Source organism: Equus przewalskii, chromosome 27 (genome assembly GCF_037783145.1).
Source record: "Equus przewalskii isolate Varuska chromosome 27, EquPr2, whole genome shotgun sequence".
In the NCBI taxonomy this organism is placed as follows: Eukaryota; Metazoa; Chordata; class Mammalia; order Perissodactyla; family Equidae; genus Equus; species Equus przewalskii.
Genome location: NC_091857.1, coordinates 27,690,350 through 27,762,245, shown reverse-complemented (window position 1 = coordinate 27,762,245; position 71,896 = coordinate 27,690,350). Strand labels below are relative to the sequence as shown.

General features: G+C 37.7%; 8 protein-coding genes across 8 annotated transcripts; all 8 read left to right on the top strand.

The window, feature by feature from the left end:
• The first annotated feature begins 19,746 nt into the window (after window positions 1-19,746).
• On the top strand, window positions 19,747-20,390 carry LOC139079928 (keratin-associated protein 21-1-like). The gene has a single exon (XM_070597714.1). The coding sequence runs from the start codon at window positions 19,798-19,800 to the stop codon at window positions 20,086-20,088; it is 291 nt and encodes a 96-aa protein (XP_070453815.1). The 5' UTR covers window positions 19,747-19,797; the 3' UTR covers window positions 20,089-20,390.
• Window positions 20,391-23,845: 3,455 nt separating this feature from the next.
• Window positions 23,846-24,463, top strand: LOC139079873 (keratin-associated protein 21-1-like). Its single transcript, XM_070597461.1, has one exon. The coding sequence runs from the start codon at window positions 23,897-23,899 to the stop codon at window positions 24,149-24,151; it is 255 nt and encodes an 84-aa protein (XP_070453562.1). The 5' UTR covers window positions 23,846-23,896; the 3' UTR covers window positions 24,152-24,463.
• A 3,468-nt stretch (window positions 24,464-27,931) lies between these two features.
• Window positions 27,932-28,605, top strand: LOC103550561 (keratin-associated protein 21-1-like). The gene has a single exon (XM_008519518.2). It carries the CDS (start codon window positions 27,986-27,988, stop codon window positions 28,292-28,294), a length of 309 nt encoding a protein of 102 aa, XP_008517740.1. The 5' UTR covers window positions 27,932-27,985; the 3' UTR covers window positions 28,295-28,605.
• A 3,191-nt stretch (window positions 28,606-31,796) lies between these two features.
• On the top strand, window positions 31,797-32,467 carry LOC103550562 (keratin-associated protein 21-1-like). Its single transcript, XM_008519520.2, has one exon. The coding sequence runs from the start codon at window positions 31,849-31,851 to the stop codon at window positions 32,155-32,157; it is 309 nt and encodes a 102-aa protein (XP_008517742.1). The 5' UTR covers window positions 31,797-31,848; the 3' UTR covers window positions 32,158-32,467.
• Window positions 32,468-38,652: 6,185 nt separating this feature from the next.
• Window positions 38,653-39,265, top strand: LOC139079975 (keratin-associated protein 21-1-like). Its single transcript, XM_070598075.1, has one exon. The coding sequence runs from the start codon at window positions 38,707-38,709 to the stop codon at window positions 38,959-38,961; it is 255 nt and encodes an 84-aa protein (XP_070454176.1). The 5' UTR covers window positions 38,653-38,706; the 3' UTR covers window positions 38,962-39,265.
• A 3,183-nt stretch (window positions 39,266-42,448) lies between these two features.
• LOC103550563 (keratin-associated protein 21-1-like) lies at window positions 42,449-43,126 on the top strand. The gene has a single exon (XM_008519521.2). The coding sequence runs from the start codon at window positions 42,503-42,505 to the stop codon at window positions 42,815-42,817; it is 315 nt and encodes a 104-aa protein (XP_008517743.2). The 5' UTR covers window positions 42,449-42,502; the 3' UTR covers window positions 42,818-43,126.
• Window positions 43,127-49,209: 6,083 nt separating this feature from the next.
• Window positions 49,210-53,403, top strand: LOC139079810 (keratin-associated protein 21-1-like). The gene is made up of 2 exons (XM_070597234.1): window positions 49,210-49,430; window positions 53,221-53,403. The coding sequence occupies exons 1-2, from the start codon at window positions 49,245-49,247 to the stop codon at window positions 53,401-53,403; spliced, it is 369 nt and encodes a 122-aa protein (XP_070453335.1). The 5' UTR covers window positions 49,210-49,244.
• Window positions 53,404-64,564: 11,161 nt separating this feature from the next.
• On the top strand, window positions 64,565-65,185 carry LOC139079868 (keratin-associated protein 21-2-like). The gene has a single exon (XM_070597458.1). The coding sequence runs from the start codon at window positions 64,616-64,618 to the stop codon at window positions 64,856-64,858; it is 243 nt and encodes an 80-aa protein (XP_070453559.1). The 5' UTR covers window positions 64,565-64,615; the 3' UTR covers window positions 64,859-65,185.
• The last annotated feature ends 6,711 nt before the right edge of the window (window positions 65,186-71,896 follow it).

Genomic DNA, 71,896 nt, shown 5'->3' with positions numbered 1-71,896 from the left:
ATGACTCCCAGGTTTGTGGCTTGGGTGACTAGGTTGTGCCAACCACAGACACTAGAAACATAGGAGGAAGAGAAGATTTAAGGATGAATAAGATGTATTTCCTCATTCATCCCTATATGAAATATTTATTGGATCTGACAAAGTGCTGGACCCTACTTAAGGTTCTAGGAAATCCAATGGTGAAAAAGACATGGAATTTGTGGTATCTGAGTGACGTTTGTGAGAAATTTTCCTTTTTAGCAAGCTGGATTCATATACTTGGAATTATAGGTAGTTAAAACAATGGGAAGAGGAGAGGTAGCTTGGTAAGCATGTAGAGAATGAGAAATAAGTGGTGAAGACAGAATTGAGGCAACTCTAATAATTAGAAAGATGAACAGAGTGTACATTAAGAGGAGCTGATGAAAAATAAGAATTTTTCAGACAAATGGGATTGGAACCAGAAAAGCCTGTTATCAGGAAACTAAAGATTGCAAGTTTTCAAGAAAAAGCAGTTACCATGCTAGAAAGTGAGCAAATAAAAAAGATACTGAAATTGGAAGCTGGATCATGACTAGCATTCTTAACGAGAGCAGTTCCAGTGGATGATGGGCTTGGAGTGTAGTCATGAAGAAGTGGAGACGGATAGTATGAAAAAGAAGTGCAATTGGGTCACAGATAGGCAACATGCAGGGTCAAAGGGGAGTTCTTAAAATATAAATTTAAATCTAGAAGACAGGGACATATATTTTTAAAATTCAGTATCCTAATGTGTTTTCTGTTGTACATACTTAATAAATGCTCACCAGTTGTCTGATGACCATAGGAAAGCAACTGAGAAAATTAATGCAAATAAAGACTATTGCAATAAAGTCTACTTTCTGGTAGTGGCAGTGGAAAATACATTTATAATAAATCCTGGAGTCTGGAAGGATTGATATTTCAGAAGATTATTATAAGAAAGAGTAATCATAGCCCCTACAATAATTAAACAAGGCCAAGGAAGATTTGAATAAAAGGCACGTCTTTAACAAGGAGGTTGTGGATTTATGATATTTTATTACATAAGATTCAACATTAAAACTTCTAGAAAAAATATTGTTATTTCTGCCTAACTCCCAATGTTAGAAGTCAAAAATAACGGGGCCCCCTCTCCAAAACCAGAGAACAGCACTGTATTACCAAAAGAACATAACACCTTAAGTTTGAAGGGAGTTTTGCAGCAAATGAAAGAGCTAATTAAGGTGACCTACTTAGGAAGTGTTCATGGGTCAACTACAGTGATGAAGGTCAAGAAGGAAATAGAAAAAGATTTGGGATATAAAAGGAAACGGTCATAAGTGTTTGTTTCTTAGAAGCTGTAGTGAACATAAGCTTTTTTAAAAAAAAGCCTCAGTAACAAATTATTTTATTTATCCTTCTCTTATTTTGGAACATTAAGGAAAAAGTATAGAAACTAGATTCAAAAGACCTGATAAGTTCTGATGCTGAAGATCTGAGTGATGTGGTAAAAATAACTTAATTGCTAACACCAGTCTGTTCATTTGTAAAATGGTAAGAACAAATTATAAAACACTTTTCACAGGACTCTTTTGAGACTGACATGGGCTAAGATGTGTGGGAGTGCTTTATAATCAAACACTATTGTTAATAATTGTCATGATTCTAACTATTGTTGAAACTTGTGTTTTTCACAAGTAAAATGATAAAAATGAAATATTAGAATTGGAAGGATTTTAAATATTATCAGATCTAAGGGTTCTTTGTCTTTGCTTAATCCATTCATTTTCTCACTCATTCATTCTTTAATTTATTAAACAATCATTTGCTCAGATTGAATCCCTTGCATCCTTTGAATCAGACATTGGGCTAGGTCTTAGGGATAAATAACAAAATAAAAGGCATTTCTGGTAAGCAAATGAAATTCAAAGATAATCAAAGAGAAAGTTATAATATGCAGTGGTCATGATAGGATAGTACAGGGCTATGACTTTAGAGAAGGGGTATGTGAATCAGATTGTGGGAACTGGGGAGGGCCTCCTGGAGAAGGTGATATCTGTGTTGATTCTCAAATGATGAGTTGGGTTTTTCCAGACATTACTCTGGTGGGAGGGTGTCATAGACATTTGAAGCATCATATAGGAAATGTTGAATTTAATCTTCCATATTCCTGAAAGTACTATAGAGAGAGGTTGACAAAGAGAGGGAGGGTTGTATTTTAAACTCAAGGTTCTTGAATATGTTTTAATAGCATGGACTTGGGTGATGTCAATTTCCTTCAAGGTTGGTGATTACTTTTGGTTGGTTGACATATTTTTTCAGTAACAACAAATTAAACAGAAACTTTACAACAAGTTTGGAGTCACCAAAATAATGAGCTAATTTTATGTAAATTACTATGATGACGAGAAGCAGAGTTCTACTGAAGTAAGCCCCACCCATTCCTCACAGTATATAAGAGTCCCAGGTATGTGGGTGACATTCAGACTTTAGAAACTTCCTACTACAACCCACTAATCCTGAAACCATGAGCTGCTACTATTATGGAAACTCCTACGGAGACTGTGGCTATGTCCCCAGTTATGGCTGTGGATATGGCCCTGGCTATGGCTATGGCTATGGCTATGGATGCAAGAGCTACAGAGGACTGAACTGTGGCTATGGTTCCAGATATGGCTGTGGCTATGGTTGTGGATTTGGATCCAGATATGGCTGTGGATATGGTTCCGGCTATGGCTATGGTCCAATTTGCTACAGAAGATGTTATTTCTCTTGCTTCTAGAACAAGCACAACCTTTCTCCCTGAAGCAATTCTTCCAAGATCAAATCTACTTCAAGGTCTTCATCTGAAAGGCTACGTTCAGCTTAGAACAAGGTCACCTCCTACTTGAAACCACTTAGGCTTAATAGAGCCTGAGTGAGCAGTAGTTCCATAATGAGCTGAAAATTAAAGGTCTGCCTTGGATTATTTTTCAAAAGAAACTATAACCTCTTCATATTTTCTGATTCTGTATTATGAATTCTATCTGGTTGGAGAAAATCACGTCTCCACCCCAATAAATATGCTTCTTTGGATCTAATCAGTTTGTGTATCCTTCTTTTTTTGTGAGGAAGATTGGCCCTGAGCTAACAGCCATTGCCAATCTTCCTCTTTTTTTACTTGAGGAAGATTAACCCTGAGCTAACATCTGTGCCAATCTTCCTCTATTTTGTACATAGGATGCCTTCACAGCATGACTGATGAGTAGAGTAGGTCTGGGTCAGGGATCCAAACCCGTGAACCCAGGTCACCAAAGTGGAGCGTGCAGAAGTTTAACCCCTTGGTGATGGGGTCAGCCTCTGTGTATCCTTTTTGTCTGAGTCATTACTATCGTGAGGCTTCATGAGCTCCCTGCAATATTGGGCAACAGAAATAATAGGTGAATCTTATGTTTTTCCATTGGTTCAATCCAAACGCTTTCCCATATACATTTATTTTTAGTAATTTGTGGTTGGTTCTTTTTCATATTCCATATCAACATACTTGCACACTGACAGGGAAATTTATTTTGGTAATGAAGTGTGGAGTGAATATTAAGAAGAAAATCTTAACTAGACTTATTGTGGTGGTCATTTTGCAATATATGTAAATATCAAATCATTATGTTCTACACCTGACATTAACATAATGTTTTATGTCAATTCTACCTCAGTTAAAAAATAGCATTAAAGAAAAAAGGGGGGCTGGCCCAGTGGTGCAGCGTTTAAGTGCACATGTTTTGCTTCTCGGCAGCCCAGGGTTTGCTGGTTCAGATCCCGGGTGCGGACATGACGCCACTTGGCACGCCATGCTGTGGTAGGCGTCCCATATATAAAGTAGAGGAAGATGGGCACAGATGTTAGCTCAGGGCCAGGCTTCCTCAGCAAAAAGAGGAGGACTGGCAGTAGTTAGGTCGGGACTAATCTGCCTCAAAAAAAAAAAAAAAGAAAAAAGAGACCAGAAGTTCAGGGAATAATCTGAGAGAGAACAGGTAGCCCAAACTTAGAACAGCAAATTTCTCCTACCTTTAGGGATGTTATGGGATACAGGAGTATTGAAAGAGGACACAGGAGTGATATTCAGAATCTAAAGCAATTTTGAACTGTAGCAACACGGAGCACTTACATCTTCATAGATGATCAAGACTTAATATGTACTTAGAGTAATTAATAACTATATTATCTGAGTGCAAAATGGACTCAAATATAGAGAAATAGACAAATGAAAGAAGACAGAGAGTTCAGAAGCAGCCCTCATATAACATGGCTTCCTGTTTTATGACAAAGATGACTCTACATGCAGTAGTATAAAGATATTTTTTTCCAATAAATTGTACTGGTCATTGAATATCCATATTTTTAAAAAAGAAATTAACTCCTACCTTACACTACACACAAAATCTTAAAATGAAGCATAGATCTAAGTGTGAAAGGTAAAACAATACAGGTTTTTGACACAAACATAGGAGAATATCTTCAGGATTTGGGAGTAGGCAAAGATTTCCTAAAGACACAAGAAGTGTAAAACATCAAGGAAAAATGAATATATGGGAGTGTATTAGAATTAAGAACTTTTGTTTAATAAAAAACACCCATTAAAAGAGTGAAAGGCAAGCCATAGGTTGGAAGAATGCATTTACACTAGATATTTATGGGTGATGAAGGACCTGTATCCAAAACACACAAAGAATTATAAGTTTATCAGGAAGGAAAGACAACCCAGTAGAAAAATGGGCATGACGTGGACACTTCACCAAAGAGGATATTCACATAGCCAACAAACATTTTTAAAAGTTTTTATTTTCACTAGTCATTAGGGATATGCAAATTGAATCTACATGTGATATTATTACATACCCACCAGAATGGGAAAAGTGTAAAAGACAACATCAAGGGTTACTAAAGACATGGATAAATGGCACTTGCACTTACTGCTACAGTGATCTATATTGGTACAATTTTAGAAAATTGCTTGGCAGTATCTTTTAAAATGAACTTATGCTTACCCTATGATCAAGTAATACTACTCTTAAGACTGTTTCCGAAAGAAATGCATACATATGTTTATCAAAGGACATACACAAGAATATTCCTGGTAGCATTATTTTTAATAGCCAAAACCTAAAACAACTCTAATGATCATCAATAGTAAAATGCATAAAGGAAATGTGGTATTTTCATAAAGTTAAATACAACGAAGAAATGAGAAAGAACACATTACTTTGATATATGCAAAATGGGAAAGAATTGTACATATACAATGATGGAGAAAAGAAGTCAGACACAAAATAATGGATGGGCAGGATTCTGTCTGTGTAAAGTTCAAAAACAGGCAAAACTAATTCAAGGTATTAAAAGTCATGGTATTGGGTTTACTTTTGGTTCTGCTTTTTGGAAAGAGAATTGGGACAGTAACTAGGAGGAGGAATGAGGATGTTTCAGAGAAACTCATGTTTTATTTCTTGATCCAGGTGGTGGTTATCCCTTTGTGCTCACTGTGGAAATTTATTGAGCAACTCAGTTCAGATTTGTACTTTTCTGCATGTATGTTATACTGGGACGAAGCTTTATAAATATTCTGCCATCTGCCTCATAGAGGATTTCTCTCTAGCCAACTCTCTCCTCATTGACCACCATTCATCATGTCACCTTTGACCTCCATTTCCTAATCCTCTCTCTTTCTCTCTCTCTTTTAATATGCCGAGTAATTTAGTTCTCTTTGTAGCCATCATTCAGGTTATGCTTCTGGGATTTTACTTTTCTCTCCTAGAAACAAAGATAATCTACAAAGTTGCATTCCTAAATTAAGGAACTCTTTATTTCCTGGAGATGATTTCTCTCCACTCATGCTTCTCCAAGAGGTCTGGAATTAATTACACCACATTTTCAATTGTAGTTACCTTTGAGAAGTAGCGTTCAGCAAGGGTATAGGCAAGATTTTTATTTTTACTTAGAAAGATTAATGATACAATTATTTAAATTAAATCGGTATTGATGTGCATGAAAACAAGATGCTGTGGAGAGCAATGAGGAGGGTATAAGAAAAAATGACATAGTTATAGTTGTGTGATATTTGTTATACTCTGATTCGTGGGAACCTCTGTCTTCTAGATGAATATCGAAGAAAACATTGATTACCATTAAAATCTCCTGTTACAAGAAATAATGATTTCAGTTCATTAAAATTAGATATTTCTAAGTCTAAACTTAATAGCATATAGTGATTAAAATTTCAGGATCTAGCATGAAAATTCCTGATTTCGAAGTTCTAATCTTCTCTCTGTCATTTACTTGATTTGTGATATTGGAAAATTTGACTTCTTTCTAAACTGTATTTTTAAAAATAAATTATAGGTAGTAATAGTGTCTGTCTCCTAAGAGTGTTGTGAGGATTAAATATAGCTTTTAGAGTAGGGCTTATTGCATTTTAAGAATTAATCATTTAAATGCCATCAAAATCATTTGACAGTAATAGAATTTCAGGCAAGAATTGCAACTATTCATAATTAAACATATAGAAATATCTCCAAATAGGATGCTATGTAATGATAAAAGTTGTTTATACTTTAATTACTGAACTCCAAAGTATCCTATGATACCAGATTGCTTTCGTTACATTTTTTCTTTTTTGAGGAAGATTAGCCCCAAGCTAACATCCGCCACCAATCCTCCTCTTTTTGCTGAGGGAGATTGGCCCTGAGCTAACATTTGTGCCCATCTTCCTCTATTTTGTATGTGGGATGCCTGCCACAGCATGGCTTGATAAGCAATCTGTAAGTCGGTGCCCAGGATCTGAACCGGCAAACCCTGGGCTGCCGAAGCAGAGTGCGCAACTTAACCACCACGCCACCAGGCCAGCCCCTACATTTTAATAATAAATTATTATATAAAGCACTTCAGGCAAAGTGTAATAAGACCTCTAAAAGTAAGAGCTTATATTCCTATGGTTTGGCCCTTTTTATTTTCTGATTCTTCATAAAATAATGCAGTAATTATTTCAAAACATCAGCTAGGTTTAACTATTAGTTTAATTACTGTCATCTTAATGAGAATATTGAATACTTTAGCAGAGTGGTGAGAGTGATTACAGTTTGCTTAACTTGGTAGTGAATGAATAGTAAAGAAGTGAACAAAATGAGTATTGGCTATTTTATTTTATTTCATTTTTGGTGAGGAAGATTGTCCCTGAGCCAATTCTGTTGCTACTCCTCCTCTTTTTGCCTGAGGAAGATTGTCTCTGAGCTAGCACCTGTGCCAATCTTTCTCTCCCTTGCATGTGGGATGTCACTACAGCATGGCTTGATGAGCAGTGTGTAGGTCTGCACCCATGATCCGAACCTGAAAACCCCCAAAAGTGGAGTGTGCTAACTTAACCACTACACCACCGGGCCAGTCCCTAGGCTACTGTTTTAAGAAGCTTCATGGTCAGGAGAAAGAGGGAGATTAATGGTCATTGATGATGTAGGGTAAAGGAGGAACTTCCAAAACTTTATATCTGAAAACATAAGACTAAGAATATATATTCAATTTTGTAACTCCCCAGGGCTTTGCATGCATATTAATTATTTATTGCTGTGTAACAAATGACTACAAACTTAATAGCTTAAAACAACAGGCATTTATTATCTGCCAGTAGGTCAGAAGGCTGGGAAAACTTAACTGGATCTCTGGCTAGGTTGAATTCTCAACTAGAGGCTGAACTAAAAGGATTTACTTCAAGTTTCTCGCGGTTTTGGGCAGACTTAATTTCCTTGGTGCTATAGAATTCATTTGTTTCATTTGGTTCTTCAAAGCCCGCAATGGAGGGGGAGGGTGGGTGGAGAGAGAGAGAGAGAGAGAGAGAGAGAGAGAAAGAATATACTACTTTGAATTCCTTGCTGGATGAAGTCAGGAAGACCTGGGATAATATCTCTTAAAATCAGGTGATTATGGACCATAATTAAGTCAGCAAAATCCCTTCATTTTTGCTATATGGGGTAACATGATCTTGGGAACGATACCCCATCACCCTAAAGATATTCTACTGATTAGAAGGATGTTACAGGTGCCCTATACTCAGGGTGAGGGGATTACAAAAAGCATGGATACCAGCGTTTGGGAATCATAAAGCCTCTTAGAATTCTGCTGACCATGGCACATCTTACATGTTGTCTGTGTTTAATAAGAGCTGTTGCTTATTAAGACAACCAACAAAATTAATGAAACGTATTGACATCGTAAAACTACTTGAGAGAGAAGAAATGTGAGAAACAAATACAGAAAAATGCCTGGCTTCAGGAAGAACGGAGGTAGGATGGCTACTTTTTAATGAATAAAAATTATCAAAGTTTGCCAATAGTGACTGAATAAGAAAGAGTTTCTACAAATAGCTGAGAACTAGAGGTTTAGCTTTTAACATGAGAATTTTTGATCTTTGTTACTATACTTTGCTTTACTATAAGAAAAAAAAAGGAAACCTCTTGAATGATCCTACTCTTTCTGTCTCTGTTCCACCTTAATTTAACTGTCATAAGAGAACAGCAGTGATAATGATATTCTGTCCTCAGAGAAGATATACAATAGGTTTGTGAGCTAGTCACAGTGATCTGCTTGCAAAACAAACCATGCCTAAATCTGTAAAGATAAAAATAATAGAAAAACAAGGTATGGGAAATACCAGGAAAGAATTTAGTATTAAGTTATCAGATGTGTTGATGATTAGCACTTGAAAATGGAAGCATGAGGATTGCCCGCATTAGAAAGAAAAGAAGCCTGCTTTCATAATATATATATATATATATTTTTTTTTTGAGGAAGATTAGCCCTGAGCTAACATCTGCCACCAATCCTCCTCTTCTTGCTGAGGAAGACTGGCCCTGAGCTAACATCCGTGTCCATCTTCCTCTACTTTATATGTGGGACGCCTACCACAGCATGGCTCGCCAAGTGGTGCCATGTCTGCACCTGGGATCCGAACCCATGAACCTGGGCTGCTGAAGCAGAACATGTGAACTTAACCACTGTGTCACTGGGCCGGCCCCTGCTTTCGTAATATTTAAAATGACAGGAATGCGGGCAGGAAACATTGTCCATATCTTGCATATTTGAAGAGTATTAGGTAACTGTATTTTATTTGCTTTGTCCAACTGAAGGCCATAATTATAATGAATAAATAGAAGATTCTAGGGGTTAGAGAAATTCCTCTACAAATTAGTTCTGTCTGAAAAGTGGGTTGGCAATCTGCCTGCCTCCCTGTCTCTGGGTAGTAAAGCAGTTCAGGCCACTAATTTGTGGACATGTTGTGGATGGAATTCTGGCCCCTGGGAGAGAGTCAGAACTAATTGCCCTTTCAAGTCTTTTTTTACTGTAATACTCCGGGATTCTGTAAACAAACAGTGCCATTGAAATACAGAGGCTTGAGAAGAAGGATGATGCTAAGCATAGAAAGCGAAAAAATAGCATAGTTTTGTACAAGTTTCTGTAATGGAAGGAGAGATGAAATAGTATTAGTTTTAGAAACCTCATCACATTTCGAGCAACATCTTCTAGCGCTGAATAGATTTGAGATCCAAAGTCGGGGACAAATAAAATGTGAGTGAATGTTTGTGAGTGTGTGTGTGTATGTGTATGATGATTTGCTATGATGGATGTTCTGAGGAAAGACAAAAATTCACTTTTTATGGGCCAATCTCTATTTTAGGTCCTGAGCTATGAACATTCATTCATCAAAAGTTTATGAAATATGATGTGTTGGACTTTACTAGGGTTTGTGGATTTAATGGTACAAGACAAAAGTTCTAGACTCCAAGGAGTTCCTACTCTGTGTAAAGGAGAGATAACAAGATCACAATTCCATTTTATATCAAAATAAAACCTCTTATAAAGCACTTACTAGAGGCCAGATGTTATTTTAAGTGATTCACAGATATTAACTCAAATTTTCTCAACAGCTTTAACAGGTAGATTCTTTCATTACACTCGTTATATAGATGAGGAAACTGAGGCACAGAAAAGTTAAGTGAATTGCCCTAGATGCTAGAGCTAGTAAGTGGCAGAAACAGAATTTGAAGCCAGAATCTATGTTTTTAAAGTGCCATGCCAAGAGGCCTCTCTTGTAGACGTGTGCTGGAGCCAGCCTGCGCCAGCTTGTGGGGGCTCACTCTGTCAGTCTCTTCCCACTTCCACATCAGTGACATCATTTTGGTAGTTTGAAATTGGCCGAGATGGAAACATTTATTTAATTTTTTTTCTAGTGATTCAATTTAGCAGCACCCCACTGGCAACTTATGATACAGATGACATCTTTGTGCTAATGGTTACACACAGGGTATTTTGGGAAAAAATCAAAAGAGTAGCATCAAAAGCAGACATGATGGGCAGTGAGAAGCTCAGCACACTCAAGCTAATTCTTGAAGGATGAATGGGAGGTAGATGGTCAGACGATTGGGGAAATGACCTTATAGGCCAAAGAAGGGAGAAGGAATCAATAAGGTGTCATCTTATTGAGAGAAGTCTGGCTGTTACTGCAAGAGCCAGATGAGGAGAGGCAGTCCCAGGCTGCTCTTGCAAATATTCTCAGAGTCTGGGTATCTTGGGAGGCCTCGCTAGGAGATGTCATATCAGCTTATTCACAGTAGTCAGCGAGGCCCACTATGTCACCCAGGAACTGGGAACAGAGAAAGACCACATTAGGCAAGGATGTTGCATCAAGATGCATGAAGGTCACTCTGAGAGAAACCCATTGTAGACAATGAGATTTCCACCAGGATCCTAAGAACATTGGGGACAAAAGACTGGGAAATGCCCTTCTGTGACATGGCTCAGGAGAATGAGCTCTGCATCTGAAAGCTGGTGTGTAGCCGCTTATGAGCTGGGAGAAGGGGGAAAACCCCATTCTTCTTCAGTGTCATTTTTATCCTCTCTGTAAAACTGGGATTAAAATAACTGTGCTATCTCTTTCATAATATTTTTGCTGGGATCAAATAATTTTGTTTGTTATTTTTAAAGTCACTGTTTAATTTATTAAGCATTCATAGATATTTGTATTGGAAGATGTTTTTTCTTCATGGGACAGAATGACTCAACAGTTCCTTGACTTAGCATTGATGCCTTTTGGTGAGTTGCCATGAGGAAAAGAGTGTCTTTAGTGTCAGTACAATGATTCCTTTCATGTATACAGTACGTAATGTTCCTAGGTCAGAATTATTTAGCAGGCAACACCTATTCCCATCAAAGTTAATGAACTCCAAACTATGTCATGATGCCAAGCCTAGTAGCAGACTGTTTACCACTTATTTTTGGTAATAAATTATGGTACAAAATGCTCCAGGCAACATGTAGTAAAACTTCTAAGGGTAGTTTATTATCTGAGTGTTTGGTCTTATTTTTTTTTATTCTTTATCAAAATATTAATTAAGACATATTTCCAATAGAATAACCAGACTTTAATATAGATCAACTTAAGAATATGTTTAAGAATATTTTGTGGCAAGATAAGTAGAGCTGTTGCCAGCAAATACAGATATTTGATTAGTTGTTTTTTGGGGGTCACTTATGTATTTTGAGGGGAAAATTGTGAGGTAAGGAATTAAAATTCAATACGGCGATGGAGGTTTATGCTGTTAAATTTCCAGGGAGGTTAAGCAATGGCAAGTTCCGTTCAGCAAACAGGCAGTGGGGCCATCTTGGTGACGACTTAAATCTAGCTTTAGAGGGATGGTGGAGGATGGAATGCAAATTGCAATGAATTGAGAAATTAATGCATAACAGGAAAGCCTCACTCTCGGCATAGCCTACTCTTTGAGGAAGGTTGTTTGTGAAAGGAAGCAGTGAGGTAGAGTAAGTGCTGGACCACATGCAGGGTCAAGGACTAATTCCTAAAATATTGATGGAATCTTGAAGGTCTGAGAATACATGTTCTTCCTACTTGCAACCTCCCAATCCTTGGCATTGTGTGCAGGGCCAGCTACATAAACTGCAGGGTCTAGTGCAAACCAAAAATGTGATACCCATTGTTAAAAAAGCAGGAAAAACATTTTTTTCCTATATTCCACGATCTCTTTTGACATGTCACGGTGCTTCTTGCTGGCTATTTAATGCTGTGTGCGCTTGGGTGCAGGCATACCTGTTGAGTCAGTCCAGACCCTCACAGGTGCTGGATCCCGACCCTCCTCATGCCTGTGCTCAGGTTCTCGTGACCAGCGGGGGGATAAGATGGCAGCAGTCACCACGCGGGGATGGGCCGGGGGAAACTGAGGACTCACTCTGGGTAGGTGGAGTAGGTGGTAGGAAGTGGGACTGCATGGGAGATGACACCCCAAGTCCATAGCATAAATTCAAAAAGTATTAATAACTTACAGATGGTGACTGCAGAGCGTTAAACACCAAGTACAGGACCCTCTCTGAACACTGAGCCTTGCGCAACTGCACTGATTGCACATCCAGGCAGCTGGCTCTGATTGTGCCTCATATACTGTGTGTACTCAGTACAGCGTAAATTTGTTGAATAAATTGAATTGATTTATTTATTGACTATCTAGCATAGAATCCAATTAAACTTGTGCAAGTAAATATCATCATTCTAAACTTGTCTGGGGAGAAGTCAGGGAAGAATTTGCTATGTAAATGGAATCACGGAATTTTAAAGGATTGCATGTGTATCGGGGATTTTTTGGGGGGACAGGCAATGGGTAAGGTAATAACGATGGAAGTTTAAGCCTCCAGATGACTTTTACTTTATTGCTTAATTTTATATGATCTTGATTGAAGTTAATATACTTTTACACAGGCTTAGATTCAGAATTAAAGCACATATAAACAGCCATATTAATTCTCTCTTAAACCTATCTTTACTTACCTCTTCTTTCAGAAAGAAGAATGGTAGGTAATCCTGACCTCAAGGGACAGGCCTGGAGCAGTATGACTGGAGGAGCAGGTCATAATGGTACTTTGCCCCTGAAGGGCTGCTTGGAACTCACAGAAGCATAGATAAAAGTATCAGCTTGCATTTGGTTCATACAAACTTATGAAAGTCAAAGTGAAATGTAAGAAACGATCTACTAATATAAAAATTAAGGCATAGAGGTTGACAATTTGTGAATTGTGAACATTGGCATTTTGACGTTTTTAATGAAAGCCAATTTATTAGATTTTGCCTTTCTTTTGAGGTCAAACATAAAGAACATGGAATTTGGAGTCAAATCTCTGTTACTATAGAGCTGTGCGATTTTGACCAAATTACTTAATTATTTTTAAATCTCAGAACTGTAGCATTGTCTTCTATAAAGTGAGAATAATGATAATAATAATACTAGTCTTGCCTAACAATGATAAACATATACACACATACAATATATATGCACACATATGCACATACAATTTCAAAGCCACTGAATTTAATTAGAGGACAAAACATATATTTTGGTCTATGTAAGCTTATGAGTCATATGAGAGATATGTTTTCAGGAGAATAGGGGTGATAAAAATGAAGCCAATTTTATTCCAGGCTCATGATTAACTAGAGATAAACCCTGGATGAGAGCAAATTAAAAAGAGACTTCCTAACAAAATTGTAGTGCCTAGTAAAATGAGCTCATTTGAAGCAAATTGTTAAGTGACTGAGTAGGCAGACTCAGTGTTTCCCACCCACTCCTGACTGCATGTGATGTCTGAGACTGGGGAACATTCAGCCCTGCAGAACCTCTCCAGGGCCCCTCGTCCTCACATATATCTTAGGACTCATTGATGCTTTCACATCCTAAACACCATGAGTTGCTACTGCTATGGAAGTTCCTGTGGGGGGTGTGGATACAGCTCTGGCTATGGCTATGTTCGTGGATGAAGGCGTTCCCAAGAACTGGGGTATGGCTGTGGATACGACTGTGACTGAGGCCATATGGGTCAATCTCTGGTTCTGGCTGTGGTTACCATGGATACCATTCGTTTTGCTACAGGAAATGCTATTTCTCCTGCTGTTAGCTAAAGGATAAAATTCCAATTGTTTTCTGAAATGCAACCCTTACATCTCATGGTTTCTTTCTATGCTGTGGCCATGGCCATGAGCATCAGTGCTGCACATTGAGGTAAATCAGGTTTCTGCTGAAATGCTTCTTTGAATCTGTCAAGTCTGTGTCATCAATATTACTTTGTCATCAATGACTACAGATTTTGTAACTTCCTTTTTTTTGTTTTTAATTTTTTTATGCTTCCCTGTGACTTCATTGGTTTTCCAAACATTTTTCTTCAGTAATTTCCTTAGTCATTACTCGCACCTAAAATAACAAAAACACACACTCGTATATGCATACGGACAGAAATAAGAATAGCGTTTACTGGGAATGAAACTAGTAATGTCTTGTAGAATGGATTGGAAGAGGAAGAGATATGATTCTAGGAGAATTCAGGGAAGATGTGATATGGACCTAAATTGAGCATTGGCACCAATGAAAGGAAAGAAGTGATAGATTTCTGAACCCATCTGGAGGGAAAATCTCCAAACTCTGGCCATGAGGAGATGTCTAAGGAAGAGAAACTTAGTAGATATGTATCTTACCATATCTAGACTTGTGAGGAAGGAAGTAACATGGGTTATCAAAACATATTTAAAGTCTTATGTGGCAACAGGGTTTTATTTGCTTCTTGTATCCCAGAGATCACAGTTGGAACCAAAGAATAATAGTTACAGGTAGAATGACTTCTAAATGTAAGACATCTTTCCAATAACTATAGCTGTGAGAGTCAAATTATGTATTCTATGGGAATTCATGTGATGAAAGGTGCCCAACCACTGGCAATGCAGGAGCATCAGCACAGTGAGAACTGCAGGATAGGTGGTGACCCAGTGTACATCTGGCCGTGAGATTTTGTGAACTGTTCATTAGAAATAGCTCAGAAGTGTTGAGCCTGATTGGCAGAGAAAACGATCTTGGTACTCACAGAGACAAGAAAGTAAAGGAGGATATTCTCTCTCTTTGATTTGTGTCTTCAGTATTTATAGCAGGAGTAGAGACTGTGGATGAAGGGTAGTCAACAGAGTGTTGTAGAAAAATAGGAAGAATACCATGGCTGGTATGAATTTAAATCATTCTTTCTTCAAATAAAATCAGGTCTTCTGGATATTCAGCAGTGTAGAAATGAGTTGTTATCCAATTTAGAGGCTAAGAGAGGAAAAGCTTGTGTTATGGTAGATGTTGTGGACAATTTATCTATCTATCTATCTATCCATCCATCTATCATCTATCTATCTATCTGTCCATCTATCTATCTATCCATCTATCTATCTAAATGGGCCTGGTTCTCAACAAATTCATAATCTCATGTAGGAGTAATATAATGAGATTAAAATTAGAAAGAGATTATTTTTACAGTGATATGTTATTGGAATTATAAAATACAGAGGGGTTATTTAGTGGTCTAAGAGTGATGAAAGAGTTTCAAGAAGAGGGGGCACTTGGGTTGTGGCCTGAGGCATGAATAGGAATTGGATAGTAAGATAGGAGAGTGAGACAATATGTCTCTGTGTGCATTTATGACCTCTGCTGGGAGAGCTGTAATCACTAACCAGATCTGGAGGGTAATTTCCTGTCTTTCCCTACTCTCATAAGAGAATCTAGAGAGTAGCACATACCTCCTCCATGAGCAGGAGATGGCCGGGCCAGGAGGAACATATGCCAACGAGCCCAGCAGCAGAAGACTAAGGAGACTTGGCTCTGACACTCATCCACTGTGTGACTTCAGGCTAGAGACTTGATTGCTCTGAGCCTCAGCTTCTTTCTCCAAACGCTTGTTTGTCAAGTATCTGCTCTATTCATTTCACAAGGTTGTGAGAATAAATTGAGAGAATATGTGTAAAGACACTTTACAAAATACAGTGAATATGGACTGGTTAGAAGAAATTTTTTCATCGTCTAATGAAAGTTTAGACTATAAAATTACTTGGGATTGGAAGCTAGAAAAAAATGTTATACCATAAGGGGGAAATTTATGTATGTCCCAAATTGTGAGAATGTCTAGAACATATTTCACGTGGAGATTAAGGATTTACTAGTTAATAAATCTTTGATCTTGGCTAAATCTCTTATTATAAAAGGACACTTAATCAAGCTATGGAAAAAGACACAGCCCTAAAAATACATTTCTACTATGGACTGATCTTTTGACTTTTCTGGAATTTCAAAAGAATCACATCGACTTTTTCTATGATATGTACTTAAATATGTTCCTAAGTGATATGCTTTATAAATACAACATAACGTCATCCTCTAATTGCTGAACTTGAAAATATGCACACCATATCCAATGACATAATGCTGACATTGTATTTTTGGTAACAAATTACTATACAAAATGGCTCAGTCAGGTCATTAAAAGGCCACAAAGAGAGTAATTTATTTTCTGAGGAGCTTTGCTTTTTCATCATAAAAATGTTTTTAATTAGAGCATATATATGTATAAATAGAATAATCTCCTTTAAACTACAAAGTTATTACATTAAATTCAGACAAAGTCAGCATTTCAGTACAAGTAAATATGAATATTTGAAAAGCTATTGGATGAGAATTTAAAACTATGGTGTAAGATAAATGAGATGAAGGGAATAAAATTTATTGAGTACAATTCCTGCCCCAAAGCACTGAATAGGCATGAAACATGTGAAAAACACTTATGTAAAATGCTTAGACCCAATTTTAGAAAGAAGAAAGTAGTGTTCAGAGAATTTAAGCATATATGCAAATATCTTATAGCTTATATGTGGTATCCAAATGTGTGAACACGTGTTTGCTTTAATCCATCCATTTTTTATTGGAGAAATATTGATTGAGTGCAAATTGTGTGTCAGGCACTGTACTCAGAGCTGGTGATTCAGGGATGCACATAATGGAGATTGTTCCTGCCTTTATGGACCAGTATCCAGGGACCTGAATGGAAAGGCATTAGAAATAATGCAATATAGGTAGAAGACTTTTTCAATAATTCAGGGGTACTATGGCCTGAAAGTAGGTGTTGGCAATAGCATTGAAAAGCAAAGTGTCTATTCCAGGGAATTTTTGAGGTAGATTTTATAGTTTTAAATTTCAAGGATGACAGAAAAGGAAAGACATTAAAGGAAAAGAAAAATTAGGATGGGGATATATTTTCTTTCTTTCTTTTTTTTTTTTTTTTAAAGATTGGCACCTGAGTTAACATCTGTTGCGACTCTTCTTCTTCTTCTTTTTCTTCTCCTCAAAGCTCCCTGAGTATATAGTTGCATATTCTAGTTGCAGGTCCTTCTAGTTGTGCTATGTGGGATGCCACCTCAGCTGGCTTGATGAGTGGTGCCACGTCTGCACCCAGGATCCAAAACTGCGAAACCCTGGGCCACCGAAGCAGAGCACTCATAACCACTCTGCCCGGGGGATATATTTTCTGTATGCTTATTGTTAGTGATGAAACATAGCAGAGTGATCAGATTAGACCTGTGACCAAAATCAGAAAAAAAAAAATAGGTAGAATGATTTATCACCTGAAGGAAAAATGTCTACTAATGAGCTCTCTCAGAAAATGAATTTGGTAGGTTTGTGAAGACCCCTGTTGAAGTCATCTAAAAAAGCAGTAGATCTCCCCTCATTCCTTTGCCGTTGAAATTTCAGTATCCAGTAGAAGGAATGATCTTCTTGGGTTTATACTCCTTTCCAACTTAGATTTCATGGTTGTTACAGTAAAAAATAATTTAAATTTTGGAGTCTGTCTTATTCTCAAAGTGGTGATTTAAGCAAAACCTAGACAAGTAAGACAAGCAAAAAAATCCCCCCTAAACAAACAAATGAAATCGGCACTTTTTTGTGACTGCATGTTTGGTGATAGAAAAGTCAGATATTTGGTATAGAGTGAGAAGAAAGGCTATATTTGGATTTATAAACTTACAGGCATAGAAGTTTATTTATAGATGCATAGCTGTTAGCCAGAATTTCTAGATCTCAGCACTATTGACATTTTGGAACAGATGTTTCTTTGTTGTTGAGGGTTGTTCTGTGCCCTGTAGAATCAGCAGCATCCTTGGTTTCTACCACTAGATGCCAAGATCATCTCCCAGCCCCAAAGTCTTGACAATTGAAAATGTCTCTGGACAGTGTCAACTGTCTCCAAGAGTCCAAGAGGGTGAAATCACCGCCAGCTGAGAACTACTGACATAGCTGTGTTGATAGTTTCATTGTTTCTGTCTTTCCTGTAGTGCAGAAAGAAGATGAGCCCTAAAGTAGACGCTGTGAAAAAGCAGGGTGGCCCTGAGAGGAACACTAGAACTCCTTCTTTTGGGGAGTCTCTTTATGCATGCAGATGCTTGATCCTGGGACAAGAACCACGTGTGATCTCTCTTTGCAACCTTACAGTTCCCAGGACAGCACCTTGCCTGTGGCGTGTGCTTAGTGTCTGTGGAATTCAGCTGAGTTGCTGAAGAAATGCCTAGAAAGCAAAGCAATCGACAAAATGTATAAGTATATGTTATCATTTTAAGACTATAAGTGAAGATGAGAAAATTCTATTAGGAAAATAATGGATTCTGGGTAGTTAAAATGAAAACAACATATTTTTATTGGAAGAGGGGATGCAGTTAAATGGATTTGTGGTCCCATTCTTTGGATTAAATGAGGTATTAGAATTCCAAAAGTAGATTTTATGGCTATAGACTTTCTGGGACACTAGAAAGCTGGGAGGGCGTATTGATTACGGAAACCAGGGCACTGGGGCCCTGACATTGTTTCTATACCCATGAGAAAGGTGTTTGTTTCAAAACCATTCATCTTTAGAGTTTATAAATCTTCTCTTAAATGGAAGTTCATAGAGTTTAAGTGTAAGTCCTTCCAAGATGCTGATGTAAATACACGTGGAAAAGGAAGCAGTAGAGTGGGGTTTTTCTCATTACTTGATTCCAGTGGGACCTTACTGCATGAAAAGTGCTATTGGCAGTGGTGTACCCCATGGAAGAACCAAGGTGAGAGGGAAAAGGCAGGGCAAGGCATGATGCCCAGCTCCACATAGCACTTCCATTTCTCCTAAGTTCTAAGGCTTTTCCAAAATATCAAGAGGTGGAGCAGATGTCTTTATGATCACTTCCCAATAATCTAACCCACCTAGATCATTGCAAGGAAAACCACTCATGATAAAAGTTTGAGAAATTCTGGTAGGTGATGTTGAACCCTAGTCTACTCTATTATGGATGTGGATAAATTTTCTAATCTTTTAGTGATAGGAATGCAAAGTTGAAGTTCATTGAAAAATATATTTTTTCCATTAATTCTTTGCTTATCCCAAGCCATTTTTAGCATATGAGAAGGCTATGTTGCAGCGGAGTGCTGAGTTGCATTGCACATGGAATTTTGCAATTGAGGTAATATATGGACAGTATTGAGGTTATACACATATAATATATATATATTTTATATATATATAAAATATAACTATATATATTGGACCTGAGATATATATATATATATATCAAATGCTAATTACAGGTATCTGTATCAGGTTTTGATAATGGGTATCAGTTTTACTTTTGGGCACATGATTCTATTGAGACAATTCTTTGGCAGGGAAAATTTAAATGATGTTCTTTAAATAAAACTAGAGTTTTCAAAATAATGAGCTCATTTTCAGCAAACCGTTATTGAATGTTAACAGTGACTGGCTCATAAAAGAGTTTTTAATATATTTTTTGAGTAAGTCAGAGTATGCTCTGGTATGCTCTGCCAATTACTGACAGTATATAAAGGTCCCGGAGAAGTTGAAGACACAGACACTTCAGAAACCTCCTCTTGCAACCCGTCTGAATTCTCTTCTCCTGACAACATGTGTTGCAACTACTATGGCAACTCCTGTGGCTATGGCTGCAGATATGACTATGGCTGTGGGTTTGGCCCCCATTATGGCTGCAGTTATGGGACCGGCTATGGCTGTGGCTATGGCTGTGGCTATGGCCCCCATTATGGCTGCAGTTATGGGACTGGATATGGCTGTGGTTATGGAACCAGATATGGCTGTAGTTATGGCTCCAGCTATGGCTGTGGATACGGCTCTGGCTCTGGCTACTGCGGGTACAGGCCATTTTGCTATAGAAGATATTATTCTTCTTGCTGCTAGAACATCCCTATCCAAACCTTGTTTGCTTCTGAGATGACATGTCTAAAGATAATGTTCACCCAGGGATCTGTACCCCATGATTTCTAGATTCAAGAAATTACATGCTTTGCAGAGGCTTTGACCTCCAACTACCCGTTTTTAGAACGGTATCTTAGTGGTCCGAGGCTCTGAGGTGTCATCTGACTATTTTCCAAATGTTAGCCTTCACTCCCTTAATCCGAAATTCTCCGTTATGCCTGTGTTGATGATCCTAACATCCTACAGTGTGGCAAATCATTTATTCTCAATAAAAATGATGCTTTGTTTCTAACAAATCTCTGTGTACTTTCTTGTGAATTACTTCTTTTCTGAGGTGTTATGGCTCCTCTTGAAAACTGGGTTGACAACGTGTTGCCTGAACCTTGGGAGCTTCTTTGATATCATACAAGCATTTCTTCTTATACCTGCATCATAAACTACGCCTCCTTCATCTGTTTCTCATATTCCACATGCTCAGATACCCACATACTCAGGCAAAATTCACACAGGATTTCAGAACCGTGCCTTGGAAATCATACTGGAGTCTAGAATGGAGCTGGAGGGGAAAGGAGAGGAGGATTGACACCTATTCAGGAGGTCATGACAAAAATCCCAAGGAGAAGCGATGTGGCCTGAGTGCTTAAAGTAGTAACACAATGCAAGAGAAAGTTTCCAGGGTCAAAGAGAAATTACAAGCAGACTCAGGTGTTAAGCATAAAGAATACAAACCTAAAGAAAGGAAAAGTTAGAAGAATAGTCTTCTATCATATCATCTGTATTTGATGGAAATACGTGTGGATTTGCAAATACTGAGGTAGTGGAAATTGATGTGAGCCACTTAACCGATAAGTACTTTTGACTCTTTTGGACAGGGAACCATTCTAGACACTGAAGGCACAGTAGGAAAATTATTGACAAATTTCCTCCTCTCAGAGTGTTTACATTGTGGTAGGTGAAGATAAAAAAAGCCAAGTAAGAATTAAGATAAATTCAGACAAATTGCTGCGGAGGAAATAAAACAGCCTAAGGGAAAGAGAATAGGGGTTGAAGTTTTAGAGAGAGAGTTCAGGAAGGTGTTTTGAGGTTGTGACAAATGAGCTGATACCAGTTGCAAAGAAGACCAGCGGGGACATCAGCAGCATAAACAGGGAAGAGAAGTTCATTAGCTTTCAAGTATGATCAGGTGGTGCCACATTTTCCAGTGGAAAGGAGCAAGGTCTAGGGGTCAGCCTGGTCGCACAGTGGTTAAGTTCTCACGTTCCCCTTTGGCAGCCTGGGGTTTGCTGGTGCGGATCCCAGGCATGGACCTAGGCACCGCTTATCAAACCATAGAAGAAGATGGGCACGGATGTTAGCTCAGGCCCAGTTTTCCTCAGCAAAAAGAGGAGGATTGGTGGCAAATGTTAGCTCAGTGCTAATCTTCCTCAAAACAAAACAAAACAGCGAGGTCTAGTGCCTTAATGGGGCTCTCTTTGGCTGGGGAAGACATAAGGATGGAATTAAATATTCCAGTCAATTTTCTGAGTTGGAGAGCCTGCGACTTTCTTGGGTTCTGACTTTAGCGTCCTTTCCTTTTCTGAACTTCCAGAACTCTAACACTTAGATCCTACCACAGAAAAAGCCTTTCAGACTAAGTTCTAACCAGCAATGATAAATGTGTCACTGTCTTAGCTTCATGACAGGGGTCGCGGTACACAGTCTGACCCTGAGGTCCCTGGAGCTAGAAGACCCCACAAAGTGGCCAATTCTAAGGAAGATGGCCCTGTCATCAAAGTGAGCCCTGAAGTGAGGCTATTCCCAGGATACAATTTGTCTAACTGGTGAAGAAACAGGGGTTCTTTCAAGGGCAGGACAGTGTTCACAGCTGGAACTTTCATAAGTCAGATCTGAGGACTGAGTGTGGTCTGAGTAACTCTGAGGTTAGCCTTACAAATAGGGGAAGGGAATTCTTATCATCACAGCTCTTTAAAAATCTAATTTATTGTTTCATTATGTTTCTTGTCATAAAAGGCATTCTGAGAAATGTAAGAATATTATTTATTAGGCATGTATAAGATAGCATGCATGCAGTAAAGTGTCTATCATTTATTAGGCATGTGCAAGATAATTTATATATCAAGAAAATGGTCTTCACAAACTAACGCCTAGCATATCTTCAAAATCTGACAAGTGGTGACTCTCGTAGTCAAAGAAAATTTGAGACTTTCAGTTTGAATGAAATGAGAAACTGGCGGTAATCTATCTAGATATCTTATAGCTTATAAATGGCACACCAACATTTAAACATATTTTTATTTAATCCATCTATATTTTATCGGCAAAATAGTGATTGTAAATCATGTGCCAGGCACTGAACTCAGAGCTGGTTATTTGGAGATGCACAAAATAAAGACTGTTTCCACTGTTATGGATCAGTATCTAGAGATCTGAATTGAAAAGTAGTAGAAATAATGCAATAAGATAAAATACTTATTCAATAATCCAGGGGTATTGGGGCCTGAAAGTGGGTATTGGTAGTAGTATTAAACAGTAAAGTGTCTATGCCAGGGAATTTGTAGGAACAGAATTTATAGTTTTGAATTTCAGGGAGGATGGAAAAAGAGAGAAAACAAAGGGAAAAAGAATTGGAATGGAGATGTGTTTTCTGTATGCTTATTGTTAAGGATGAAACATAACTGTGATCAGATTAGATGAGTGACCAATATCAGAAGAAAATAGGTAGGAAGATTAACTGTCTGCTAAGGAAATTGCTGAGAAAATGAAATTGACAGGTTTGTAAATCTCTATTAAAGCATTTAATAAAGTAGTGTATTGCCGCTCATTCCTTTGTAGTTGAAATTCAAGTATCTAGTAGAAGGAATGATCATCCTGAGTTTATATTCCCTTCCAACATGGACTCATAGTTGTTACAGTAAAAAAAAAATTAGGTTTGGAGTCAGCCTGATTCTGAAAATGGTGATTTAATTAAAACCTAGAGAATTAAGATAAGCAAAAAAAATCCCCCCCCACTAGATAAACAAACAAACAAAAACACTTTCTTTGACTGCACATTTGGTGATGGAAAGGTCGGAGGTTTGGGATAGAATGAAAGGAAAGGGCATGTTTGGATTGAGACACCTATAGATAGAAGAGCTTATTTATAGAGGCAGAGCTATAAGCCAAGGTTTCCAGATGTCAGCGCTACGACATTTGACCAAGATGTTTCCTGGTTGTTGGGAGCTGTTCTGTGCCTTAGAGAATTAGCATCATCCCTGTTTTCTACCACAAGAAGCTAGTAGGTATCAGACAGTAGGTAGCTGAGTGGGAGAAGCCTGGCAAGAAGTTGCAATGATTCAAGAAAGGAGATGGGAATACTTCCTTCCCTATGGGGAAAGGTAGACATTTTGGGAAAGAATAGAGAGCAAAAGGGCAAAATTTTCCTACAATCTGCCAAAACCTAGTTGTGTGAGGTAGCTATTTAATAATAGGAGGGTTTGAAAATGGGTATCAGTTTTACTTTCAGGCACATGATTCTATTGAGATAATTCTTTGGCAGAGTAAATGTAAACGATGCTCTTTAAATGAAACTGGAGTCTCCAAAATAATGAGCTCATTTTAAGCAAACCATTGTTAATGATTGTCGACAGCAACTGGCACATACGAGTTGTTTACATATTTTGTGGCTAAGTCAGGGATGAATGGTATGCTCTGCCAATTACTGACAGTATGTAAAGGTCCTGGAGAAGCGGAAGACACACATACTTCAGAAACCTCCTCTTGCAACCCGTCTGAATTCTCTTCTCCTGACAACATGTGTTGCAACTACTATGGCAACTCCTGTGGCTATGGCTGCAGATATGGCTATGGCTGTGGATTTGGCCCCCATTATGGCTGTGGGTATGGCTCTGGTTATGGCTGTGGCTATGGGCCCCGTTACGGCTGTGGCTATGGAACTGGATACTGCCATGGATATGGTTCCTACTATGGCTGTGGATACGGCTCTGGCTCTGGCTACTGTGGCTACAGGCCATTTTGCTATAGAAGATGTTACTCTTCTTGCTGCTAGAACATCCCTATCAAAGGCTCATTTGCTCCTGAAATGGCGTATCTAAAGATAATGCTGATTCATGGATCTGGACTCCATGATTTCTAAACCCAAGAAATTACAACTTGAAAAAGGCTTTGACCTCCAATTACCCATTTTTAGAATGGCATCATTGTGGCCTGAGCCTCTGAGGTGTCGTCTGACTATTCTCCAAATATTAGCATTACGTCCTTAGTCTGGGGTTCTCTGTTATGACTGTGTTGATGATCCTAACATCCTACAGTTGGCCAAATCACTTATTCTCAATAAAAATGGTTCTTTGTTTCTAAGAAATCTCTGTATCCTTGCCTGTCAATTACTCCTTTTATGAGATGTTATGGCCTCTCTTGAAATTTGGCTAAAAATAGCTTGCCTGAATTTGGAGTTTTCTTTGATACAGTACAAGCATTTCTTCTTATACCTGCATCATAAATGATGTCTTCTTCACCTATTTCTCATATTCCACTTGCTCAGACACTCACTTACCCAAGAACACTCATACAGTATTTCAGAATTGTACTGAAATCGCATTGCGTCTAGATGGGGCACAAGGGGAAAGAAGAGAAGTAATGACATATCCTCAAGAGAGTAAGTCAAAAGTCCCAGAGAGAAAAGGTGTGGCCTGAAAGCTTAGGGGATTAATGGAAGGGAGAACATTTTTCCAGGGTTATTGAGAAATTAAAGCAAACTCAGGTGTTAAGCACATGAAGAAGAAAAACTTAAGGAAAGAATGTTAGAATAGTAGTATTCTACATGTCATCTGCATTAAATGGAAGTTCAAATACATATGCATATATTGAGGTTTTGGAAACTGATTTGAATCACTTAATTGATAAATATTTTGGAAAGGAAATCATCCCTGATACTGAAGACACAGTAGGAAAATTATACGCATCTTTCCTGCTCTCAGCATTTACATTCTAGTAGATGAAGTTAAAAAAAAAACACACACACAGTAAAGGGGCTGGCCCGTGGCCAAGTTCACGCGTGCTGCTTCGGCGGCCCAGGGTCTCGCTGGTTTGGATCCTGGACCCGGACATGGCACTGCTCATCAGGCCACACTGAGGCGGCATCAACATGCCACAACTAGAAGGACCCACAACTAAAATATGCAACTATGTACTGGGGGGATTTGGGGAGAAAAAACAGAAAAAAAAAGAAGATTGGTAACAGTTAGCTCAGGTGCCAATCTTTAAAAAAAAAGACAAAAACCCAGAAAAGTATAATAAAGATGAATTTAGACAGCTAATTGCTACAGAGGGAATAAAACAGCAAAATGAAAAAGAGAGTAAGGGTTGAAGTACTAAAGAGAGAGTTTAGGGAGTTATTCTGAGGTTGTGACAAATGAGCTGATGCCAGCTGCAAAGAAGACTAGAGAGGACAGTAGAGAGTGTAAAAGGAAAAGAGAAGTTCGTTAGGTTTCAAGTATGATCAGGTGTCGCCACATTTTCCGGTGGAAAAGAGCAAGATCTAGTGCCTTAATGGGGCTCTCTTTGGCTGGGGAAGACATAAGAATGGAATTTAAAATTCCAGTCAATATTCCCAATTAGAGAGCCTACGACTTTGTTGGTTCTGACTTTAGTGTCCTTTCCTTTTCTGAACGTCCAGAACTCTAACATTTAGATCCTACCACAGAAAAAGCCTTTCAGACTCAGATGTAACCAGCAGTGATAAATGTGTTACTGTCTCATCTCTATAACAGGGGTCACTGCAAAAACTCTGACTCTGAGGTCCTTGGAGCTAGGAGACCCCACAAAATGGCCAAATCCAACAGAGATGGACCTGCCATCAAGGTGAGCCTGCAATGAAGCTATTCCCAGGATATAATTTGTCCAACTGATGAAGAAACAGGGGTTCTTTCAAGGGCAGGACAGTTTTCACAGCTTGAACGTTCGTTAAGTCAGATCTGAGGACTGACCATGCTCTGGGTAACTCTGAGGTTAGCCTTACAAACAGGAGGAAGGGAGTTCTAATACTTACAGTTCCTTAGAAATCTAACTTATTATTTCATTGTCTTTTTTAATTATGGAAAGCATTCTGCAAAATGGAAGGATATCACTTACTAGGCATGTGTAAGATAATTTGTGTATTCAGTAAAGAGTCTATCATTTATTAAGATAATTTTTTTATCTAGAAAAGGGTCCTGACAAACTTACACTTAACACCTCCTCCAAGTCTGAAATCTTGTCACTCTCTTAGTCAAAGAAAATTTGAGAGTTTCAGTTTGAGTGGAAAGAGAAGATGGCTGCAGTATATCTAAATATCTTATAGCTTATAAGTGGCACACAAACAGCTGAACGTGTATTTGATTTAATCCATCTATTTTTTATTGGCAAAATATTGATCAAGTGTCAACTATGTACCAGGCACTGAACTCAGAGCAGGTTATTCAGGGTTGCACAAAATAGACACACTGCCACCATTATGGAGCAGTATCCAGAGATCTGAATGGAAAAGTATTTGAAATATTGCAATAAAGGTTGAATACTTTTTCAACAATCCAGGAGTATTGTGGCCTAAAAGTGGGTGTTGGCAGCAGTATTAAAAAGTAAAGTGTCTATGCCAGGGAATTTGTGAATTAGAATTTATAGTTTAGAATTTCAAAGATGACAGAAAAGGAGACAAAACAAAGGAAAAGAAAAGTTGGGGTGGGGATATATTTTCTCCCTTTTTGCTATTAGGAATGAAACATCACAGATTGATCAGATTAGACCTGTGACCAATATAAAAAAAATAGGAAGATTTCTTAAGGAAGGAAAAATGTGTAATAATGAAATTTCTCAGAAAATGAAATCAGCAGGTTTGTGAAAATGCCTGTTGAAGGTACTTAATAAAGTAGTGGATTATCACCCATTCCTTTGTTGTTGAAATGTGACTATCCAGTAGAAAGAATGATCTTCCTGAGTTTCTACTCCCTTCTAAGTTGGATTTCATAGTTGTTCCAGCAAGAAATATTTATTTTTGGAGTCCACTGGACTCTGAAAATGGTGTTTTAAGTAAAACCTAGAGAAGCAAGATGAGCAAAAAGAATCCCCCCCAGAGAAATAAACAAGCAAAAAAAACTTTCTCTGACTGCACATTTAGTGATGGAAAGGTTGGAGGTTTGGGACAGAATGAGAGGAAAGGGGATCTTTGGATTTAGACACCTATGGACAGAAGAGCTTATTTATAGAGGCAGAGACATAAACCAAGATTTCTGATCTCAGTGCCATCACATTTTGGCCAAGATGTTTCTTGGTTGTTGAGGCTGTTCTGTGCCCTGTAGAATTAGCATCATCCTTGTTTTCTACCACAAGAGACTAGTAGGCATCTGACAGCAGGTATCTCAGTTAGAGAAGCCTGGCAAGAAGTTGCAATGATTCAAGAAAGGAGATGGGAATATTTCCTTCCCTATGGGCCAAAGTAGACATCTTAGGGTAGAGTAGCGAGCAAAAGAACAAGATTTCCTACAGCCCCCCACAAGATAGTTGTGTAATGTAGCTATTTAATAATAGGAGGGTTTGAAAATGGGTATCAGTTTTACATCTGGGCACATGATTCTATTGAGACAATCTTTGGCAGAGTAAATATACATGAGGCTCTTGAATTGAAAGTGGTGACTCCAAAATAATGAGCTCATTTTAAGCAAACCATTGTTAACGATTGTCAACAGCAACTGGCAAATAAAAGGTGTTTACATATTTTGTGGCTAAGTCAGGGATGAATGGTATGCTCTGCCAATTACTGACAGTATATAAAGGGCCAAGAGAAGTAGAAGACACACACACTTCAGAAACCTCCTCTTGCAACCCAACCGAATTCTCTTCTCCTGACAACATGTGTTGCAACTACTATGGCAACTCCTGTGGCTATGGCTGCACATATGGCTATGGCTGTGGGTTTGGCCCCCATTATGGCTGCAGTTATGGGACTGGCTATGGCTGTGGATACAGCCCCCTCTATGGCTGTGGTTATGGAACCAGATATGGCTGCGGATATGGCTGTGGATATAGCCCCCGTTATGGCTGCAGTTATGGAACTGGATATGGCTGTGGTTATGGCTCCAGCTATGGCTGTGGGTACGGCTCTGGCTACTGTGGCTACAGGCCACTTTGCTATAGAAGCTGTTATTCTTCTTGCTGCTAGAACATCACTATCCAAGCCTCATTTGCTCCTGAAATGGCGTATCTAAGGATAACGCTGATTGAAGGATGTGGACCCCATGAGTCCTATACCCAAGAAATTATAACTTGACAGAATTTTTGATCTCCAATACCCACTTTTAGAATGGCATCATTGTGGCCTGAGGCTCTGAGGTGACATCTGACTATTCTCCAAATATTAGCATTACTTCCCTAGACTCGGGTTCTCTGTTATGACTGTGTTGATGATCCTAACATCCTACAATGGGCCAAATCGCTTATTCTCAATAAAAATGGTTCTTTGTTTCTAAGAAATCTCTGTATACTTGTTTGTCAACTCGTTTTTTGAAATGATATGGCCTGTCTGGAAATTTGTCTAAAAATAGCTTGCCTGAATTTGGATTTTTCTTCAGCATAGTACAAGCATTTCTTCTTATCCCTGCATCATAAATGATGTCTTCTTCACCTAATCCTCATATTCCATATGCTCAGACCTTTCCTTACCCAGGAACACTCACACAGTACTGCAGAGTGGTGTTGTGAAATTGCATTGTTTCTAGAAGGCAGCAGGAGGGGAAAGAAGAGAAGGGATGACGCATCTTCAATAGGTCAGAACAACAGTTCTGGAGAGAGACTATGTGGCCTCTGAGCTTAAAGGATTAATGGAACGAAAAAGATCATTTCTAGCGTTATTGAGAAATTAGAAGCAGACTCATTGTTAAGCACACGAGGAATAAAAACTTAAAGAATGAATAAGTTAGAAGCATAATATTCTATCACATCATCTTCATTTCAAGGAAGTAAAAATAGATTTGCATATATTGAGGTTGTGGAGGTTGGTTTAAGTGGTTAATTGACAAATATTTTTCACATGAAACCATCCCCGACACTGAAGACACAGTAGGAAAATTATAGACATATGACCTGCTCTCAGAGTGTTTACATTCTAGTAGATGAAGTTAAAAAATAAAGAATACTTAAGATGAATTCAGACAGATAATTACCTCAGAGGGAATGAAACAGTTTAATGAGAAAGAAAGTAAGAGTTAAAGTATTAGAGAGAGTTCAGGGAAGTATTTTGAGGTTGTGACAAATGAGCTGATGCCAGTTGCAAAGAAGACTAGAGAGCACGGTAGCAAGTGTTAAGGGGGGAGAGAATTTTATTAGGTTTCAAGCACGATCAGATGTTGCCACATTTTCCAGTGGAAAAGAGCAAAGTCTAGTGCCTTAATGGGGCTCTCTTTCGCTGGGGAAGACATAAGAATGGAATTTAAAATTCCAGTCAATGTTCTCAGTTAGAGGGTCTATGACTTTTTTGGTACTGACTTTAGTGCCCTTTCCTTTTCTGAACTTCCAGAACTCTAACATTTAGATCCTACCACAGAAAAGGCCCTTCAGACTCAGCTGTAACCAGCGATGACAAATGTGTCACTGTCTCATTTCCATGACAGGGTCACTGCACAAACTCTGACTCTGAGGTCCTTGGAGATAGGAGACCCCACAAAATGGCCAAATCCAACAGAGATGGCCCTGCCATCAAAGTGAGCCTGCAATGAAGCTATTCACAAGATATAATTTGTCCAACTGATGAAGAAACAGGAGTTCTTTCAAATGCAGGACAGTTTTCACAGCTTGAACATTCGTTAAGTCAGATCTGAGGACTGACTGTGCTCTGGGTAACTCTGAGGTTAGCTTTACAAACAGGGGAAGGGAATTCTTATCATCACAGCTCTTTAAAAATCTAACTTATTGTTTCATTATGTTTTTTTATTATGGAAAGCATTCAGCCAAATGGAAGAATATCGGTAGGCTTGTGTAAGATAATTTATGTATCCAGTAAAGAGCCTATCATTTACTAAGATAATTTATTTATCTAGAAAAGGGTCCTCACAAACTTTCACTTAACACTTCCCCCAAGTCTGAATCTTGTCACTCTCTTAGTCAAAGAAAACTTGAGAGTTTAACTTTAAGTTAAAAGAGAAGATGGCAGTAATATATCTAAATATCTTATAGCTTATAAGTGGCACACCAACAGCTGAATGAGTATTTGATTTAACCCATCTATTTTTTATTGGCAAATATTGATCAAGTGTCAACTATGTACCAGGCACTGAACTCAGAGCAGGTAATTCAGAGCTGCACAAAATAGACACACCGCCACCATTATGGAGCAGTATCCAGAGATCTGAATGGAAAAGTATTAGAAATAATGGAATAAAAGTTGAATACTTTTTCAACAATCCAGGAGTATTGTGGCCTAAAAGTGGGTGTTGGCAGCAGTATTAAAAAGTAAAGTGTCTATGCCAGGGAATTTGTGAATTAGAATTTATAGTTTAGAATTTCAAAGATGACAGAAAAGGAGACAAAACAAAGGAAAAGAAAAGTTGGGGTGGGGATATATTTTCTTCCCTTTTGCTATTAGGAATGAAACATCACAGATTGATCAGATTAGACCTGTGACCAATATAAAAAAAATAGGAAGATTTCTTAAGGAAGGAAAAATGTGTAATAATGAAATTTCTCAGAAAATGAAATCAGCAGGTTTGTGAAAATGCCTGTTGAAGGTACTTAATAAAGGAGTGGATTATCACCCATTCCTTTGTTGTTGAAATGTGACTATCCAGTAGAAAGAATGATCTTCCTGAGTTTCTACTCCCTTCCAACTTGGCTTTCATGGTTGTTTCAGGAAGAAATATTTATTTGTGGAGTCCACTGGACTCTGAAAATGGTGTTTTAAGTAAAACCTAGAGAAGCAAGATAAACAAAAGGAATCCCCCCAGACAAATAAACAAGCAAAAAAAATCTTTCTCTGACTGCACATTTAGTGATGGAAAGGTTGGAGGTTTGGGATAGAATGAGAGGAAAGGGCATGTGTGGATTAAGACACCTATGGGTAGAAGAGCTTATTTATAGAGGCAGAGACATAAACCAAGATTTCTGATCTCAGTGCCATCACATTTTGGCCAAGATGTTTCTAGGTTGTTGGGGGGCTCTTCTGTGCCCTAGAGAATTAGCATCATCCTTGTTTTCTACCCCAAGGAACTAGTAGGTATCTGACAGTAGGTATGTGAGTGGGACAAGTCTGGCAAGAAGTTGCAATGATTCAAGAAAGGAGATGGGAGTATTTCCTTCCCTATGGGCCAAGGCAGACATTTTAGGAAAGAGTAGCGACAAAAAGGACAAAATTTTCCTACAACCCCTCAAAACGTAGTTGTGTAAGGTAGCTATTTGATGACAGGAGATTCTGAAAATCGGTATCAGTTTTACATCTGGGCACATGATTCTATTGAGAGAATCTTTGGCAGGGTAAATGGAAAGGATGCTCTTGAATTGAAAGTGGTGACTCCAAAATAATGACCTCATTTTAAGCAAACCATTGTTAACGATTGTCAACAGTGACTGGCACATATGAGTTGTTTACATATTTTGTGGCTAAGTCAGGGATGAATGGTATGCTCTGCCAATTACTGACAGTATATAAAGGGCCAGGAGAAGTAGAAGACACACACTTCAGAAACCTCCTCTTGCAACCCGCCTGAATTCTCTTCTCCTGACAACATGTGTTGCAACTACTATGGCAACTCCTGTGGCTATGGCTGCACATATGGCTATGGCTGTGGGTTTGGCCCCCATTATGGCTGCAGTTATGGGACTGGCTATGGCTGTGGATACAGCCCCCTCTATGGCTGTGGTTATGGAACCAGATATGGCTGCGGATATGGCTGTGGATATAGCCCCCGTTATGGCTGCAGTTATGGAACTGGATATGGCTGTGGTTATGGCTCCAGCTATGGCTGTGGGTACGGCTCTGGCTACTGTGGCTACAGGCCATTTTGCTATAGAAGATGTTACTCTTCTTGCTGCTAGAACATCACTATCCAAGCCTCATTTGCTCCTGAAATGGCGTATCTAAGGATAATGCTGATTGAAGGATGTGGACCCCATGATTTCTATACCCAAGAAATTACAACTTGACAAAGGCTTTGACCTCCAATACCCATTTTCAGAATGGCATCATTGTGGCCTGAGGTCCTGAGGTATCATCTGACTATTTTCCAAATATTAGCATTACTTCCTTAGTCTGGGTTCTCTGTTATGACTGTGTTGATGATCCTAACATCCTACAATGGGCCAAATCGCTTATTCTCAATAAACATGGTTCTTTGTTTTTAAGAAATCTCCGTGTTCTTGTTTGTCAATTCCTCCTTTCATGAAATGCTGTGGCCTCTCTTGAAATTTGTCTAAAAATAGTTTGCCTGAACTTGGGTTTTTCTTTGATATAGCACCAGCATTTCTTCTTATAAGTGCATCATAAATGATGTCTTCTTTGCCTATTCCTCATATTCTACATGCTGAGACCCTCACTCACCCAAGAACACTCATATAGTATTGCAGAATTCTGCTCTGAAGTCCCATTGTGTCTAGAATGCAGTAGGAGGCAAAAGACGAGAAGGAATGACATATCCTCAAGAGGGTAAGTCAAAAGTCCCAGAGAGGAAAGGTGTGGCCTGAAAGCTTAAAGGATTAATGGAAGGGAAAACATTATTTCGAGGGTTATTGAGAAATTAAAGCAGACTCATGTGTTAAACACATGAGGAATAAAAGCTTAAGGAAAGAATAAGTTGGATGAATAATATTCTATCATGTCATCTGCATTTATTGGAAGTGCAAATAGATATGTGTATATTGAGGTTGTGGAAACTGATTTGAGTCACTTAATTGATAAATAATTTGAAAGGAAATCATGCCTGACATGGAAGACACAGTAGGAAAATTATAGATATCTTTCCTGCTCGCAGTGCTTACATTCTAGTAGATGAAGTTAAAAAAAAAAAACAAAAAAACAGTAAAAGGGCCTGAGCCATAATGGCGTGGTTAAGTTCAGGTGCTTTGCTTCTGCCGCCCAGTGTTTCACTGGTTCAGATCCTGGGCACGGACATGGCACCACTCACTAGGCCACATGGAAACAGTGTCTCACATGGCACAACTAGAAGGACACACAACAAAATATACAACTATGTACTAGGAAGATTTGGGGAGAAAAAGCAGAACAAAAAAAGAAGATTGGCAAAAGTTGTTAACTCAGGTACCAATCTTTAAAAAAAAAAACAGGGTCCGGCCTGGTGGCCCAGTGGTTGAGTTCTCAAGTCCCACTTCTCTGTGGCCCGGGGTTTGCTGGTTCTGATCCCGGGTGCGGACATGGCACTGCTTGGCAAAAGCCATGCTGTAGTAGGCATCCCACTTATAGAGCGGAGGAAGATGGGCATGGATGTTAGCTCAGGGCCAGTCTTCCTCAGCAAAAAGAGGGAGATTGGCAGTAGTGAGCTGAGGGCTAATCTTCCTCAAAAGAAAAAAAAACCATAAAAAGCAGCAAAGTATAATTAAGATGAATTCAGACAGATAATTGCCACAAAGAGAAGAAGACAGTTTAATGAAAAGAGAGTAAAGGTTGAAGTATTAGAGAGAGGGTTCAGGGAGGTATTTTGAGGTTGTGACAAATGAGCTGATGCCAGTTGCAAAGAAGACTAGAGAGGACAGTAGAGAGTGTAAAAGGAAAAGAGAAGTTCGTTAGGTTTCAAGTATGATCAGGTGTCGCCACATTTTCCAGTGGAAAAGAGCAAGATCTAGTGCCTTAATGGGGCTCTCTTTGGCTGGGGAAGACATAAGAATGGAATTTAAAATTCCAGTCAATTTTCTGATTTGGAAAGCCTACTATTTTGTTGGTTCTGACTTTAGTGTCCTTTCCTTTTCTGAACTTCCAGAACTCTAGCATTTAGATCCTACCACAGAAAAAGCCTTTCAGACTAAGTTGTAACCAGCAGTGATAAATGTGTCACTATCTCATCTCTATAACAGGGGTCACTGCACAGACTCTGACTCTGAGGTCCTTGGAGCTAGGAGACCCCATAAAAAGGTCAATTCCAAGAAAGATGGCCCTGCCATCAAGGTGAGCCTGGAGTGAAGCTATTCCCAGGATATAATTTGTCCAACTGATGAAGAAACAGGCGTTCTTTCAAGGGCAGGACAGTGCCCACAGCTGGAATATTCGTAAGTCAGATCTGAGGACTGACTGTGCTCTGGGTAACTCTGAGGTTAGCCTTACAAACAGGGGAAGGGAATTCTAATTCTTACAGCTACTTGGAAATCTAGCTTATTGTTCATATGGTTCTTGTCATAGAAGGCATTCTGTAAAATGGGAGAATATCATTCACTATGCACGTGTAAGATAATTTGGATATCCAGTAAAGAGTCTGTCATTTATTAAGATAATTTATTTATCTAGAAAAGGGTCATCACACACTTACACTTAACACTTCCTCAAAATCTGAAATGTTGTGACACTCTTAGTGAAAGGAAATTTGAGAGTTTCAGTTTGAGTGAAAAGAGAAGATGACAGTAATATATCTAAATATCTTATAGCTTATAAGTGGCACACAAACAGCTGAACTTGTATTTGATTTAATCCGTCTATTTTTTATTGGCAAATATTGATCAAGTGTCACTTATGTACCAGGCACTGAACTCAGAGCAGGTTATTCAGGCATACACAAAATAGACACACTGCCACCATTATGGAGCAGTATCCAGAGACCTGAATGGAAAAGTATTAGAAATAACACAATAAAGTTAAAATACTTTTACAACAATCCAGGAGTATTGTGGCTTAAAAGTGGATGTTGGTAGTAGTATTAAAAAGTAGAGTGTGTAGATCATGTCAAGATGGTGGTGTAGGCAGACTCTGAACTCATCTCCTTCCACAAGCACAATGAGGTTACAAGTATTTTTGGAAAAATTACCCTTTATAGAAAACTGAAAATTGGATAAAAAGAACCCCCACAACAAGGGACAGTCCTGACTAAGGTGGAGGAGGCAGAAATTCCTTCTGGAGAGGAAAAAAAAGCCATCTTCAGGAGCAGTGGAGTTTCTCAGCCAGCCAGGTGGGAGCCACGCTATGATATGCAGCCCTCCCTGGAGGAGTGTGTTCCTGACCGGGGGCCCCTATACTGCTATAAGCATCCTTTAGACTCAGCACAACTGAGACGAAGGTCTTACTATCTGACTTTTCTGGCTATTAACTGCAGCAGGGATACCCCCAGAAAAGCTATTTGATGAAAGCCTAAAAGACCCAAGTCTTAAAGGGCCCATGAACAAACTCCCCCGTCTCAAGAACCTAAAATCACCGGAAAGAAGGCTGACAGTCCTTTGGTAAAAAGAGACTCACCTGGTAGGCTCTGGATGCATCTCGGTGAGAGGAGAGACCTCTCGGGAGACTGAGACATTGGTCGTTGCCATTGTTGTCACCTAGTCCAGGCATGTTGACACAGACCCTGGAAGACACCTTTGAAGTTCTTCCCTTGGCCTGTTAGCCCAGGGGTCTGCCACACCCACTAGACTGCAGATTTAATCTAGTTTAGTCAGGGCAGGCAGCATGCCCTAGGGACAAGCTCCACCCAACACCAAGCCTTCAGGCTACTTGTTGGCCTGGATTGACTGGGTGCCTTGATCCTCTACAGGCTAGTGAGTGTGCCTGCCTCTGTGGGACAGAGCCTATGTGAGGACCAGGTGAACTGTGGGGGGCATTGGTGGAGAGGTGGGGGCCTCTGCAGTGGGAAATCAGGGTATACACCATGGGGTTGGGAAGTGTGCATGGACCAGGACAGTGTTGATGGTGTGTGTGGTCCTATGGGGGCAAAGGCTTATCAGTGGCAGAAGACCTGTGCTCCACAAATCACCATAGAAAGGATAAGCCCCACCTTCCAAAGCCTGAAACAATTGAGTGCTCCCATGCCTAGGGCCATCCCCACTCAGCTGCACTCCTAAAGAACTGACAACAGTCTTGTAGGCCTGAGACCTATAGCAACTGTAAGCCCCTGAGCCTAGCACCAGCTACACTGGGTACCTCCCAATTAACAGGAAAAATGCAACAGGAGTGTGCTCTTAGATCTTGTAGCCAATGGTGATAAGGCTCCCCAAACCAGATTTACAAACAGCTGGTCAGAGAAAGAAAGACTAGACTCCCTGGGTACCTGCAGTGGGAACAACCCTGCCACAGCAGAAGGACACAAGTAGCCCACAAAGGGGTCACATCCAGATCATTTGGACTAGTGGCAAGAGGAAATCACACTGCTGGGCCTCAAAAGGCATCTCTTACATAAGGCCACTTCTCCAAGATCAGGGGACATAGCCAACTCCTCTAATACATAGAAATAAGCACAGAGAAAGAGGCATAATGAGGATACAAAGGAATACATTCCAAGGAAGGGAACAGGACAAAACTCCAGGAAAATGACTAAATGAAACAGAAATAAGTGACCTACCTGACAAAGAGTTCAAACAAAATCTCATAAGGATGCTCACAGATATTGGGAGAAGACTGGATGAACACAGTGAGCTCATCACAAAGAATTGGAAAATATAAAAAAGAACCAATCAGAAATGAAGAATACAACACTGGAAATGAAAAATTCACTAAAGGGACTCAATAGCAGAGTAGAGGATACAGAATAATGGATCAGTGAGCTAGACAAAAGACTAGAGGAAATCACCCAGGCTCAACAGAAAAAAGAAAAAAGAATTAGACAGAATGAGAACAGTCTAAGGGAACTCCGGGACAATATCAAGTACACTAACATTCATATTATTGGTGTCCCAGAAGGAGAAGAGAGAAACAAAGGGGTGGAAAATCTATTTGAAGAAATGATAGCTGAAAATTTTCCTAACCTAAGGAAGGAAACAGACATCCAAGTACAGGAAGCACAGAGAGCTCCAAGAAAGATGAGCCCAAAGAGGCCCACACCAAGACACATTATAATTAAAATGTTCACAATTAAAGATAAAGAGAGAATCCTAAAAGCAGCAAGACAAAGGCAACAAGTGACATACAAAGGAAAGTCCATAAGGCTATCAGCAGACTTCTCAGCCAAAACCCTACAGGCAAGAAGAGAATGGCATGATGTATTTAAAGTGCTAGAAGGAAAAAACCTACAGCCAAGAATACTCTATCCATCAGGTTGTCATTCAGAACGGAAGGAGAGATAAAGAGCTTCCCAGACAAGCAAAAGTTAAAGGAGTCTATCACCAAGAAACCAGTTTACAAGAAATGCTGAAGGGACTTATTTAAGTGGGAAAGCAATGACCACAAATACGGATAAAAAAATTCTCAAAATAACCCCCCAAAAAACCAGGCAATAAAATCACTGGCAAAGGAAAAAATATAGTAAAGGTAGCAGATCAACCACCAGTGAAGATAATATGAAGGTTAAAAGACTAAAGAACTAAAGTCACCTATTTCAGTGATAAGAGGGTAATGGATAGACACACAAAAAACAAGAGATTAGATATGATTTCACAATCATCAAAGGTGGGAGGAGGGGAGTGAAAAAGTAGAGCTTTTAGAAAGAGGTCAAGCTAAAGAATCTATAAACTCAATATAGACTGCTCTATACATAGAATATTATATAGGATCCTCATGGTAATCACAAACTAGAAACCTATAATAAGTAAGCAAATAAGTAAGACCAAAGAAATCAAACATATTAGTAAAGAAAACCATCAAAACACAAAGGAAGAGAGCAAGAGAAAAAGGAAAGAACAGAGAAGAGCTACCAGAACACCCAGAAAAAAAGAAAGTAACAAAATGGCAATAAATACATATTTATCAATAGCTACTTTAAATGTTAATAGACTAAATGCTCCAATCAAAAGGCATAGGGCGGCCAATTGGATCAAAAAACAACACCCATATATATGCTGCATACAATAAACATGCTTCAGACCTAAAGACACTCACAAACTGATCACAGTGCCATGACACTATGGTCAAGATGTTTCTTGATTGTTGGGGGCTGTTCTGTGCCCTAGAGAATTAGTATCCTCCTTATTTTGTACCATAAGAAACTAGTAGGTATCTGACAGTAGGTATCTGAGTGGGACAAGTCTGGAAAGAAGTTGCAATGACTCAAGAATGGAGATGGGAGCATTTCCTTCCCTATGGGCAGAGGTAGACATTTTAGGAAAGAGTAGCGACAAAAAGGACAAAATGTTCCTGCAATCCTCCAAAACGTAGTTGTGTAAGGTAGCTATTTAATAATAGGAGGTTTTGAAAATGGGTATCAGTTTTACATTCAGGCACATGATTCTGTTGAGACAATTCTTTGGCAGAGTAAATGTAAACGATGCTCTTTAAATGAAACTGGAGTCTCCAAAATAATGAGCTCATTTTAAGCAAACCATTGTTAATGATTGTCGACAGCAACTGGCACATACGAGTTGTTTACATATTCTGTGGCTAAGTTAGGGATGAATGGTACGCTCTGCCAATTACTGACAGTATATAAAGGGCCAGGAGAAGTAGAAGACACACACACTTCAGAAACCTCCTCTTGCAACCCAACTGAATTCTCTTCTCCTGACAACATGTGTTGCAACTACTGTGGCAACTCCTGTGGCTATGGCTGCAGATATGGCTATGGCTGTGGGTTTGGCCCCTATTATGGCTGTGGGTCTGACTGTGGCTATGGCTGTGGCTATGGCCCCCATTATGGCTGTGGTTATGGAACCAGATATGGCCATGGATACGGTTCCTGCTATGGCTGTGGATATGGCTCTGGTTCTGGTTACTGTGGCCACAGGCCATTTTTCTACAGAAGATATTATTCTTCTTGCTGCTAGAACATCTCTATCCAAGCCTCATTTGTTCCTGAAATGGTGTATCTAAGGATAATGCTGATTCAACAATCTGGACCCCACAATTTCTATACCCCCAAATTACAACTTTACAGAGGCTTTGACCTCCAACTATCCATATTTAGAATAGTATTGTGGTCTGAAGTTCTGAGGTATCATCTATTTTCCAAACATTAGCATTACTTCCTTAGTCTCTGATTCTCTGATGTGACTATGTTGATGATCCTAATACCCCACAATGGGCCAAATCACTTATTCTCAATAAAAGTGGTTCTTTCTTTCTAAGAAATCTCTGTGTGCTTGCTTGTCAATAACTCCTTTTTTGAAATGATATGGCTTCTCTGGAAATTTGGCTAAAAATAGCTTGCCTGAATTGGGATTTTACTTTGGCATAGTACAAGCATTTCTTCTTATACCTGCATGATAAATGGTATCTTCTTTACCTAATCCTCATATTCCACATGCTCAGACATCCTCTTACCCAAGAACACTCACACAGTATTGCAGAATTGTGCTTTAGAAATCGCATTGTGTCTAGACGAAGCACAACAGAAAAGAAGAGAAGGGATGACACATCTTCAGGAGGTCAAGGCAAAAGTCCTAGAGAGAGATAATGTGGCTTCTGAGCTTAAAGGATTAATGGAATGAAAAAGATTGCTTCCAGGGTTATTTGGAAATTAGAAGTAGACTCAGTGTTAAGCAAATGAGGAAGAAAAACAAAGAAAGAATAAGTTAGAAGAATAATATTCTGTCACCTCATCTTCATTTGATGGAAGTGCAAATAGATTTGTATATATAGAGGTTGTGGAAGTTGATTTAACTTGTTAATTGACAAATATTTTTGACATGAAACCATCCCTCACACCGAAGACACAGTGGGAAAATTATAGATATCTGACCTGCTCTCAGAGTGTTTACATTCTAGTGGATGAAGTTAAAAAAAAAGTAAAGAATAATTAAAATGAATTCTGACAGATAACTTCCACAGAGGGAATAAAACAACTTAATGAGAAAGAAAGGGTTAAAGGATTAGAGAAATAGTTCAGGGAGGAATTTGAGGTTGTGACAAACGAGTTGATTCCAGTTGGATGAAGACTAGGGAGGATGGTAGCGAGCGTAAAGTGAAAAGAGAATTTTATTAGGTTTCAAGTATAATCTGGTGTCGCCACATTTTCCAGTGGAAAAGAGCAAAGTCTAGTGCCTTAATGGGGCTCTCTTTGGCTAGGGAAGACATAAGAATGGAATTAAAAATTACAGTCAATTTGCTGGGTTGGAGAGCCTACTACTTTGTTTGGTTCTGACTTTAGTGTCCTTTCCTTTTCTGAACTTCCAGAACTCTAGCATTTAGATCGTACCACAGAAAAAGCCTTTCAGACTCAGTTGTAACCAGCAGTGATAAATGTGTCACTGTCTCATCTCTATGACAGGGGTCACTGCACAAACTCTGACTCTGAGGTCCTTGGAGCTGGGAGACCCCACAAAATGGACAATTCCAAGAAAGATGTCCCTGCCATCAAGGCGAGCCTGGAGTGAGGCTATTCCCAGGATATAATTTGTCCAACTGGTGAAGAAAGAGGGGTTGTTTCAAGGGCAGGACAGTTTTCACAGCTGGAACATTTGTAAGTCAGATCTGAGGACTGAGTGTGCTCTGAGTAACTCTGAGGTTAGTATTACAAACAGGGGAAGGGAATTCTAATGCTTACAGCTCCTTAAAAATCTAACTTATTATTTAATTGTTTTTTTATTATGTAAAGCATTCTGCAAAATGGAAGAATATCACTTACTAGCATGTGTAAGATCATTTGCGTATCCAGTAAAGAGTCTATCATTTCTTAAGACAACTTAATTATCTCAAAATGGGTCCTCACAAACTTACACTTAAAACTTCCTCAAAGTCTGAAATCTTGTCACTCTCTCAGAGAAAGAACATTTGAGAGTTTCAGTTTGAGTTAAAAGAGAAGATGGCAGTAATATATCTAAATATCTTATAGCTCATAAGTGGCAGACCAACAGCTGAATGTGTATTTGATTTTATGCACCATTTTCTATTGGCGAAATATTGATCTAGGGTCAACTATGTACCAGGCATTGAACTCAGAACAGGTTATTCAGGGCTGCAGAAAATAGACACACTGCCACCATTATGGAGCAGTATCCAGAGATCTGAATGGAAAAATAGTAGAAATAATGAAATCAAGATAGAATAGTTTTTCAACAATCCAGGAGTATTGTGGCCTAAAAGTGGGTGTTGAAAGTAGTATTAAAAAGTAAAGTGTGTATGCCAGGGAATTTGTGAAACAGAATTTATAGTTTTGACTTTCAAGGATGACAGAAAAGGAGACAAAATAAAGGAAAAGAAAAGTTGGTATGGGGATGTACTTTCTTAATATTTACTATTAGTAATGAAACATCACACAGTGATCAGATTAGACCTGTGATCAATATAAAGAAATAGGAAGATTCCTTAATGAAGGAAAAATGTGTAATAATGAAATTTCTCAGAAAACGAAATCAGCGGTTTTGTGAAAATGCCTGTTGAAGGTACTTAATAAAGTAGTGGATCACCACTCATTCATTTGTTGTGAAATTCCAGTATCCAGTAGAAAGAATGATCTTCCTGAGTTCCTACTCGCTTCTAAGTTGGATTTCATAGTTTTTACATAAGCAATATTTAGTTTTGGAGTCCACTGGATTCTGAAAATGGTGATTTAAGTAAAACCTAGAGAAGCAAGATGAGCAAAAAGAATTCCCCCAGACAAACAAACAAAAAACACTCTCTTTGCACATTTGGTGATGGAAAGTTCAGATGTTTGGGATAGAATGAGAGGAAAGGGCATGTTTGGATTGAGACACCTACAGGTAGAAGAGCTTATTTATAGAGGCAGAGCTATAAGCCAAGATTTCTGATCTCAGTGCCATGATACTTTGGCCTAGATGTTTCTTGGTTGTTGGGGGCTGTTCTGTGCCTTAGAGAGTTAGCATCATCCTTGTTTTCTGCTACAAGAAACTAGTAGATATCTGACAGTAGGTATCTGAGTTTGAGAAGCCTGGCAAGATGTTGCAATGCTTCAAGAAAGGAGATGGGAGTATTTCTTTCCCTATGGGCCAAGGCAGACATTTTAGGAAAGAGTAGCGACCAAAAGGACAAAATTTTCCTATAACTCCCCACAACATAGTTGTGTGAGGTAGCTATTTAATAATAGAAGGGTTTGAAAATGGGTATCAGTTTTACATTTGGGCACATGATTCTATTGAGACAATTCTTTGGCAGAGTAAATGTAAATGATGCTCTTTAATTGAAACTGGAGACTCTAAAATAATGAGCTCATTTTAAGCAAACCATTGTTAATGATTGTCAACAGCAACTGGCACATACAAGTTGTTTACATATTTTGTGGCTAAGTCAGGGATGAATGGTATGCTCTGCCAATTACTGACAGTATATAAAGGGCCAGGAGAAGTAGAAGACACACACACTTCAGAAACCTCCTCTTGCAACCCAACCGAATTCTCTTCTCCTGACAACATGTGTTGCAACTACTATGGCAACTCCTGTGGCTATGGCTGCAGATATGGCTATGGCTGTGGGTTTGGCCCCCATTATGGCTGCAGTTATGGGACCGGCTATGGTTATGGATACAGCCCCCTCTATGGCTGTGGTTATGGAACCAGATATGGCTGCGGATATGGCTGTGGATATAGCCCCCATTATGGCTGCAGTTATGGAACTGGATATGGCTGTGGTTATGGCTCCAGCTATGGCTGTGGATACAGCTCTGGCTCTGGCTACTGTGGCTACAGGCCACTTTGCTATAGAAGATGTTATTCTTCTTGCTGCTAGAACATCACTATCCAAGCCTCCTTTACTTCTAAAATGACATGTCTAAAGATAGGTTGATACAGGGATCTGCACCCCTGACTTCTATATCCAGGAAATTACATGCTTGCTGGGGGCTTTGATGTCCAACTACCCATTTTTATAATTCCATCATTGTGGTCCCAGGCTCTGATGTATCATCTGACTATTTTCCAAATATTAGCCTTTATCCTTTAGTCTGTGATCTCTGTTATGTCTGTCTTGATGGTTCCAACATCCTACAGTGTGGCAAGTCATCTATTCTTAATAAAAACAGATCTTTGTTTGTAACAATTCTCTGTGTACTTGTTTGTGAATTACTCCTGGTTGAGATCTTATGGCCTCTTTTGAAAATTGGACTAAAAATAGGTTGCCTGAACTTGGGTTTTTCCTTGATAAAATACAGACATTTACTCTTATACTGATATCGTAAATAATGTGTTCTTCACCTCTTTCTTGTGTTCCACATGCTCAGACACTCACCTACCCAACCATGAGTCACAGAGTATTTCAGAACTGTGTTGTGGAAATTGTATGTTTCTAGAATGGAGCTGGAGGGGAAAAAAGGGGGAGGATTGACACCTATTCAGGAGGTTATGACAAAAATATGAGGGAGAGGAGAGTTGGCTGAGTTCCTAAAGAATTACTGGAATGAAAGAGAAATTCCAGGGTTAATGAGATATTAGAAGCAGACTCACATGTTAAGCACATGAGTAATAAAAACCTAAGAAAAGGATAAGTTAGAAGAGTAATATTCTGTCATAGCATCTGCATTTGATGGAAGTGCAAATAGATTTGTTTGTGTATGTTGAGGTTATGGAAATTGATTTAAGTCACTTAATTAACAAATATTTTTGAATATTGTTGAAAAGGAACCATGCTAGACATTGAAGACACAGTAGGAAAATTATAGATATCTTTCCCGCTCTCAGAGTGTTTCTATTGCAGAAGATGAAGATAAAAAAAAAAAGTAAAGAACAATTAAGATAAATTCAGACAGTTAATTGCTATGCAGGGAATAAAAGAGCTTAATGGGAAATAGAGTAAGGGCTGACGTTTTAGAGAGATAGTTTAGAAAGGTATTTTGAGGTTGTGATAAATGATCTGATGCCATTTGCTAAGAAGACCAGAATGGACAGTGGCAAGTATAAAAGGGGAAGAGAAGTTTATTAGGTTTTGGGTATGATCAGGGGGTGCCACATTTTCCACTGGAAAAGAGCAAGGTCTAGTGCCTCAGTGAGACAGATATAAAAATGGCATTAAAATTTCTGGTCTACTTTCTGCATCGGGGAGCCTACTACTTTGTTGGGTTCTGACTTTACTGTCCTTCCCTCGTCTAACCTTCCAACCCCTAATATTTAGATCCTACAACAGACAGAGCCTTTTAGACTCAGTTCTAACCAGCAGTGATAAATGTGTCACTGTCTCATCTCCAGGACAGCAGTTACTGCAAAAACTCTGACTCTGAGGTCCTTGGAGCTAGGAGACCCCACAAAATGGACAATTCCAAGGAAGATGGCCCTGCCATCAAAACGATCCCTGAAGTGAGGTTATTCCCAGGGCATAATTTGTCCAACTGATGAAGAAACAGGAGTTCTCTTGAGGGCAGGACAATTTTCACAGCTGGAACATTTGTAAGTCAGATCTGAGGACTGACCGTGGTCTGAGTAACTCTGAGGTTAGCCTTACAAACAGGGGAAGGGAATTCTTACCACCATAGCTCCTTAAAAATCTAACTTATTGTTTCATCATGTTTCTTGTCATTGAAGGCATTTTGAAAAATGGAAGAGTATTACTTACTAACCACTTATAAGATAATTTATATATCCTGAAAAGGGTTTTAAGAAACTGTTTAGCATATTTTCAAAATCTGAAATGTTGTAACTCTTATTGAAAGAAAATTTGAGAGTTTCAGCTTCAGTGAAATGAGAAAATGGTGATAATTTTAAGAGAGACAGGGCTGATAAAATTAGAGAAAGTTTGCACGTGTGCATGTGTGCACGTGTGGCATGGATTGATGAAGGCTGGCAAAAACGAACATTTGGCTTCACATGTCAAATCACATTGTGGAGGAAATGGAACAAAATTGATGTAAGTGAGTACTTTTCATAGAAGGATATGATTTAAGCTTTAAATCTCCTTCATGAGGAAACACAAAATCCTTTCCTTTGATGAGCTATTGAATACTTTAGAAACTCTAAATAGTAAAGTCAGTTGTTTGTTCTTTTAGCCATTTCACAAATCTTAAAAATCTGTGTTCCAGCTACGTGTTGTGATTCGTACTGGGGACAGAGATATAAGACATAGTTCTTTCTTCCAAGAATTCAACTATTCAGTTGGATACAAAATAGTAAATTATACGTTCACATTATTGCAGGCGTGTTTACAAATGTTATGGAGCTGCCGAGGAAGAATTCATGGGGAAACCTAAATCAGTCAGAATGTGGAAAGGGAAGGCTAGACCAGAGACAGAAATTAATTCCAGGGGAGGATAAGATATGAGCAGAGCCATAAAGGATGAGTTGAACTTGGTCAGTTACATGAGAAGGAAAATAAAAGGAAAGGCAGAGGAATTTAGAAAAAGAAGTAAAATTGCTGGCAGCATATTGCTACAGTAGTAACCTCTATTGGAAAAATGATAATCAGTGGATACATCCATAGAGCAATTCTCAGCTTCTCGTAAGCTACACTGTCCAATCTTGTTGCCACTAGAGAGATGTGGCTACTGAGCACTTGAGATGTGGCTAGTCCAAAAGGAAATGCACTGTAAGTATAAAGTACACATCAGATTTCAAAGACAGTATAAAAGAAGAATGAAAAGTATATCAAATAATTAAAAATATTCATTATATATTGTGATAACATTTTGGATATATTAGGTTAAATAAAATATGCTATAAAATTAAATCACTTGTGTCTGTCTGTACAATGTGGTTGTAGAAGGTTATAACAAGCTGGCCAAGAGAGGACTCTGGCTAGGAAGAGAGGTTGTGTAGGCCGCCAGGAAAGATCAGGCAATCTAGCCATGTTATCAACATACAGGGAGTAGATCATTCTGAGCCAGTAAGACCACAGTAGCCAGTGCTAAAGACTCCAGGGGAGTGCCTAGTAAGGACAAAGTTTTCATCTGAGATAGTTTATTCACTAAATGGGATTGATCAATTTGCCATCTGTTTAGGATACAGAAAAGATACATACTTGCCTTACATCATACACAAAAGAAATTCCATACTGATTAAAGTTCTAAACATGAAAGTTCATTTATTCAAGTACTAGAAGATGGTATAGACTTTCAGAAATGTCATAAGCCAGTTAGTAACTTGAAACTAGTCATGCTAGGAGTGTTTACCGCACGGAAATTGGCAAATCAAACCCCCTACCCCCAGCAGAGGTCATTAAACAATTAACAGCACACCACTGCCCATATCCTTCCTGTCCTTGAGAAGAAGTTTATTTCTTTGAAAGTTTTGCAATAGGTACGTATTAATCATGAGTCTGAAAAAGAAGAAAAAGAAAAAGGAAAGATCCATGGAAATTAATGAGGAAAGGCTACAGTATTGCTCTGTGTCCAGAAGTCTTTAGAATCTGCTTTAAGTTGATATCCATGTTCTCCTGCACATGAAACATTGTTGTTAACTGTTCTCTTCTTCTGTGAGATATCATTTCCTCAAGGTCATCCAAATGATCACACTTACAAAAAGAAAATTGTATAGATAGTGATTAAAAGCCTGGGTTCCAGAGTCCCACCATTTTCCCTGTAGTATAGGCTCCATCAGCTATTAGCTGTGTGATCATGGGCACATTATTTAACTCCTCTGAGCCTCAGTATACTCAAGGATAAAATGATAAAATAATGCTAGATCAGGATTTGGTTGAGAGTACCAAATTAAATAAAATATGCGAAGTTCTACCACTGTGAGAACACAGTAGATTTTGTATTATATTTATAATTAGGTTGCTTAATATAAAATTAAAGACATTTAACCATCTTTAACATACAAAATGGCAATTTTATGTGGCTCAACCTTACACATTATGCTTAATATTGACAATATTTTGATAATCTCAGAATTTAATCCATAATGTCAATTTTCTCACGTCAAATACATAGGCACATTACCAAGTTAGATGTTTTGTACATCTATCATACATGTATCTCGTAATTATGAACTCTAACATATGCTGTGACACCAAGTAACTTGACATAATGTTTGTCATTGTATTTTTAGTAACAAATTAGTGGGTTTCAGAGGAGTAGCTTCTTTTCTGATGATCTGGTCTTGCTTTTTACTTTATCATCAAATTGTATTAATTACTTTAGAAGTTTCTATTGGATTCGGCAAAAGGTATGGGATCTTCAGTGAAGAATTGTTTTTGGTAGGGGGGATATGATAACGGTGAATATTGATTGCAGTAAATTGAAGATTGAATGGGTGAGGGAATTCAAAGCCTGAAAATACTCTAAGTTTTCAATAGCGTGTGGTGAAATGAGAGACTGGTCCAAAGGAAATGGTGATTCGCTCTCCTTGGAGAGTTTCTAAAGCACAGAGCTTGTCCTTGAGCTCTAGCTACATATTTTTTATTCAATATTCTATGCCCTGGAATAGCACTTGCGTGATGTAAGTACTCAAAAATTCTTGTAAAATTAAATTGTACTGTTCAGTCACTGTCTAGAAAAACAATCAATGGAACAATGCAAATAAATATAGTCATGCTAAAGCTGTGTTGGGAAGAAAGCAGGTGACATGTTAAATGCGGAAAGAGTCATGGAGTTTGCAGGAATGGAGCCAATGCTGAACATATTTTAGTGGAGAAAATTGTAAAAGTGCGACAATCATAATTAGAAGACAAACCTGGGAATCTGAGTTCTTAGTTTGGCATGGAAGTTGCTGATCTAGGGTGATTCTTCCTTACATCAACTAACATTTGAGAAGTCTAGAAAAGTTACCATAATTTCTACTCAAAATGTTTTATGTTATAGTACTAGTTGAAACAGTTCAACTCAACAACTAAACAGCTTAGAGTCCTTGAGCAAGACTTAACTATCCTTGACCTTTGTATTCTCATCTGTAACATGTGTATACAAATAACACAAATTCCTAATTTACATTGTTTTTGTAAGAATCAAATGAGGTCATAAATGTAAGTGTGCCTCAAAAGCTATAGAGGAAAATAGAAATGTTGTTATTTATTATTATTATTATTTTCTTACATAATTTCCCATACATTAAAATAATGATTTTTAGGGGCCGGCCTGGTGGTGTAGTGGTTAACCTGGTGTGCTCCACTTTGGTAGCCCAGGGTTCACAGATTCCAATCCCAGGAGCAGACCTAGCACCGCTTGTCAAGCCGTACTGTGGTGGCATCTCACATGCAAAATAGAGGAAGATTGACAAGATGTTAGCTCAGCAACAATCTTCCTCAAGAAAAAAGAGCAGGATTGGCAACAGATATTAGCTCAGGGCCAATCTTCCTCACACACATACACACACAAAGATTTTTACAGGTGGAAGAAATCTTATAGGCTCTCATTCAATAGTTAGCTAGTGCCTGGTTCTTTAGATTCACAGAAAATAAACACAAAATTATCAGCCTTAAATAACTCACAATTGACTGAGGGAATCAGGTAATTAAAATAGAGCATGCTAATACAACATATTGATTACCACAATAGAGTTAGGCACAGGGAACTATGGAAGAACAGAGGAATTATTGCCTAATGCATGTTATGGATGTCCAGGAATTCTTACATGAGGTATAGACTAAACTATCACACTGAAAATTTCCAAGAACTCTTAAATAGAGTGGATTATATTGCACTGGACAAAATCATGGGTGCATACCCTTGTGTTACACCAGTTCAGGTCTTTTTCATCTCACCTGTTTCCTGCTCCAGCCCCCACTGCAATGGCCATTCTACCTGGGATCCATCCACTTTCTTGTGGGTATAACCTAGGAATGCCTCACCTTATGCCCTTGCTGTTTGCGTCTCATTTCCAGTCTGGGCCCATTCCTGTTGATGCTAAGATGTGAGATGCTAGAGCATCTCCCAGTGCCCAAGTATGTTGACCTGGAATTGCAGGAGAGTTGATATTCCCTGGAGTGAAAATCTAAAATAGGCTTGGTACATTCCACAAGACATACTTGTTCATGAGTAGGTTACAATTGTTTTTTCATAATTCTTATGACTAGCTAAAGGCCATATCCTGGACACAACTATCTGAAAAAAATTATTGTCCTTAGAATCATGAGCTTTTTAAAAATGAAAACTGCTGTGGTGATGAGGCGACAAAGTCTAGGTTGTGTGCCCCACCCATTTCTGGTAGTATATAAAGGTCTCAGGGCAAAAGATGACATTCAAACTTCAGAAACCTCCACTTGCTCCTCTGTAGAACCTCCACCTGTAGACATCATGTGCTTCAACTCCTACAGAAACTCATGTGGTAGCTGCAGCTATGGCAGTAGCTATGGTTCTCGATATGGCTGTGGGTACGGCTCTGGATATGGCTGTGGTTGTGGCTATGGCTCTGGCTCTGGCTCTGGCTGTCTCTCTGGCTGTGGATACAGGTCTGGCTATGGCTCTGCCTGCTGTGGCTACCAGCCTTTTTTCTATAGAATATATTATTCTTCTTGCTGCTAGAATGTAACTGCAGTGCACCTTTTCCTGTAAAATGATCATTCTAAGGCCATATCTGTTACAAATTTTCACAATCATACTACATCCCACTGAATAGAGAGTAGTCAGAGCCTGCAGAAAACTGATTGTCTTCTTGAAAGTCTTGTTTGTTATTGAGAGGGCCTGAGTTACTCCATGATGTTTCTGGAAGGCAGAAGACCTCATTTTGGCCAAAGTCCAAGTGTAAACCCACTATCTTCTTAGTCTATGTTTCTATATTGTGATTATTTCCAAATAAATGTTTCATCGGTCCTAATAAGTTTGTGTATCTTTTGTGTCAGATATGTTATTGACTCTTATTTTTGTATTCTATTTCTGTGACCTCCTCAGCAGGGCTTATGCTCAGCTTTTCATTCCAATTGTGTATATCTAGCTTCCATTCTGATTGGTCACTACCTGTAACATGCTGAATGTTACACATCTTGAATTTTATCCCTGAAAAAATGGCTCCTTATTGGCTAAATCTTGTGTTCTTAGTTCATTTTACTTGAGGGTTTGCTATTAAGCATTTGTGTTTCATAACCCTGGATCTACCCATTTATTTCTTTCCATATTAATCAGCACTCATATACTCATCAACATGTGCACCCATACAGACAGACAAATCCCTCAGAAAAATCTGCTTTGGGAAAACGATAATGGTAAAAAAAATGTGTTGGAAAGTTCAACAGTTAATGAGCCTGGATTTGAGTGGTGGCGTCAATAATGAAAAGGAACAGATGGTTATCAGGGACTCAGTGAAGGTATAACCTATAAGATCTTAGACATCAACAGTGAAGGAGAAGGGAGAAAAGCCTAGACTAGATAATTTCTAAAAATTATGTATTTCTTCTTAGCACTTAGAATTGTGGGAACTGAGGGTAGTATATACATTTATATATCTGAAAGACTGGTATTGCAAAATTAGTAAGACTAGTATTGTTAATGTTCTCTGTGTCCTTCTAGAGATGTTAAATATGGTGAATTGAATGGATGATCTCAACACAAGAGCCCTTCTTAATATGTGACAAAATCAGAAAGAAGAGTGACTGCCTCATTAAGTGCTCTATCACCAGATGTGTCTAAACCCATGCAGGATTACCCACTACTAGGGTGATTTTAGGAGGAAATTATAAACTCAAGGAGAGGGGTGGAATTAGCAAATCTTACCTATCTATTTCTGTCTCCACTTTGTTCTAGGATACTGTAGGTTACATATGAATTTGAGCCTCGAAGACAGATTGTAAAAATGGTGATGCTGACACTGGGAAAATACAGAACTGGAATCTTTTATGTTTCTATAACTGGGAGGAGAAGGCAAGTTATAATATTTTGGCTTTGGAAATCCTATCTTCATTTGGGATGTAGAAAGACTGTCAGAACTTGAGTCAAAATTTGACCACCCCTGGTTAAATAAATTCAGTGTTCCTAGAATCCCTTGAATCTTGAAAGAAATTGTAGGCTTGAGAAAAGGAAGGGCAAAAAATGATGGATGGATAGATTGTTATTCTTGAAGAACTATTTCTTATGAGTTAGATGAATAAGTAGTCTCATTCATCAAACATTTATTAAGCTACTAATAAACGACATTTTATTTTGTTCTATGAATAGAGAACTAAAATATTTCATCCTTGCTTTCTAAAAGTGTGGAAAAGACAAAAAAAATCTCACAAGCTACAAAGATCTGAATATTGCTATGATACAATTGTAACAGGACTGTTAAGGAAATAAAGAGGAAAAAGTCAGAAGAGAGCCCAGGACTAAGAGTAAATAGAGAGAAGGGTCAGGAATATTTCTGAAAGAGAGACAAACTTCTAGCTGAAATATGAAGGATGAATAGGAGTTGGTTAATCTTACAAGAAGGGAAAGAGCCTCTGGACAGGAGAGAAAGAGGAAATATATTTTGGAAAGTGTCCATGCGCTGAAACTTTGTTGCCATAGATGTTACCTATCCTGGAGAAAATGTTATCACTAGTTGGGCTTAAGGAATAAATTCACAGGTTTGGGTAGGCTGAACTCTAAGGTGATCTCTCATGACATACACTTTTGTGAGTCCCCTCCCCTTCAGTGTGAGCAGGACCTGTAACTCGCTTCTAACCTTGACAAAGATGATGAGCTATCACTCTTGTGATTGTTATGCTTGGGGTTGGCAGATAAAAATCAAGATGAATAAAAATGAATTTCAGATAAAATCAGATAACTTTTTAGTATGTTTCATGCAATATTTGGGATATACTTGCAAATCTGGCAACTCTAGGTAAGTTATACAGCAAAGAGATTTTTCAGATGTCCTGGCTAACACCTTGATTGCAATATTGTGAGACCCTGAGCAGAGATCCCAGTTAGGCTGTGCTTAGACTCCTGATCCACCCAGACTGTAAGATAATAAATAGGTGTTGTTCTAAGCAGCTGTTTTTGTGGTAACTTACAACAGGCTTCCCGTACTCTTCTCTGAATTATCTAGTAGGAGGTATGGTTGATTTAGATGATGTGAACATCATCTTTGCGTATCAGTAGAGATCAAGGGACAAGTCATACCAATGGGTATCAAGGAGAGAGGACTCTGGGTTAAAGTGAAAGAATGAGAGGCACTCTTAGCTGTACTTGATGGGACTGGCCTGTTAACACAACACTGAAATAAACTTTATTTAGGAGCCAAAGTGACATTGGGAATAATGAGAGACTCTGAAGCATGTGGGGATTTTATAACAGAGTAATTTCACAGAGAAATGGGTCACCATAAGAAGCAATAAGCTCTCTGTTACAGCAAGTGTTCAAGTGTCCAGTGATTAGAACGGCAGACTTTATGTAGAATAACAAAGAAGAACAAATACTTGATCTTGGTAATATATTAGCTGTGTGACTCTCAGTAAATTTCCTATCCTCTTTGTACCCCAATTTCCATACTATTAGTTACCTACATTTTTCCATTTTCATTGGGATCAAACAGATTAAAATGTCTAAAGGAAATGTGTGATTTAAAAAATATTCAAGAGTGTTACTACAAAGGATGTTTTTTTCGTGTGTGTGTTGTTCTGGTTTGAACTAAACGACCATATAGAGTCGATAAAAATTTATTGAAAGAATTGCTATTGGGGTGATATGTTATCAGAATACTATATTCATGAGTATTTGGATTCATAAAAATTTTATGACATAAAATATTGAGGGTTTTCTGTATAGGACAGCATTGAGCTCTAATGAAATCTCCTATAAAACAATTAGCAATTATTAAGATGGCCAAGATAATTAGTCAAGTCCATGCTAACAGTTGCATTTCCAAACATAAACTTCCCTACCTTTCATGGAGCCTTGTTTCACAAAATTTATCTTTGTTATCATGTGTTCAGATTATTGGGTAATTGATGGAAATTTTCCTTATAGATTTATAATTGGCTGAAAAGAACACTTGAGTGGTAAAAAACAAACATGGTTCCCCAATAAAACTGGAGACTCTATAATAATGGGTTCATTTAAGACAGATGCTGTCTCTGTGAAAAGACCAAGTCCTCTCATTATCAACTGACAGGAGAGATTTGCACATACTAGGTATTAAGTAAATATTTATTGCATGAATCACAAAACTGATGGTATTCCCTGGCCCTTCCTGTAGGTATAGAAAGGTTCCAGGGTCATAGGTGACATTTAAACTTCAGAAGCATTCTTTTGCCCGTCAACTGAAACCTCATCCTCTGCCACCATGTGTTGCAACTATTATGGGAATTCCTATGGGGGCTGTGGATATAGCTGTGGCTCTGGCTGTGGTTATGGCTGTGACTATGGTTCCAGATATGCCTGTGGCTATGGCTGTGGCTATGGTTCCAGATATGGCTGTGGATATGGGTCTGGCTATGGCTGTGGCTGCTATACTTACCAACCATTTTGCTACAGAAGATGTTATTCCTCTTGCTGCTAGAACATCATTCTAGAATATCCTATACCTCTGAAATAATGTTTGAAGATTAACTCTTTTCCTCCAAGGAATGCCCCATTTTATCATCTCTGCAGTCAAGTAAGGATTGTATACTACCTATGTTTACTTCAAAGAACCTCTTTGTTATTAAGGAATTATAAATGCTTCTGTTATGTTACAAGAAGAGAGAAGATTTGATTCTGATAATATTCAAAATGTAAATTCTTGGTTCTCCTATTCTATGGTTTTAGTATTGTCCATGAACATAAATCCTTTATAGTCGGAGGAAATCATACTTTTAAATAAACAAATTGCATTTGTTCTCTGCAAGTAATTGTATTTTTTCAGGGGGACAGAATCATCACTGACATTAGTATTTGTGGCCTCTCTGGAAAGTTGGCCAACCACTGTGCTAGCTTACTGTTAGGATTATTTATTCCTTCATCAGCTACTTATTTAGTGTCCATTCTTTCACCAGTACCACATGGTTTTGTTTACTACAGGGTTGTAGTAACTCTTGATACTAGGTGTTGTGAACCCTCCAACTTTGTTATTTTTCAAAATTATTTTGGTTATTCTAGTTCTTTTCCTTTCCACCTAAACATTAAAATCAGCCTGTAAATATCTACAAATATATTCTGCTGAGACTTTTATTGGGATTGAGTTGAATCCATACGTCAATTTTGGGAGAATGGACATCCAATCAATGTTGTTTTCCAATCCATGAACATGGTATACCTCTGCATATATTTTGGTCTTCTTTGATTTCTGTGGTGGACTCTAATGCAACATTGAACAAGAATGATTATCTTTGTATTCAGAGGATATATTCTAGTGGGGGAGACAGACAAAAGTTTAAAAAACCAATCAGACATCTAAATAACTAAATAAAAATAAATAAGTAAAAAATTATAGTTTAATAATCACTAATAAACTTGATTTGTTATGAAAAATCTTATAGTCTGCCAAAGCTCACACAAGAAGAAATAGACAATCTTAATAAGACTATATCTATTAAAAATTGAATCTATAATTAATAACCTTTCAAAAAGCACCAAACCCCAATGAGGTCACTGGTAAATTCTACAAGACTTTTGGAATAAATTATACCTATTTGCTACAATCACTTCCAGAAGATAAAAGCAGAGGGAATACTTCCTAACTCATTCTATGAGGCCAGCATTGCCCTAATATTAAACCAGATAAGGATACTACAAGAAAAGAAAACTACAGACTGATATCTTAAATGAACATAGATGCAAAGATTGTTAACAAAATATTAGCAGATCTAATCCAGCAATATACAAAAAGAATTATACCCCATAACCATGTGTGATTTGTCCCAATTATGCAAAGCTGGCTTAACACTTAAAAATCAATTAGTGGGGGTTTAGATACGAAATTAAAAGCATAAAATGTGAGAGGAGGGGAGGAAGAGTAGAGCTTTTAGACAGAGTTCAAACTAAAGAGACCATCAACTCAATGTAGATTGCTATATACGTAGATTACTATACATGAACCTCATGGAAATTGCAAACCAGAAAGCTATAAAAATAAATACACAAAAAATTAAGAGAAAGGGATCCAAACATAATACTAAAGTCATCAAACCGCAAGGGAAGAAAACAAGAGAAGAAGAAAGAAATGGAGAAGAACAACTAAAAGACCCAGAGGAAAAATAATAAAATGGCAATAAGTGCACACTTATCAATAGATACCTTAAATGTCAATGGACTAAATGCTCCAATCAAAAGGCATAGCATGGCTTATTTGATAAAAAAACAAGACCCACATATATGCTGCATACAAGAGACGCACTTCAGACCTAAAGAAACTCACGAACTGAAAGTGAAGGGATGGAAAAAGATACTCCATGCAAATGGCAAAGAAAAGAAAGCTGGGGTAGCAATACTTATATCAGACAAAATAGACTTTAAAACAAAAACTGGAACAAGAGACAAAGAAGGACACTACATAATGATAAAAAGAAAAATCCAACAAGAGGATTTTAACACTTGTAAATATCTATGCACCCAACACAGAAACACCTAAATATATAAAGCAATTATTAACAGACATAAAGGGAGAAATAGATAGTAACATAATAATCATAGGGGACTTTAACACTCCACTTACACCAATGGATAGATCATCCAAACATAAGATCAATAATGAAACACTGGTCTTAAATGGCACATTAAATCAGATGGACTTAGTAGATATATATAGAACATTCCATCCAAAAACTACAGAATACACATTCTTTCCAAATGCACATGGAACATTCTCCAGGATTGATCGCATATTAGGCCACAAAACAAGGCTCAATAACTTTAAGAAAATTGAAATGATACCAAGGATTGTTTCTGACCACAAAAATATGAAACTAGAAATCAGCTACAGGAAGAAAATCAGAAAAACCACAAACATGTGGAGATTAAACAAAATGTTACTGAACAATGACTGGGCCAATGAAGAAATCAAAAATTACCTGGAGACAAATGAAAATGAAAACACGACATGCAAAAATCTATGGGATATGGCAAAAGCAGTCTAAGAGAGAAGTTTATAGTGCTTCAGGCCCACCTCAACAGACAAGAAAGATCCAAAATAAACAATCTAACAGTGCACTGAAAGGAACTGTGAAAAGAAGGACAAACAAAGCCCCAAATCAGTAGAAGGAAGGAAATAATAAAAAACAGAGCAGAAATAAATGAAATAGAGACTAAAAACAAAAAAAAAGGACAAAAGCAATGAAACCAAGAGCTTGGTCTTTGAAAAGACAAACAACATTGACAGACTCTTAGCTAGACTCACCAAGAAGAAAAGAGAGAAGGCTCAAATAAATAAAATCAGAAGTGAAAGAGGAGAAATTAGAACAGACATCTCAGAAATGCAAAAGATTATAGGAGAATACTATGACAAGCTATACACCAACAAATTGGATAATCTGGAAGAAATGGATGAATTCTTCAAAACATACAAAACTAAATCAAGAAGAAATAGGCAATTTAAACAGATCAATCACCAGCAAGGAGATTGAAACAGTAATCAAAAACTTCCCCCAAAATGAAAGCCCAGCACCAGACGGCTTCCCTGGTGAATTCTACCAAACATTCAAAGAAGATTTAATACCTATCCTTCACAAACTCTTCCAAAAAATTGAAGAGGAGGAGAAGCTTCCTAACTCATTCTACCAAGCCAACATTACCAAAACCAGATACCAAAACCTGATACCAAAACCAGAGAACATTGCAAAAAAAGAAAATTACCGGCCAGTATCACTGATGAACATCAATGAAAAAATTCTCAACAAAATACTAGCAAATTGAATACAACAATACATTAAAAAGATGATACACCATGATCAAGTGGGATTCATTCCTGGGATGCAGGGATCATTCGACACCCACAAATCAATCAACGTGATACACCACCTTAACAAAATGAAGAATAAAAATCACACGATCATCTCAATAAAGGCAGAGAAAGCATTCGAAAAGATACAGCATCTATTTATGATAAAAACTCTGAATAAAATGGATATAGAAGGAAAGTATCTCAACATAATAAAAGCCATAAATGACAAACCCACAGCTAACATCACGCTCAATGGAGAAAAACTGAAAGCTATCCCTTTAAGAACAGGAACCAGACAAGCATGCCCACTTTCACCACTCTTATTTAACACAATATTGGAAGTCTTAGCCAGAGCAATCAGGCAAGAAAAAGAAATAAAAGGGACCCAAATTGGAAAGGAAGAAGTGAAACTGCTACTATTTGCAGATGACATGATTTTATATATAGAAAACCCTAAAGAATCTACCAAAATTTTTTTAGAAATAATAAACGAATATGGTCAAGTTGCAGGAAACAAAATCAACATACCAAAATCAGCTGAGTTTTTATATACTAACAATGAAGTAGCAGAAAGAGAAATTAAGAATACAATCCCACTTACAATTGCAGCAAAAAGAATAAAATATCTAGGAACAAACTTAACCAAAGAAGTGAAAGATCTGTACACTGAAAATTATAAAACATTGTTGAAAGAAATCTCAACAACAAAAAAACTAACAACTCAATTTAAAAATGGGCAAAGATCTGAACAGATATTTCTCTAGGGAAGATATACAGATGGCCAACAGGCACATGAAAAGATGTTCAATATCATTAGCTATCAAATGCAAATAAAAACTACAATAAGATATCACCTCACTCCCATCAGAATGGCTATAATTAACAAGAGAGGAAACAATAAGTGTTGGGGAGGATGTGGAGAGAAGGGAACCCTCATACACTACTGGTGGGAGTGCAAACTTGTGTAGCCACTATGGAAAACAGTATGGAGATTCCTCAAAAAATTAAGAATAGAGCTACCATATGATCCAGCTATTCCACTGCTTGATATTTTTCCAAAGAACATGACAATGTGAGTTCATAAAGATACATGAACCCCTATGTTCATTGCAGCATTATTCACAATAGCCAAGGCTTGGAAGCAACATAGGTGCTCACCAAGGGGCAAATTGACAACGAAGATGTGGTATATATACATAACGGAATACTACTCAGCCATAAGAAATGATGAAATCCAGCCATTTGTGACAACATGGATGGAACTTGAGGGTATTATGCTACGTGAAATTAGTCAGAGGGGGAAAGTCAAACACAGTATGATCTCACTCATAAGTAGAAGATGAAAACAACAATAAACAAACACATAGAAACAGAGATTGGATTGGTGGTTACCAGAGGGGAAAGGGGGAGGGAGGAGGGTGAAAGGGGTGATTAGGCACATGTGTGTAGTGATGGATGGTAATTAGTCTTTGGGTGGTGAACATGTTGTAATCTACACAGAAATCAAAATATATAATGATGTGTTCTTGAAATTTATATAATGTTATAAACAAATGTTATCGTAATAAAAAAACCCAATTAATGTAATCCATTACATCAATAACCTAAAGAAGAAAAATCACATGATCATATCAATAAATGCAGAAAAAGCATCTGATAAATCCAGCACCCATTCATGATAAGGACTTTGAGTAAAGAGGAATAGGGAGAAACTTCCTCAACTTGATAAAGAATATCTGCAAAGAACCTACAGTTAATATCATACTTAATAAAGCTTTCCCACCAGGATCAGGAACAAGGCAAAGATGTCTGCTCTCATTACGCCTTTTCAACATCATAGTGGAAGTCTTTGCTGATGCAACAAGACAAGAAAAGGAAACAAAAGATATACTGATAAGGAACGAAAAAATAAAACTGTATTTCCCACAGATGACATCATTGCCTGCGCAGAAAATCTGAAAAAACTGACAAAAAAACTTCTTGAACAAATAAGAAATTATAGCAGGTTTGCAGTGTAAAAGGTTAACATATAAAAGTCAATTGCTTGTCTACATATCAGCAGTAAATATGTGGAATGTGAAATTAAAAACATAATAACAATTACAGTAGCAGCTCCCAAAACAGAATACTTAGACATAAATCTTAAAAAATATGTACAAGATTTATGAGGAAAACCACAAAACCCTCATAAAGTAAACAAAGGAAAACTAAATAAATTGAGGGGTATTATTCCAGGTTCATGGATAGGAAGACTCAATATTGTCAAGATATCAGTTCTTTCTAGCTTGATCTGTAGATTCAGTGCAATCCCAATTAAGATCCCAGCAAGTTATTTTGTGGATATCAACAAACTGATTCTAAAGTTTATATGGAGAGGCAAAAGCCCCAGAATAGTTAACACAATACTGAAGGAGAAGAACAAAGTTGGAGGACTGACACTACCTGACTTCAAGACTTACCAAAAAGCTACAGTCAGCAAGACAGTGTGATATTAGTGAAACAATAGACAAATTGATCAAAGGAATCAAATAGAGAGCTCAGAAATAGACTCACAAAAATGTAGTCAACTGATATTAGAGAAAGGCACAAAGGAAATACAATAAAGAAAAGATAGTCTTTTCAGCAAATGGTTCAGGATCAACTGGACATTCACATGCAAAACATGAATCCAGAAACAGACCTTGCACTTTTCAAAAAAGTTAACTCAAAATGGATCACACACCTAAATGTAAAATGCAAAACTATAAAACTTCCAGAAGATAACAAAGAAGGAAATCTAAATAATGTTGCGTTTGGCAATCACTCTTTAGATACAAAACCAAAGGCATGATTCATGAAAGAAAGAATCGATGGGCTGGACTTCATTAAAAGTAAAAGCTTCTGCTCTGTGAAAGACAATGTCAAGGGAATGAGAAGACAAGCCGCAGACTGGGAGAAAATATTTGCAAAAGACACATCTGATAAAGGACAGTTATTCAAAACATACAAAGAATTCTTAACTCAACAATAAGAAAACAAATAACCCAATTAAAACATGGGCCAAAGGTGTTAACAGACACCGCACCAAAGAAGATATGGGAATGGCAAATAAGCATACAAAAATGGCACAGATGTCCCACTCTGGTGGAAGATGCTGCTAATGAGGGAGGCTAAGAGGATGGGGGCATATAAAAATCTCTGTGCATTCTGCTGAGTTTTGCTGTGAACATAAAACTGCTCTAAAAAGTTTAAAAAAAATCATATGGTGCTGTTTCAGACAGGAAGATCGTGTTAAGTGTCTGAAGAAGTGACAACTAAGCTGATATTTGACAAATGGGTAGATGTCAGAGCTGGGGGAAGGATGATCCAGGCAGAGGCAACAAGCGTAAAGGTTTTAAGGTGATAGGAGTTTAGTGCTTAGGGACTGTAAGGACGTCCATGTGACAGGAGAGCAGAAAGAGTCAAGGCTGTAGAGGCAGATAGCAGCCAGATCACACAGGGTCTTGTATTACAAGGAGTTAAGATTTGCTTGGATTTTATCTTAAGATATTTATTGGTTTATCCAGCCATTTGTTCTCGTGTTTGAAACCTCTTCATTCTTTTTCTGCTTCTTTATCACATTTCATATCAATACAAATTCAAACCATTTCCATGTGCGTAGTTTGGACTATGGAGGAAAAGAAGAAAAGTGTCTTTTTTAGAGGATACTGGAATAGTTGAGGGGCTATATCACATGGTCTGGACTTGGAAATGTGCAAGGGCAGCTCAGAGCGTGAGGGGAATGGAAGAGGAGGCTAAAAGAGGGAATACTTAAAGTGTGTACCTCATAGTACTTTGCGATGAGGGCACTATTTTTTCCGCATATTTTTAAATACTTGTTACATGGAAGATAGATTAATATTGGTCTCCTGGTTCCAGGAGCCAGAATTAGATGAAGATGTTTGGAATTTTAAGGAGGCTAACTTCTCAATATGTGACAGTTCTCTAAACCTAAGAGCCCAAAATGGATTTCGGTGCCAGGAGGGGTTATCCTGCTCTCAGGGTGTCTGAGTATGGGCTACATTACTACTTATTCTGGATGTTAGGAAGAAATTAAAACACAAGGAGCCAGATAGATCTGTCTGACCCTTAACACCTCTTTCTACTCTAATTAAAAAAGAAAAGTTGATCCTATAATTTAAACAATGCCTGCAAGGCATAGCGTCAGCTGTAATGTTCTGAGAAAAAGTGGTAATATTATTAAAAATAATAGGAAAGAAGTGAAAAGAAAAACTTTTTATAGATTTGGAAGACGGCTAGAGATGATGAGCATTTTTTTAATATCTTATCCTGTAGGAGAGAGACGAGGGATGCTGGCTGAGGTGCAGAAATAGCAACCATATTTGGAAGGTAAGGATATAGTATTGGCAGAACTTCCAACTGGGGAGAAGGTAAGATAGAAATACTTTATATTAACCAAAGGCTGTATTAGAGATTTCATGGAGGATATACCAGGGAGGAATCAGGGAAAGAAATATTGTGTATGCAAGGATCTTAAGTTACACTAGGAAACTCCTTATCATGGATTCTGAGAGATTTGGGTTGTATAGAAACTGCTAACAAAAAGAGATTTCACAATAAAATGGGAGCATTTAAAACAAGAAGTTGAGAGTTCCCCAGCACTGAAACTGTTCAAGGAGAGTTTACTTGTAAATCTCTGGAGAACATTATATATTTTATGTTAGACCAAGAAAACTTGGAAATGCGATTTTGACTTGGAATTGAACCGTTCTGAGCCTCAGCCTTTGTTAAATGATATTTATACTTCAAAATTTGTTACTTTCACCAAATGGCTTCAAGGCTTAAATAGACATCTGAAAAGGGAATGTTTTCGGCTGATAAAGCATTTTACAGATAGAGAATGCTACCTAGTTGTGTGAGACGTTGGACCAAATCACATTTTGACTCAGCTTGAATTGATGTCTAAGTGGAAATAGGGTAAAGACAGAAAAAGTGTATTTGCTATTAGCTGATTCTCATTGAAGTTTTAGAATGTGATCTCATGAATCAGGAGGGGCCCCTTTATAAGGACACATTGCTCACCTGTACTGAAATCTTCAATCGCAATACAGCCACACTTCCAAACAGCAACTGACTTTACTTTTACATAGCAATCTGATGACAATCTTGGAATGCAGAAATTTGCTTTCTCTCTATTAAATATATAGGCCTGTTCCCAGGGTAGGTGCTTATAATTTCAATAGATGTTCATGATTACTGAGCTTCAAAATATGCTACGAGGCCAAGCCCTGTGATGTAATTGCTTGATACTGCATTTTTCCAAAAATATTATTTAAAATGCTTCAGGCAAGGAGCAGTGAAGCCAATCACATGGTAGTTCATTTTCCAAGGGAGTTGGGTCACTTTTGAAAAGTCATTATGAAAAACATTAATTAACACACATATGGTTTAAACCAGAGCAAACGTTAAAGTAAACCTTAAACTTTTAGTATAATAAATATATCAGTTCAAGTAAATATCGATATTTGAAAAGCTGTTGCTATTTTCAAATCGGATAAAAGAAAGGGAGGAAAGAAATAGAATATATTGAGTCTTCTCTCTATATCAGGATCTGTGCTACACTCCTTGGATTTCTTATATATATTTTATAGACCTTTTGACAAATTTTTAAATACATGTAGTTATTTTTATTCCCATTTAGCAGTTGCAGAAACTGAGGTTTATAAATTTGAGGACATTTTCCATGATCAAATAGTTAGTAAATGGCTCAGGCAGGAAATGAATCAATCTGTTTGCCATGGAAAGCTATTTCTCTTACAGAGTTTCTGAACTCAGAAGAGAGGTGTATCAGTTATCAATTTACTGTCTCAGCTTCAAATTCATCCTTCAATATATGCTCTGTGATAACAGATGAGATTCCTTCAAGCATTTCTCCTTTAATGTGAGCACGGCATTAAGCTTTCTCAGTAGTGGGTGCTGGAGGAACATTGCAAGAGAAAGCAGTTTTCTAGCATTGTTTGCTGCAGCACTGGAGGGAAGTGGGGGGTATTAGCAGTGTGGATGTAAGGAGATCTGACGAAGCTCCACTCAGCCATGGGTCCAGAATGTGGTAGATCCTCAGTGATGTTTGAGCTTCAGATGGGCAATAACTTTTATTTGGCCCTCTCTAAATGGAAACTAGCATCCTGAAGACTTCCTGTCCATGAGTCTGCTCTCACAGACACCCAGATCCCCTCGACAAGTTGGCCCCTGCATAGTCTGCCTGTGCCCCAGAGCTTCCCAGACCCTTTACACACCCACAAGACCAGTTGCTCATTGCTTTTCATCATCTGCACTCCAGAAAGTTGTCTCCTGCTTGCTTAGTGACTGCAGAACAGCTCTGGCCTGGCCAAACCAGTGAACTTCTCTGCTTTTCAGTGGGTTGAACTACCCTTCCAAGTTTTTTCTTCCTTGAATACTCTCCTACATCCCTAGGGTACCACATAGAGGTTGTATCTTATAATTACTCTTTTATCATAGTTTAATAACTTTTTGCATTAAACTTTCCCTGTTTAACCTACTGTGTGGTTTCTGTCTCCTGATTAGACCCTGACTGATGCAGAGATTTTTTAGTTTCCGGAGTCATTTGTGCATATTTGGTAGTTGAATCAGTGGTAGCAGACATGAGGAGTTAGTGTGTAAAGTGAAAAGCAATGATGGAGGATAAAGTAACAATAAGAAGCCCAAAACTTAGGGAAAAGTAAAGAAAGACTTGGCAATGAAAGAGACGTCATTGACCAAAAGCCCATTCATCAGGGAAACAATGGGAAAAGATGCTATCAAATTAAAAGTAAGGATAAATAAGAAATACCATGGAAAGGGTGACTTTTAGTTGTCTATTAGTGTCATGATTGCAAGGTATCCAACAAAATAGTATAGCTAAGTATCATTATTGAAATAATGTTTGTAGAAGACAGGTTAAAATAAAATAAAAAAAATTATTGCAGAATCTGGAAGTGTTAATTATTGTTTGATTACATTTCAGTGGGAAGCACAGATATATAGCACAAACATGGGAGCAGTGTGAGAAAACTCACAAAGACTTGCATTTAAGAACTGGACTTTAACAAACAGCTAAAGTCCTTGTTGAATCAAGGCATTTTTCTCATTTTAAATTAGAACTTTTGGAAATGTTTTCCTTTTTGTTCAAATAATAAATAATAATTCTTACATAACTTACCCATTAGGAGTTTAACAAAAATTTTTGTCCCAGAGAAAGAAGAGAATGTTATAACCTGACTGGACAAAGAGAGAATAGATAAGCTTTCCTTCAGAGAAGGAGAATGTTTCAGGTAGTGAATATAACATGTTGAAATACTCAATTCCTTGTCCCAAATCCATGAAAAGTACTTTAGAGTGATTTAGGAAAGAAAAAAAAGGAACCAAGTTGATATGATGATGAAGGGGATATTAATAGCAGGGAGTAGAACTTTGTATTTAATAGATGATTTCCAAGACATTGAAAGAGCAAAATAATAAACATGTATTTATAGGTCAAACATATTTTGGTGATGTGTTATGTCCTTGTCATGCAAGGCAATTATGGAAGATAAAATTATGGTTGCATTAGCTTGGGTGCTTAGAAAATGTATCTTTATTTTAAGCCTTGAGAAAATTCCTAGGATAGCAGTAAATAAATTACGACATTCCCAACAAAATTGTTTGTACACAGAATGAGCTTATTTTAGGCAAATAATTATAAAATGAGAGAACAGAGCCCATGTGAGCTATGACCCATTCAACCCTGGAAGTATATAAAGGTCCTGGAAGAGTGGATGATACTCAGACTTCAGAAATATCCTCCTACACCTCAGCTGAAACCTTACTTTCTGACACCATGTGTTGCAACTACTACGGAAACTTCTGTGGGGGCTGTGGCTATGGCTGTGGATACAGCTCTGGCTGTGGCTATGGCTCCCACTATGGCTGTGGCTCTGGCTCTGGCTGCTGTGGTTATGGCTCTGGCTGCAGATATGGCTGTGGCTATGGCTCTGGAGGTGTATATGGCTCTGGATACGGCTCTGGCTACTGTGGCTACCAACCATTTTACTACAGAAGATACTATTCCTCTTGCTGCTAATCATCAGTACAGATCATACTGTGCCCTTGAAAATGATCACTCCAAGTACAAGTACAATTGAAATTCACCCTATCCATTAACTTCACACCAAAGTAAAGAATTATTACTGACTGTTGGGATCCTGATTTAACTTCAAAGAAGCTGTTTGCAACTGTAGAGACTGAGTAGTTCCATCATATCCCTGAAGATCTTATTCTGATCATTTTTCAAATGTAGATTCTTAGATCTTTTTCTCCGGCTGTTTGTACAAGCGCAGGAGGACTATACACTTGGAGTATACTGAAATGGAGCAAAAATAGCAGTTTCTTAATAAAAGACTTTATTTATTAAGAAGTCTGGTTTCCTTTATATCAGAGTCATCATTGATTCCAGGGTTTGTGGCCTTCTGGAAAGCTGGGTGATCACAACTTAGCATAAGACTATGTTTCTTAATTGGTTGAATCCAAATATTAGTGTTTTTTTTTTTACATATCTCTTACTCCTTTATATGTTCATTTATTATATTGTATCTAAGCATAAACACAAATATAACACCAAAAACTTTATACCTTGTGTGGATAAAGGATTAGAATAGGGATGTCAATGAGAAGGGGGAATCTAGTCATGAGGCTAGTGTACTAGCCCTGGACACAATTGATTTGTCTGATCCTGGGTTTGAGTCTTGGTAATGAAGGGGAGACAATACTAATTTAAACAGGTAGCTTTTTCGAAATACATGAAACAAGAGATCTTGGAGTCAGCTGACTAAAGCTACTACAATTGTTCAAGGAAATCAGTGAATGCTAGGAGCATTCTCTCTTCCTGTTCTCCACTCTTTCTGTGACTTTCACACCAGAGTTTCAAAGTGGTTGCTGTATATGCCCAATGTCATGCTCACATTCCAGGCAGGAAAACAGAAGAACAAATGATGAACAGCATCAGGCCTTTTAAAGAACCGTTATCTCTTATTTGGGAAGGGAAACACTTCCGAGATAAAAATATGTTTGCCTCCATATCATTGGCCATTATCATGTTATTTGGCCACACTTAGCTGAAGATGGGTCAAGAGAAAGGGGTGGTAGACAGAGGTTGTGCTAGTCAGCCAACATTGTGTTCCAAAACCCTATCAGTCTTGACTCTCAGAGGAAAAGGACAAAACATGGGGAAGCAAAAAGTAAAATGGACATAAGCTTTTACAGAAATTTGAGTTTGGGCAGGGGCACAATTGATGTCTTCACACATGTTTTGTCTTCAAGTGTAGAAGGTTGAGCTTATGCTCCCACGTTTGCATCATCTTATCATTTGTCCACACTGGGACCTTTTCTGTTTTTTTTTTTCGATTTTTTGTTTAATATATTTATTCTCTTATTTTTCTTTTATTTCTATTCTCACGCCCATCCATCATTTGCAGACATTTTGTAATTTAGGTTATTTTATATGCACCATCTCATTTCATCCTGCAAAATTCTAAGAGTTAGTCATTATATTTGATATTTTAAATTTACATAAATGATATTATATATCTTTAACTTTTTCTCAACTAAGTATGATTTATGTAGAAAGATCCATCTATGCTATTTATGTGTACATTTAGAACGTTATTTTTATTGCTGTGTGATACTCCATATGGTTTATATACAAGATTTTTCTTATTCACTCTCTCAGTGATTCACACACGACTGCCCCCAGATCCCCTTCACCACAGTATTGCTGCAATGGACACACATACCCTTGAGGGGTTCCATGAGAATCAACCCAAGATCTGAACTGCATGGACAGATGGTGTGTATATAGTTAATTTTATTAAGCACTGCCAGGTTACTCTCTAGAATGTCTGTACCAGTCCAAACACTAAAATTGCAGTTCTTACATCCTCACATCTTTACCAGAACTTGGTATTATCTAACCTTCTAATGTTTGGTAAGTGAAAGTGATATCACCTTGTTGTTTTAATTTATATTTTCCTGATTACTAATAATTTTGAATATTTTGTATTTCTTCAAATATGTGTTAAACTTTACGTTTTTTTCTTCCGTATCCTTTGTCCATTTTTCCATTGGAGTTTTTGTTTTTTTCTCATTGGTTTGTAGGATTTTGTTATGTATTCTTGATATTATTCCTTTGTAATTTTTACATATTACATATATCTTCTAAACTGTTATTTATCTTTGTCCATAGTGTGCATAATTGAACAAAGATTTTTAGCTCTATGATTTGTGATTTTGTAGTTTTGTTTAAGACCTACTCTACACTTATATCAAAGATAGTCTACATTTTATTTTAATAACTGTAAAGTGTTATATTTCATATTAAGATAATTCACATGGAGTCTATCTTTATATGTTGAGCTTCAGCTTCATTTTTCGCTATACTTAACAGGTTTCTCCAACATCACCTATTAAACAGTCTATCCTTTGTCAATGATTGGTCGCGCACATTTACTGTATATTGTTTCTACATATATATGAGTCTGTCTCTGAACTCCCTACCGTGTTCTCTTTACATCATGTCTCTTCAGATATTTCAAAAGCTTTTTTTTTCATGGCAGAGAATTAGGTTTATTCTACTTTGTGTTTCCACTGAAGAGAACTAGGTCCAATGGGTAGAATTTAAAGACAAACAGACTTCACAAGATAAGAAACTTTTCTAATGGTTAGAGGAGTGTGAAAATGGAAGTGGCTGTCTTGTAGGTATCATTATCCTGAAGTTGCTTAAGAGTTTGGCTCTGCACTTACTGGAGAAGTATGAGTAAATCTGTGCATTCAGAACACAGGTTTAATTAATTGATTCATATCATTCACTTTTACTTTGAAATTTAATGATTCTGTAAGTAAAGAATAATTTAAGGTAAAGTTTAGGCAACCTGGATAAGGATGATATGGCCTGGAAAGCCAGAAAAAACACAACACCCCATTCTATTGCAGAGACAAGAAGAAGAGTATTGGTTTGAGGTACACTTTGAGGCCTCTACTTTGAGTCAGTATTTCTGAATTGTGGTAATCTGTGCAGAAAATGATCCCCACAGGATGGGAAAGAGAGAGAGAGAACCGATTCAGTAAAGTCTTTGCAGAAGAACTCATGGGTATCGTCAGGAATTAATGTGCTGATAAATAGTGTAGTCCAGTTCTTGAAGGGATATGGGGATCTCCTCATTATGGGTTGCTGAGAGATTATGAGCTATGATGTGGTGATAATAGTTCAGTTGCTTTGAGAAACAAACGTCTCATTATCGTAACCATTTAAGGACAGAAGAGTTGGTCATCCACCAGGAGTATGCATGCAGAAAAGCATAGTACTTTGCTACTTATTAGCTTTGTTACTTTGGTCTACTAACATAACAACTCCTTAAAACTCAGTTTCCTTACATGAAAATGCAAGTAAAATGTATTCCCAATATTGTGGCTTGGTTCAGATTTAATAATATTTTCAAAGGCAATTTGCATAACATGAACCATTGTAGGAAACTTGCAGAATGAATTTCTCTCCTCTATGGGAGGTTGCAAAGGAAAAGCAGTAATCAAAATTTTAAGAGATTAATTAATATATTCATTCACACAACTCTCTAAATATATTCTCTATAATTAGTGATAGATGTTTTATAATCAACATTTATTCACTTAAGTCTCCACTTGCAAGATATGAAATTCTGAATATATTCAAAAATAGTCACACTCTCAGATATGTTTTCCTATGATGCTAATCCTTTTGGTGATACCAAAATTTGAAATAAGAATCTCAATTGTTTTCCATATTGAAACCATACAATGTTTTCAAGCCAAAAGTTTTACAGGTACAAGATCTATGCTTCTCATAATTACTGTGTTGAACATATGTTATGATGCCAAGCCCAGTGAATTGTCATAGTATTCTGAGTAACAATTTGTTGTACAAAATGCCTCAACCTCATTATAATTAGTTTAACAGTAGGATAATTAAGTTTCTCAGGATTCGGTTGTATTTGCTTCCTTCATTAAAGTTCAATTAATAGAGATTGAACAAATACATGGGGTACATATTATTATCACACACATTTTCAGTTGATGCCCAATTAGCTTGAAAACATTTCTTAAGGTTGTACAGTTTGTAAATGGTAGAGCCAGGATTCTGACCCAGGTCTCTCTGATTTCAAAAGACTTTTCACATTATAAATATTTGTGAATTAACTTGGGAATGAGTAATGTAATCTAGTTTTTAAAAGAAGCAAAGACTGGTGGCCATCAGAAATTTGATTACAGATCAGGTGTAGAAAGTGGCATGGCACCCATAATGAGGACTTGTACTTCAGTGACTATATATTTATTTTATTTTATTAAGGTCATAATAGTTTATAACATTGTGAAATTTCAATTGTACATTATTGTCAGTCACCATATTTATGTACCCCTTTACCCCTTATGCCAACCTCTCAACACCCTTCCCCTCTGGTAACCACTAATCTTTTCTCTTTGTCCATTGTTAATCTTCCACATATGAGTGAAATCATGTGGAGTTTGTCTTTCTCTTTCTGGCTTATTTCGTTTAACATAATACCCTCAAGATCTACCCATGCAGTTGCAAATGGGATGATTTTGCATTTTTCTTTTGGCTGAGTAGTATTCCATTGTGTATATATTCCACATCTTTATCCATTCATCAGTCGATGGGCACTTGGGTTGCTTTCACATCTTGGCTATTGTGGATAATGCTGTGGTGAACATAGGGGAGCATACATCTTTTTGAATTGTTGAGTTCAAGTTCTTTGGATAAATACTCAGTAGTGGGATAGCTGGGTCATATGGTATTTCTATTTTTTGAGAAATCTCCATATTGTTAATTTTTTCATAAATCTCCACACTGTTTTCCATTGTGGCTGCACCAGTTTGCAGCGTAAGAGGGTTGCCTTTTCTCTATATCCTCTCCAACATTTGTTATTTTTTTGTCTTGGTAACTATAGTCATTCTAACAGATATAAGGTGAATCTCCTGGTAGTTTTGATTTACATTTCCTTAATGATTAGTGATGTTGAACATCTTTTCATATGCTTATTTGCCATCTGTACATCTCTTTTTGGAAATGTATCTGTTCATATTCTCTGCCCGTTTTTTGATCAGGTTGTTTCTTGTTTCGTTGTTGAGTTGTGTGAGTTCTTTATATATTGTGGAGATTAAATCTTTGTCAGATAGATGATTTGCAAATATTTTCTCCCAGTTGGTAGGTTGTCTTTTCATTTTGTTCATGGTTTCCTTTGCCTTGCCAAAGCTCTTTAGCATGATGAATTTCCATTTGTTTACTTTTCATTTTATTTCCTTTGCCTGAGTAGACATGGTATTTGAAAAGATGTTTCTAAAGTCAATGTCAAATAGCGTACTGCCTATTATTTTCTTCTAGGAGTTTTATGGTTTTAACATCTTGCCTTCAAGTCTTTAATCCATTTTGAGTTACTTTTTGTGTATGGTGAAATATAATGATCTATTTTCATTCTTTTGCATGTGGCTCTCCAGTTTTCTCAACACTGTTTATTGAAAATATTTTTCTTTCTCCATTGAATAGTCGTGACTCTTTTGTTGAAGATTAGCTGTCTGTAGATGTGTGGTTATATCTGGGCTTTCAAGTCTGTTCCATTGATCTGTGTGTCTGTTTTTGTACCAGTACCATGCTGTTTTGATTACTATAGCTTTGTAGTATACTTTGAAGTCAGGGACTGCAATTCCTCCAGCTTTGTTCTTTTTTCTCAGGATTGCTTTAGCTACTGGGGTCTCTCTTTTTTTTTTTTTTTTTTTTTTTGCCAAATATGAATTTTAGGATTCTTTCTTGTATTTCTGTGGAAAGTGTCATTGGGATTCTCATTGGGATTGCATTGAATCTGTAGATTGCTTTAGGTAATGTGGACATTTTAACTGTGTTTATTCTTCCAATCCATGTGCATGGAATATTCCTTTTCTTTATGTCATCATCAATTTCTTTCAACAGCATCTTATAGTTTTCAGTGTATAGATGTTTCTCCTCCTTGGTTAAATTCCTTCCTAGATATTTTATTCTTTTTGTTGTGATTGTAAACGGGATTGTATTCTTGAGTTCTCTTTCTGTTAGTTTGTTACTAGAGTATAGAAATGCCACTGATTTTTGTAAGTTGATTTACTAACCATTAAATTTGCTGTAGTTGTTGATAATTGCCAATAGTTTTCTGATGGATTCCTTAGGGTTTTCTATATATAGAATCATGTTGTCTGCAAATAGTGAGAGTTTCACTTCTTCCTTGCCAATTTGGATATCTTTTATTTCTTTCTCTTGCTTAATTACTCTGGCCCAAACCTCCAGTGCTATGTTGAATAAGAGCGGTGAGAGTGGGAACGCTTGTCTTGTTCTTGTTCTCAGAAGCATGCCTTTCAGTTTTTTCCCCATTGAGTATGATGATGGCAGTGGGTTTGTCATATATGGCCTTTATTCTGTTGAGGTATTTTCCTTCTATTCCATTTTTATTGAGAGTTTTTATCATAAATCACTGTTGGATCTTGTCAAATGATTTCTCTGCATCTGTTGACAAGATTATGTGGTTTTTATTCTTCATTTTGTTAATATGGTGTATCACATTGATAGATTTTCAGATGTTGAAGCATCCCCACACCCCTGGTATAAATCCCACTTGATCAGGGTGTATGATCCTTTTAATGTATCACTGTACTTGGTTTGCCAATATTTTCTTGAGGATTTTACATCTATGTTCATCAGCCATCTTGGCCTATAATTTTACTTCTTTGTGTTGTCCTTATCTGGCTTTGGGATCAGGGTGATGTTGGCCTTGTAGAATGAGTTAGGAAGTGTTCCATCTCTTCAATTTTTGGGAAGGATAGGTGTTAAATCTTCTTTGAATGTTTGGTAGAATTCTCCTGAGAAGACATCTGGTCCTGGGCTTTAATTTTTGGGAAGTTTTTGATTACTGTTTCAATCTCTTTAGTTGTGATTGGTCTATTCAGATTCTCTATTTCTTCTTGATTCAAAATTAAACATAAATATATTACAGTGGTCACAACACCTACAAAAATATAGTCATTGAATCAGGAGTGACATCAGCATCATGGT

Coding starts and splice junctions, on each gene's coding strand:
- LOC139079928 (XM_070597714.1), top strand. CDS start 19,798: ATGTGTTGCAACTACTATGGCAACTCCTGTGGCTATGGCTGCAGATAT.
- LOC139079873 (XM_070597461.1), top strand. CDS start 23,897: ATGTGTTGCAACTACTATGGCAACTCCTGTGGCTATGGCTGCAGATAT.
- LOC103550561 (XM_008519518.2), top strand. CDS start 27,986: ATGTGTTGCAACTACTATGGCAACTCCTGTGGCTATGGCTGCACATAT.
- LOC103550562 (XM_008519520.2), top strand. CDS start 31,849: ATGTGTTGCAACTACTATGGCAACTCCTGTGGCTATGGCTGCACATAT.
- LOC139079975 (XM_070598075.1), top strand. CDS start 38,707: ATGTGTTGCAACTACTGTGGCAACTCCTGTGGCTATGGCTGCAGATAT.
- LOC103550563 (XM_008519521.2), top strand. CDS start 42,503: ATGTGTTGCAACTACTATGGCAACTCCTGTGGCTATGGCTGCAGATAT.
- LOC139079810 (XM_070597234.1), top strand. CDS start 49,245: ATGTGCTTCAACTCCTACAGAAACTCATGTGGTAGCTGCAGCTATGGC. Junction 49,431..53,220: donor GCTCTGCCTGCTGTGGCTAC/CAGCCTTTTTTC, acceptor AATTCCTATGGG/GGCTGTGGATATAGCTGTGG.
- LOC139079868 (XM_070597458.1), top strand. CDS start 64,616: ATGTGTTGCAACTACTACGGAAACTTCTGTGGGGGCTGTGGCTATGGC.